The following is a 56,364-nucleotide window of genomic DNA, read 5'->3' on the forward strand; positions in this document are numbered from 1 at the left end:
AACATGTCCAACTTTTTGTTCATATAGCTCTTTGCTATTTATTCTCTGTTTCTCTGAAGTCCTTCAACCGGCAGAATGCGAAGTACAGAGAAATTTTTGCAGCTTAAAACACCTTCACTACTGTACGTGCTGACAATGCGTACTGGCTGTTTGATTTAAAACCGTTGAGAACGATTTCATACGAACATTAGATGTACTTTTCGCATTCAGCGTTGCATTACTATCGGTTTCCATGTACATAAACTGCATTTTCTCCATTGTCAAGGAAAATAAAATCGTCAGCGTTTGTTCCTCTCCACTCAGTATGGTGACCCCAGCAAAATGGCAGCGCAGCTTAATGCCTGGCTCTCTTTTTAATCGTCTGGCACGCATATTGGGCAACGAATGTAGTTGATTAGGTGACAGTAGTATTTCGTATCTGCACGCGCGGTAAGATACCGTCTGTTGCAAAAGTCGACCGCGCCACTCCGCCGGTCGGTGCGCCGGAATGTAACTTTTTGCAACAGGAGGTACGTGTGAGATAGCGCGAAGACTCATCTGAACTGGAGTTTACTACGGTGCTAAAACTGCAAAGACGAAAGAAATAAATTCTTACAATTACACCCTCTTTAACGCAGCCATACTGCTACGAAGAAAAAGTATACGTGTTCTTCAAATCTTCGCTGCAGATTAAAAATTCGTTATGCTTCACGTGTGTATGACTGATGTCAGGATGATGTCTTTCACATATGTTCTGCCTTAGATGACTTTTGTAAGCTCATTAGAGGTACAAAAACGGCTACTGTCCTGGGTTACCTGAAACACTGATTACAGCGCTTTTCTGCTAATCCAAGTTCCACCTGTGGTAATTTAGACCATAGAGCTTGATGATCGTTCTTTTCGCTGTAATTTTAGGCGCGTCACGGGCCACATGTACCGGCTTGACAAAGCGAAAACATATTGAGGTTATCCGCTTGTAAACCCTTCATTGCTCGTAACTGTCTTGTTCAGGACGGCTAATGAGGATGAGTAGTTCCACAACAAAGCTTGGCACAGCAGGCATGCATTTGATTCACATGAATCCTCATAACAACATTGACCTCACCCACCTAAGCGCTCTTTACAAGGTATGCTTACTGAATTCTTGCGGGCTTGGCGGTCGGTTGTACTCTGAAGGAGACAGGACTGGAAATAATGAAGCATCTTTATTTTCCTTTCAATTATCCAGTACATGTCACATTTACAAGGACAATAACAAGGAAAATGATATAAATTCTGTCTTATACCTGAAAGCATACTTAAAGCAAAAACCATAATGTGTAGTGAACAACCGCTGTGGTTTTTTTATTCGTTGGTTATTTCGCTAGCTGTGACTAGTGGCCTGTTTTTAAAACAATAAAGAGCGATCGCTGCTCATCCTGGTATGGCATATAATGAGGCCGGAGGAAACAAGAACCCGAAGAGAACGCAATTTTTTGGGCTTGCAATTCTGGCTACACTCTAAACATAAATGAGTAAAAAGTGGGTAAACTGTCCCCTAGCGCACACCTTTATATAAAAGTGGGTGTGATAGAAGACAGTATTAGTTCCTTTTTACTTCCATATAGGCGTATTTGTGTTTAGAATTTACCTTATAACGAAAGGACAATCTTTTCTTTGCTTTCAATACCCAACGACTGTCTTTGACAAGATAGCCTTGCACTGCATGTACTGCACTTGCAAAGTGCACACATTTATCTGGACTGAAAGAAGATTCCCGATGTCGAATGTTCACAAAGCGGCATCTGCGAATGGTACGTACGGAGCACGCAGTCAGATGCTAGCATCTATAAGGAGCTACAAAGGCGCATCGGGTCAAACCTCACCGCAAGTACGACAGCGACAACAAGCTTATCTACACTGACAAGATGCTTGTATAATTGAACCACAAACCTGAGGTTGGTTTCAAGATAGAATAGCGTGCACGAGTAGCAATTTTGGAAGCCGAATCGAATTACGAGTCGATTAATCGCCATATTAAATACAAATAAATAATTCTCAACTTTTTTTCTGAACGGTAGGCTCGATATCGCACTAGTACAGGTTTCTTGCCCTCTCTCTTTGTGACATTGGAATTCTATTTAGTCCGATAGTCAACGACCTGAAGCACATTTCTTAACACATTTATGTATCTGCACGCGTCACAACGTTTGCATGCTGTATCAGGAACCGTTTCTGCATCATGATGCGTCATGATATGCAACGCTACTAATTGAAATATATTTTATAACTAGGATGAAAAAGTAGTCAGGGATTTACAGAAAAGAAAAAGCTTAGAACAGAAACAAAACAAACCCATGATAAAGCAAACTGAAGCACGTGAAGAAAATAAAATATATGTAAAGCTAGCCCATGCCGCATCAAATTACAGCAGAGCATTCACAGCGACATTAGGCAAGCATGTAAACACCTGACCTACAACAACAGACTTCTACATGAGCCGCTCTTGAAATGTACACAATAGAATCATCTATATTTGCTGTAAGTTTTGAACATGAATTGGTATTCGCATTCTCGTGCACGATTTCACGGCGAAAAATTGCGTGAAATTTACGGTATGCGAGAAATACTCGAAATTTTGTCCAAAGCCTACCCGAGGACTGAGTCGCATATAAGTATTCGTTATTCGATGGTTCACAGTATTTATGTGCCTTCATGAAAGGGTTAAAGTAATGGGCATCGAAGTCACGGTATTGCGAACTTTTACTTGGCACAGGAGAAATGACTAGTACTATTGCATCAGTGTTCCACTACAATAAAAACTGTTAGATTATGTTTATGGTAAACATAACCGATTTGCATTCATCGCTTTCAGAGCTCAAGGCTGTTATATATGGAAATTAAAGATCTGAGGTGAAAGGTAACTGCAATTCAGATATAGAGCAGTGCACCGCAGTTGAATTCTGCAGTTGACTCTGAAACTGCCACGGTTAAGTAGGGCTCAAACTCTACATGGTAGTACTTCCTCAGGAAATGAAACGAGAGGTCGTAAATCACGTTATCTCACTCAATGTCAGATTATACCAATTTAATGCTGCCTTAGTAAAACCTTATTTGAGTATGGTTTATAAATAATAGAGGGCGCGCTATGTTTTCTGTTACTATCATCGCTTCCTTACACTGTAGACACGGAGAATGGCGTAACAGGCCGCATTTAGATATGTAGTTGCACCGTTAAAAACTCGCTTTTCGTATACAGGAATTCAACTGAGGCGCGGCAGTGAGCATGACAGAACATGGTAAGTAAAACTGAACTCGGGAAAAACACCTCCAGTGCCATCACTGATGGCGACGGCAACAGCACCAGTTTCCGTGGGCAGTGGCCCGCAGAAGTATTGCCAAACGTGCAGGTTCCAGTGCATCATAACGACCCGTACGCCCGGCAGAACAAGACGACCATCACTGAAGCCAGGACTGTCCCTGCTGAGAGATCAACCTTGTTGGCGAATGATGGCGAGCCCATGTAGTCTTGAACTGTGGAGGAAAACCAAGGAAGGGAACGAATCTTATGTGACTTGAAACAAGTTTCATTCATTGCTGCGAAGAAAAAGTGAACGAAAAAAGTGCATCAAACATTTTTCTAACGGTTTTCTGTGTGGCTCAGAATATTTGGAGCCCACAGTGAAGAAAAGTACGAGCGATTACTCTGCAGGATGCGGCCATTCCTGTGCGCATATAAAGCGGATGAGCGCATCGCGGATGTGTGATTAATAGCCCCATTATGTCACAAGCACTGCAGCCAGTATTGTGCAAACCTCTGACACTGTCACATATTGTCAATTTCTTTACTTGTTTTATGGAGGTTTAATGCCCCAAAGCTGCTCAGGCTATGAGGGACGCCGTACTGAAGGGCTCCGGAAATTTCGACCACCTGGGGTTCTTTAACGTGCACTGACATCGCACGGTACACGGGCCTCTAGAATTTCGCTTCCGTCAAAATTCGGCTGCCGTTGCCGGGATCGAATCCGCGTCTTTCGGGTCAGCAGCCGAGCGCCATAACCACTTAGCCACCGCGGCGGCTGTCTAATGTTCAGGTTATCTTATTATGACATGTGCGCCTCATACAACTAACGGAAGCTTAAATTAAAATTAAGAGGGGAGATACTCTAGCCGGCAACATGGTAATTTTGCGCCAATTTACGCTCAGCTACTCGACTGTTTGCAACTAACTGTTCTTAAGCGCGAATTATCAAACGCGCTTTCAGAGACCGTTAAGTGTAGTAGCCAAACATGCTGCAACAATTTTACTGAGCTGTCTTCACGGAACCTGAATCGTAAAGGAATTTTGAAAACCCAAAACGATCGTTTGAGTGACGCCCTAACTTGAACCGAGTGACCTCTGAGTGTCCCGGTATCTGCGCTGAAAATGGCAGTCATCACGGGTGCTTTGATATCCAGGGCAAGTGGGAGAAATTAGCGAAGGAAGAAACGGCCATCATGTCAGCAAGGCGCTTCTCCTGGAGGCTGCTCTGATCATGAAAACAGAGATTACGGGAGGGGAAGACAGAAAGAAGAATGTAGAAACTCATGCAGAAAACAGCTATTGTACTGATAGGAGAGGGCTTTATAGGAAAGCGCGTTTGTGTTTTCTGGCCGTATATACAACTTATAGTGCGGTAAAGTAGAAGTGTGCTTGCTTTACGATGACCGTTTCGCCGCATTAGGGCGCGAAGTAATCTAACTGTCACGCATTTAATCAAATCGATGGTTATGCGAACACTGGCCCCATCGAGAGGTTATCCAGTTCGTCTGGTTTCGAGCATACTAAATAGCAGTAATGCAGAACATATGAATTAGTAGCGTGCTTTACAGGTTCCGTTGTTGGGCGTACGGCTGAAAATATCCCGGCTGAAAAAGTCTCATTGACATTGCCTCACTTATTTATTTTATATGTCACATGAAACAGTTTAATGCGGACAGCACCGGTTTTTTTAACCCTTCGTGTTGTTTAATACCCAGCAGATCAAAAACTACAATATAAAAGCGTGTGGCTGGAACACCTCGAATTCACCTAAAAAGAAGTTCTAATCAAGGTAGCTAAAAAGTAACATAAAGACTTACAATCCTGATGTAAATGCTTAATTCACTAACTGAATCACGAAAAAAAAAATGACGGTCGATTTGCGTAGTTATAGGCTAAATCCAAATTAGTTGCGCTAGCGCTGTCTGGTCATTGTTATGCGTTTTTTATCGTCGACCTGCCACCTAGTTCACGTGACCTTGTGACGTTACCACAAGCTGCCCAGTTGTATATATAGTCACCGGGCACATTGCCGATTGCCCAACGTGGCGGGTGGGTCACCTCTCAGAAGCAGGCTTCCAACACACAACAGGGCTAAATGCGGAGAACGCTACAGGTGCTATAGCGCACTAAAACAGCGCGACGCTCCTTCTCACCGTTTGCATCGTCCCAGCCAACCTTCTCGTTCTTGATCTGCTCGTCCAGCCATTTCTCTAGCGGCCCGAAGTACTTCTTCAGAGACGAGGCTGACATTTGGTTCGTACCGGCCATGATTTCCAGGACTTCGGGCCACGGCTTGGAGCGGCCCAGCGACAATCCGTTCCTGAAAAAAAAAAGTCATCGTTATTACGCGCTCTTGGCAGCCAACAAGTACGACACGTCATTGGAATCGCTGCGCAAAAAAAGGCTCGTCCCTGGACTCCCTGCAACTAGTGTTGACGGCCCGCACATTTGTATCGGCTCTCCTTTACTCCCTCCTTTATCCCTTCCCTTACGGCGCGGTTCAGGTGTCCAACGATATATGAGACAGATACTGCGCCATTTCCTTTCCGCCAAAAACCAATTATTATTAATTATTACTCCTTTTTACACTACAATCAGTCCTTATTTTCCGCAGGTCCCAGCTACAACGGAGGCATGGCGTGGTTTCAGCCAGTGACAAACAACGCAACAAATTAAATGAGAACATTGTAACTGGAGCGAAACTGCTATATTATCCCGGGCCAGATATATGATTACGTAGTCATCTTTTTCAACAGTTATATGCGGTCGTTCACATGGCGCTCGAACAGTACTCTAGATATAGTTGCACCTCATGAATACGCACAGTGCGCTTGGTGAGAACTCAAGTGTCGCGAAGTGCTAAATTGTTCTTTCGACTACCGACAAGAAGTTCAGTGTTTCTCGGCGGCACTAAAAGTGTGTTGTTAGCCATGCGTCAAGACTAACATGTCGACACTCCTTCCTATTTTTTTTATAAAAGCGGTTCAACGCTGGCTGTCACTTCGTCGCGCCTAGGGAGTTTCTTGGAAAAGATTTTTTTTTTGAAGCGATCTGCGCGCAACCAGTAATGTGAATACACGTATTCTTATTACCTGAGAATTTCACCAGCGTTCTTCTCTCCATAAATGTCGCATTCGTGGAAAGGATGGGTGCCGTCAATTTTATTCGTAGTCGTGCAGAGATGTTCGTGAAATTGGAACTGCAGCATATATGACACGAAGTACCTGGTAAGGCAAAAGAAAACACAACAGAGTCGCAGGTAAATACGGACTAGTGCTGAAGATCGCCGGTTTGTATGGAATGGATATCAAAGGTGCGCCATGAAGCGCCACCTCTAATCAAAAATTAAATCTCTTGATCAGATAAAATCAAGGAAGCGACGAAAGATGCTTGTATGCAAAGAGCTTACGCCGAGCTATTTAGGGCACAAGAACATGTTGAGCGTTGATAAAAAAAAATTCTTGAAGCAATTTTTGCCTGCACTCCTGAGCGACACCAATACAGGTTGGGCAGCCAAACGCAGCCTTACAGAGCCTCCATTATGAAATCTGGGCCTGATTTACAGGCGACTCTCGGACCGGCGCTTGGAGGTATGCGGCTGTCCCTTATGAACCATGCTTTATTTATTTAACTCTAGGCAAAAACATAAGAGTGTCAGCGTAAGCGTTCAATAGCAAATCTCTCCTTGACACGCGCAGAAAATCAGAATAAAAAATCTTTCAATTTGCGCGCCCGGCACCGCGTGCTAAGCGATGCTGAGCATGCAAAATTACCGGAAAAATTTTGAATTTTTAGTGTACTCTACTGACTTTTTGGTCGCTAGAACTGCCCGGTCCGAGTGTGAGAAAAAGTTTACAAGTCATACATTGCAGCGTGTGATATCCAGAAAAGGTGAGCGTTAGGATAGGGGAGGCTATTCCCTGAGACCCGCCCGGCATGAGCACACATAAAGTTCTCGATTTTGTTCCCGGGCCCGTCGCCTGCGGAACTCACCTGAGGTACGGCACATGAAGTGCCACGTGGTACTTGGCACCGCCATCGAAGAAGGACTCGTTGCGTTTAACAGGAGGGGACACGCCTTGATATTTGATCCTGCAGGAAAAACACCACAGGTAGCACGTATACGTAGGTGTTACGAGGTCGTGCAGTGAGTACCAGGTGCATAATATTGAGCAAACGCACGCGGAAAATAAATTGAACATTCAGAAAGGGTATAAATTAATTCTTTTTACATGACTGCGAAAACGCAGTGCCTATTTGTGGTTTTCCATTCAAACCTCACACTGAAATACATTGCTTCGAGTTATTTGTTATATCAAAAGACAGAAACGGCTCGAAATGCTTCGCTGCATACGTAATAAAAAAAAAAAGAACTCGGATACAAATAAGGGGAGAACACGTGAATGAGCAAACAAACAAGTAAATAAAACACTTCAATATGTGGGTGCATGCCACCTGGCGTTGCCAGAAATTTTAGTCAAAATTTCGGTACTACGTTTATGTGATTAACCTCATGTACAACTTAAATATGTTAAGCCCGTTGCCATATGTGACTTCGCTGCAGCAGAAGCCACGCCATCGACGTAACGCCTAATGGAACACGGCTGTTGAAGTCCCTGTGGCACTTAAAATCCGGCAGGCAATTTGCAGCCTGTCGAACAAATGCGACAGGTGGTCAGCGAACACACGAGCGTTTAGCGAGTCGCCTCTGCTAGGAAATGGCTCAGTAGTGCAGTGGAAGATGTTTTTACCGGGAACAATATTTATGGGTCTAAATGCGAAATACTTGCCTGTACTCCCAGAATTTCTCGTTCATTTTTTCGAAAGGCGTCTCCCCGGTAAAGATAGTCCACCGCCACTTGTCAAGTATGTACCCGAAAGGCAAGAAGGCAATTTTGGTGAGCGCCGACATGAGCAGGATGTCAGTAGGGTCTGCAGAAAGACAAATTAGGGAGACACTTCAGCTCTGTGTTAAGGGTATGACGCGACAGCGTTAATGATTATTTGCTATGTTTCTTAATTAGTGCCTCTCTATAATTACACACACTCTTTAGCATAATACATCAGTGCACACGCCATACCACGTGATACAAGACAAGGTCTCCCTTTAATTAAGCAGAACATATGTGCCTCGATGGACTAAGGGTAGCTTGTCTGACTCGCAACCCAAGGAACGTATGAAGCTTCTTTACCACGAGCTTCGAAAAAAAAAAAAACGTGCATCCACGACCCACGCAAATTCACCACATAGGAACTTCATTCACACTGGAAAACGTCTTGCGAACTAACACCACCTGTACATTTTAAGAGCAAAGATGCTGCTGATGGTAAGTACTCACTGTATTTGTCTGTAGGCTTCATCAATCCAAGCTTCTCATAATGGGTCTTAGTTGCAACTGAGAGCCCAATAAGGTCTCCGACAGCTTCATGGAACCCTGTGCGGTGAAAGTCAACAAGATATGCAGAAATTTTGCATTGAGGAATGCTTCTTTGTAGCTTCTAGAATATTCCTCCGCAAGAAGTTTCTTTCACAGTGGCTGAGAGACCTCACAGGGCATTATTAATTGGAGACATCTTTTGAGGAGCCTAAGATTTTTCTTCTCTCTAATAAAACTATCGCCTTTCGAGTGGTCCTCATAATGAAAAGCTCGCCTTATCGCTTTGACGATTCAGCTGTTTATGTGACTTTATCGTTTATCGCCCCTTTTTTAATTTCTCAGGTTTGCATACACATTTGCCGTGGGAACACAATAATCTCTAACGCGTGCTTTCCATATTGCTGCCGCCCTGTCATCGTCTAGTCCATTTATGATAACCCAGCATTTAAAAAAAATTCAGGTTAGTGTGCATTATCTATGAAATGACGGGGCCATGGTCGCAAATATCAGACACACGTACACATGCACACAAAATGAAGTGGTCCTATGTGGGTTGTTTCTCAACTGCATGTGAGAGCGGAAAATTTTGTGAAGACAAACTTTCCGCAGATGTAATTTGTTCTAACATGGTTATTCACGAGTGTAGCGCGACTGCGACCATCACACCTCGCCACCGATCCCTCCCTCCCACCACGAGAAATTTATATCAGGAAGACATGAAAGACCAAATTTTTTTCGACAAAGAAAGGACCTTCATCCACCCGCATCCCAATTAATTGACCATAAATCCGCCGCTGTGTGGGGCATTTAATACGTTACGCGCCAGAAATTGCCAGGCAGGCCCTGCGTGCGAATTACAAATGATCTTCAATCAAAACAGAAAAAAAAGGAGTGTGACCCGAAATCAGTCGGCGTAAATTCATCGTATTGTTTAAGCCGTTTTAATGCCTGCCTTTAATGTGGCCTAGCGAGCAAACGTCTGCAATGTTCGTCTCAAATAAAGCAGGCAGAGTCGATAGCAGTCGCTTAACACGGACGCGCGGAAACGTTCATTACGGGGTGAGTAAGAAGACAACCTTCGTTGGCTCCTTGGCGGTTGAGCACATGCTGATGCTTGTACAGCATGTAGTATTCCACGTGTCCCATCTCGTGGTGCACGGTGCGCAGTTCTTCCATGCTGGGGTCGGTGCACATCTTAATCCTGGAATAGTGCAGAAATCGGTCAGGGGATTACAAAAAAGGGCCGACGATTGCGCTTCTTGGTAATGCGACTTCTGAGCGCGGCTGCTACGGTATTTCTGCCATAGGCGACCGCAGACAGAACATGCAACGCCGAACGGAGGCGGATGCCCATTGGGTTTAAACTTCGGCAGCGCGCACAGCAATCCGCCGCCGCTGAACTTATAGCTGAGCCGCTGCTCGGGGAATCCTCACCGGAAACATTTGCAGATGACGTCACAGCTCCAGTCACGTGACAACGACGCAAGAAAGGACGACAACCCTGGCTAATGTCATTCGTCGGAAATAGCACTAAATTCGCCTCCTGACACGGGCTATTTGAGTTGCTTGGAATTTAATGGGCTCTGTAGCGCAACTAAGTTCCTTTTTCACCGCCTCCTCACTACTCCTGCAGATTCCCAATATTTGGAGGGATTTCTAGCTGCTCACGTAACACATCCTATTACACGTTATTTGCTCTTACGCTAGGCCATTTAACACATAACACTACACATCACGAGGAGAAGGCAGAAGGAAAGTGGAGATTAAGAGAGGGCAAGTCGGAAGGAGGTGAGGGATGGTGAGAGCGAAACCGCAGGCGCCAATCAGAACCAAGGGGCGGGGAGAGAAGCGAGGGGCACACTGTGATTGATGGATTGGATCAATCGAGTGGAGAGGGTGTGCGGCGCATCACACAGTAATTGATGGACTGGATCATGCCACCCGCCATCGTCAGGCGGGAACACTAATGTTAATGCATACCCTGCCGCATGAATTCCATTGGTCGTCTGTAACTTTTTCCTCTTTGTTTTGATGGCGCTTGTGTTTTGCGTTTAAAATGCGCCGCTCCAACAACAACAACAACAAAACACACGCTCAGAATCCATGGCCTTAAGTACCCGTTTTTTTTCAAGCTGTGAACATTATTTCCTTAAAAAAAATTTACGCAACGCAGCCAGTGAGGTAGGTAGCTGCTCTCAAGATTATCATGCAGTGCTGAAATACACCGAGGCTTTCCTAGAACACCCGCATAAATGGCGTGTTTTCTTTTTTTCTCTCTGTTCCTCTTTGAACAGTAGTCAAGGTGACCTTCACATTCGTCACAAGGGCGATGTCAACGGTAACCTGAAGCTACCGAGAGGTGGCAGAATATTTTCTTCATTCCTGTACATCTCATTTTCTAAACACCGTACGAGCGCACAGATCGTTCTTCACGATTACCTGAAGTCATCGCCATCATGCATATCCCAAGCAGACGCGTGGCACTGAAAGTCTCTGTCATCAGGCTTTGTTATGATAGACTTTTCCCAGAACGTCGGCGTCATCTTCTCAAGTCCGATGCTTGCAAAGAAGTCCTCGGCCGCGTGGAACATCCTTGAGGCATTCCATTTCTGCAATGGAGGTAAAGCAACCGCCGCGAGTTAAACACGAGAGCGTTTTGATGTTTGTTTTTTACGCAGAGAAGGAAGTTCCTTTAGAGAACGCACCTGCTCTTGAATCGTTTTTGTGATGTCAAGGGGTGCTTTTTCTTCTGAGAGCCTAGTGTAAAGAGAGCTCCAGTCTTGCGCCCACATGTTTCCTGCGGAGAAAAACGAATCTCGGCGAGTGATCTACAACGCGAGCAACAAATAAATAGCTCAGGAGCGCGGACTGTTGGGCGAGTTGGTGTATTGCAAATCGTGTGTTTGTGTTTTTTGTGCGCCTGTACATATTTGGAATAAATAGCGACAGCAAATGTACGTCACTGCGTATTGAGAACAAGTGCTTCACTGTACCCGGAAAAGTCCATCACGCTGATTTTGAATTCACAGGCTGACATCCCTTACAAAAATTGTCTATAGACAGTCTACAGACTTCTTTTAGACTTTATTTCCTTCCTATAGAGATTCCTTTTTGTCTATTCATAGTCTATTGGCTACTAAAAGTTCGCTTGAAGTGTATGGCCATAAATCTATAGAATGCTAATAGACTATCTATAGGATTTCAGTTGCCTATAGACTGTTTTTTAGGGTTTGCCTTGTGGGGACCTGCCCTGCAGCCCCCTGAGTTTGCTTTCCCGCGAGGCACCGTGCAGCGGCGGTCTCACCTCGAGGCTGAGCGCATTCTCTTGTGAGTTACATTAACTGGCAAGAGAGGGCGCCAGCATCGCTGCGCGGAGACTGCCAAAGCCCGCGCGCGGGAGAGGGGCCGGGGGGGGGATGTGGGGGGGGGGGGGGGGGGGCTTCGGCTGGGATCGTCGGCCCGAGCGGACGTGTCGCTCGCGGCTCCGCTCTTCGCCAGCGGGGCGAGGAAGCGACGGGGAGACAGGCTCCCGTACTCGTCCCGTCCGGCCTTCGGAGTATATATCCCTTGCCCTAGCGCGGGCGAACATTCGCTCGGAACCTTGCTGGTGAGTCGGACGACCTCAATTCATTAGCGTACCTTGTTGCTAGCTGGCGTTATTGTTTCTGTAGCAATAAATGCCTGTTTGTGTCAGCCAATGTGTTGTTCCTTTGTTCCCCCAGAGCAAGGCCCGCCGTGGTCGGCGAGCGCTCGGTAGCGTACGCGATCACGGGGTGGGGTCCGGGCGGGTTTGAACCGTGTCAGCCACGATTGAGTGGGGAGAACGTACTTATGTCCCCCATTCAAACCCCACATCTGGCGTCCAACGTTGCCTATAAAGAGTCTATAGACTTTATAAACAGAAGTCTATGGACAGTCTACAGACTATCTAAAGAAATTTTTCTGAGGGATCAGTATTAGTAAAAAGATGAACTTCGCGTTTATTTTGTGCTCGTGGAGAGGTGTCTCAGCTGAAATCCAGTGCACACAGGAAATCGGCATCTTCGTGAAATGAACGCAAGATTTTACGCTTTTTCACGCGGAATGTGCTACGAAGAGAATACGTCAATCGTATCTTCATCTTGCAGCCCGGATGCTCTCCTGCTGCCGTTGTTGTGTCCCAAAGTGTTTCACTCTCTAATCACTTCTTGGATTATTTTTTTTATTTCCTGCTCATTCTCTACTCCGCCCATTGCTTTTTCTACCGGTTCTTTCTTCTGGCGCAAATCCTACAGCTTCGTCCATAGACGCGTTAATTTCATAGTCGCAGTTTCTTATGTAGCCTTTGTCAAATGTACACAGCCCAAGAGGCCTGCTTCTGAGTCGTTCAGCGCAGCTCCTCTTGCGGACTCAGATATCCTAATCTTACGAAAGCGGGATGAACTTAAGCCCCCATCCCTCCCAGGCTTAGGACTGTGCACTGTGCTTAATAGCCGCGCTACACGGCCTGGAAGCCAGCCCTTTGGGCTGTATGTGTTTGGCAAAGATTGCACGTGCACACCGGAAAGTGCATTTCTGTCGTTACATGCAGCAATAAACAGGTGCAGCACTCCCAGTTAGCTGAATGACTTAGACTTTAGCCGACCCCGTTAATTGCGTAGCGGGGGGAGGCTTCTGTGCCCCCTCTACTTTGCGATCTGTTTCCGGGGGACACAAATGAATGCTGCAGCATGCCATCATTTATACGATGCCTTTGCTAACTTTGGTAGACTGTCGAGGCATGACGTATTTGTGGCAGCAGTTTTAAAATTCATATTTGTATCGCAAGTTTGGTGTGTGATGTTAGACGTTATTAGGAAAGCATGCACCATCTAGTGCTGCCGCTTACCGCGAGCCGCGCCTAGCGCTAGCCAGTACACGCTGTGCTAAATCTTTGCACTGTCTATCTCCAGAGACATGTAGGAAAAAAAGAAATGGAGGCCTTTTTGTTCCTCCTCGAAGGGAAATATGACAGCGGTAGTAATACTAGTAGCTAGACGATTACATAACCCACTGGCCTTCCTTGATCAATGAAAGCATGTAGCGCATTCACGAAGGTGTTGTGCGGCCAGCCGCCGCAGCTCCGTAGTCGTACGCCTCTCGGCTCTAAGAAACGCGAGTTCGCGCAGCTGAAGACGTTCGTTCAACAGGAACGTTGTTCCTTGCGAGCACTCTCAAGGTTAGGCTACACGTAACACAGATACACACGAAAGTAAAGTGGCAGACAGCCACTACCGTAGTACAAATAATGAAAGAGCATTGCACGCAACGTACGCAGATGATGGGTTCTGTTCCCACCGATGGCTGGCGTGGTTGTCTTTTTTTTCAACTTTCTGCAAAATCACCTTCTATCAAAAACGATTACGCAGCCCATTTCCAACTGTAATCAACCCCATCATTAGAAAGAAAAAAAACCTGTCCCTATGTTTTCCTTGTTACCATGCAATGACTCTTGGCTTCATCCGTAGTGTTATCCTGACTACTGAAAAGCCCTCATCCCCTCATCATTGCTTGCTTAGCTAACGGGGCTCTTCAGTCTCCGGAAGAGCCGCGTGATAGACGGCCTTGCAAACCCGACGCTGCTGGCGAAGTTCTTTTTTGTACAGCAATGTACGGAGGCGCGTGGGCTAAGCTCTCTGTCGCAGACTTTTTTATGAAACACTTTCAAGCACACTGGTAACTTGTAAGCGCTATAACTCACTTAACGCACTCACCTAAGAGATGGGCTGGTATGGTGCCATCCGCCGGCAGGCGGCCTGGGTATATCTCCCTCAGCTTCATTCTGACAAAGGCGTGCAGTTTCTTGTACAGAGGGGACACCTCCTCCCATAACTTATCCACGATTTCCGTCATGTTGGCAGTTTCGTAGTCACTGAGCCAGGCATCCTTGAGGTTTGCATATCCTGCAGTTTACGTACAGAGGAAAAAAAAAGAATGATTGAATACAAAACAGCCACTTCTGATCTGTATGCAGTGAGCAGGAAAAAAAATCGTACTCACACGTAGCATATGTGAATACATGCCTCATTGAATTGCGTATGAGGACTATCAACGCTGCAGCGTGAATAATACCGCACTTCCTAGCCTCTCAAAATTTCCCAAATTAAGCTTCAAAGCGTTTTACGCGGCCAGCTACTTCTTGGGCATTCCATAGGTTGGTCGCTTCGCTGCCAAATAAAGACATTCGATGTTGAATCAAGCACGTCGAGATTACTGTACATGTGCGCGGACCGCAAGAAGTGGCAGTAACTACAAATAGGCTGTTAACTGAAATTCCAGAAGCTTCTGCCGACCTGCGCTCGCCTGAATGCTGTTTTGCATGTTACGGGTATAGGGAGAAGGTGCAAATGTTTAGAAGGTGGAAACCAAAAATTAAGTCTCTAAAAATGCGCGACCGATCGTTTTAAATTCTTTCTGCACATTCTAGACAGGACACTGGGCATCAACGTTACAAAAAAGGAACGCGAGAAATCGGAATGTCATTAACAGCCTGAATGGGTACCGGACGTCCATCTAATACCGGTGCCCTTGCTTGTGAGCAAAAGAGTGGAGTCATGAGTTTAAGCTTTGAAGCCAAAGTGTGAGGTGCCACCCGGAAGAACTTAAGACCTAACGTTGCTCACAGCTTTCTAAGCTCACCGCAGCAACGCTGGTTCTTGTCTCTCTATTGTCTAGAATGAATGGCATAAAGAAAACAGCGTACTATTGAGCGGCAATAGTTGTTTGTATGCTTGAAACATTTATTGAGGCCATGTATAGGATCACTTGCGTTTACCCAACGGGCAAGGTGATAATTGTAATGAACATTTTGTTCCTAGCTTTAGCCGAACAAGGCTACTCTACAACATCTATTTGGCGGACGTCATTTTTATCCATAATCTGAAACTGACAGCTTCGACAGTGTTGCCGCTTATGGAAGGGACGTGTGATTACTTTCCCGACTTACAAAAAAAGCCAAAGACGGCATTCTCTGCAATAAAATCCTAGTGCCATGCATGTCTCTGCAAGAGCCTCTGCTTCGGTCTTATACAGTACTAAAATAAGTCTAAAAAATGATTGCTAGGCAAATATTCGCATGTCTAACCACCACTGCCGTCCACCCACGTACGCGTGAAGCACTAACTAAAAGTATAAAAGAAAGCTGTCCCGCTGCCTCCGTGCTTCCCACATAAATAAGGTCCAGGAACTTCTAGTTAACCAAGCTCTAATCTGAGGCATTTATCTATGTCCTCCTCCTCCGCCTCCATCTTATACTCCACCATGCCTAAGAGAGAGCACCGCGTTCGGCAGTGTATATTAAATCGACTTTCTTTTCATTGTCGTCAAATAATTGCCAGCATGGCCCAGAATGAGTGGCATTAAACGTTAAAAGAGGCCCGGAAAATAACGGAATTAAATACCCCTAGGAAATATGCATTAATATCATTCCTTGCGCCCGTGTAACATGGGCGTAAGAGTCAAAGGGCTGTGACTCAGATCTTCCAAAATTTGGCCGGGATTTGGCCCTGTCTTCCTTGTACCATCTGCTTTCGAATAATAAGTGCTCCATTGGTTCCTAGGGACAGCAGACATGGCAGCTGGCACTCACAGTCTAGCCAGGATAACTGTTCATGAGGGCGATGTCGATATGAAGCCGGTGCCGAATTCAGCGGCAAACATCATAAGAGTCACTATTGAAGTTGAAAATCAATAGAGTAGATACACTGAGAGTAAATCAGCTGGGGAGGATAGAAGTATTACTTTCGGGACATACAACAAATTTCATTGTGCGCGTATCATTTATCGCTTCTGAATTATCTGTAGTGGAATGGGGACCAGCCAACAACGTTGGCTCATGAAAGACAAGGACAAATTTCGCTGGATAGGAATTCAGTGCCGGGTGTGAATTCTTCTTAACCTGACCTGACAATTTAAAATGGTTTATGGTTTATGGAGGTTTAACGTCCCAAAGCGACTAAGGCTATGAGGGACGCCGTAGTGAAGGGCTCCGGAAATTTCGACCAACTGGGGTTCTTTAACGTGCACTGACATCGCACAGTACACGGGCCTCTAGAATTTCGCCTCCATCGAAATTCGACCGCCGCGACCAGGATCGAACCCGCGTCTTTCGGGTCAGCAGCCGAGCGCCATAACCGCTGGGCCACCATGGCAATTTAAAATGACAACTCAGAAGTGAGTGTTGCTAAGTACTGCTGACAAGTGCCGAAGAATACTATCATACTAACCGTCCAGTGATGCTCCTTCGTTGGCCAGTGTGACGTAGGGAATGAAGTACTCCTTCACAGCCGGACCGACGGCGTTGTGCCAGGCCAGCCACACTTCACGCAGTTTATCGTAGTCACCAACTTCTTTCATCATGCGAACGAGGTCTGCGCGGAGGGAATGAAGATTGGGAAGAAGCTTTGATGGCACCATCGACGTGAGTCGCATCGCGGACGCAAGCGAATCAAATCAGGAAGTTTTACGAGGACGCCCGTTGGCTTCATGGAAGGTTTTCGAGGTAAACATTTAGTCCAACACTGCTAGCAGTGGGCAATACAGAATAAATACAGGGTGATTCTGATGTCACAAAAAAAATTGCAAGTTCAATAAATCGAGAAATAAAGACACGGTAGCGCGTTGTTGTTTCCACGAAAATGCTCAGAAAAACGTGGAATTTTTTTAATAATGCAAAATATTATTGCCACTATAACTGCATTTGCCACCGAAAGGCGCCGGTTTAACCTTTGAGTTGTGTCAGCAGTTTGTGCAGTGGCGCTTCACCGCCACCTTTCGGCGACAAATGTGACAATATTTTCCAAATAAAAATAATTACATGTATTTCTGTTCATTTAGGTGAAAACCTCATCTCGCTTTGACCTTTACTATTCGAATTATAGAATTTTTCGTTTTTTTTTCTGACTTTTGGATCGTCCTAAATAGTCCAAGTACTACTTGCGGCTGGGGTCACGCGGGAGGTAAACAGGTCTAACAGTACCCTATCGTGTTGTTCTTTGGCGCGCTGAACAGCAAGGCCGTTATCTCCTCAGCCTAGGAAACGGCAGCTCGCTGTTACTTTCCATAGCTACACTTATCGTATGCAAACAATTCCCTGCGACGCTTATCAGCTGGAAGTGCGGGCAGGCATTGGGCGCTTTGGAAAATTAACTGAAGAAGTACCAGAAGAGTCGGCCGATGTGTAGTTTTAAGGACTACACGCAGCACGCGATCAATTGCTTTGTCAGAAATACACGCTGGAAATTCTTCGCCAAATTCTAAACAGCGCAAATTAACATTCTTTAAAATTAGTCACGGATATGTTGCTCAAAACAAGGACCACTTGTGAGTTTTCATTCATTGCGCATCAAAGTAATATTTTGTCGACATTCTTACCAGGCTCCAAGCTAAGATCCTTTTCTTTTCCGACAGTCACTTTGGTCGATCCGTAGATGGTAGCCATCTTGGAGCTTAGACTGGTAGCCTGGATACAACGACGGGTATAGGAGGGGAAGTCAACACGCAGTTGAGCGTCGCAGGGCTCAGCTCCAACGCAACAAGTGATACATGGTCATCGAAGACTCCCGAAGATAAAAAAAAGTGGTACTAACGTTCTCTAGTTTGTCGTCGGGAAGCGCAGCCAATCCGATAGTAGCTACGTGCCTGAACAATCGCTTCAGGGATTCGTTTTTGAAATTCTGCCAATCGAAGCGTTTTGCTGTCAAGCCGAACTCGCGCTCGAGCTTGGCCTTCTCGTTGGATACCTTATTCTGGAAATAAAAAAGCAGAAAATGGCAAACAAAGAGGTACGTTCAGTATAGTTGGTAGACAACATCACGTGAACGGCAATAATGTTTACTGTGTCCCAACGCAGAAGTGAAAGGAATGGGACAATAGAAAAAACATTCACTCGTAAGAGGTTGAATGAAAAAAAAAGAACAAAATGGACGAATGTTACAGGCAGAACTTATTCTTTCAAAATTGCCCACAGAAACTGCTAGCGTAGCAACAAAGGATCTCAATGTTTCACTTAGTAAAACAAAGGGGGGAGCAAGATAGTCGACTAGGAATGCCGAAGAATTGCCTCAATGAGATTTTTTTCTCTAATGTTGGAAAATCTTTTCTCTTTTTTCTCTTTTTGTTTAGCACGACAGCTGTAGTGGTTCAAAACTACGGCTTAGGTTTTGAGGACAGAGCACATTATTTCCCGGCGTAGGTCCCCTTCTCAAGCGCCCCACGTTAAAATTCTTTTTGTCCCCAAAATCTCTTGTGGAGATCGGATAAATTCGATAAACTGCAGTTTGGTGCACTAAGGCGAAATCTCTGCCTGATATAATAATTAAAGCGCAACATTTTTTAAGTGCTGATGAAGAGTACCGAACATTTTAGCACAATTTTGTTGCTCCATTCCTTTGTGACTACTGCGGCGGTAGACGCTCGCTACGCGGATTCTCAGAGACTGTTTCCATTGCACCAAAATGTTCGCGTGAAACGTGTTATTGTGATACGGAGAAAAAAAGAAGCCGATGTTTCGTCTGCGCTCACCGTGTTGTTTTCGTTGTACTCCGTGATGTTGGTGGCGTAGTCCCATTGCGAAGAACTGTCCACGTGCTCCATCGTCGTGTAAGGGACTTCCAGGTCTTCGATGAAGGAAACGCCCATGTCTTCATTCGAGATCAAGGCTGACACGTTTTTCAGAGTGGCCAAGTAGGAGTCCTTTCGAAACAATAAAAAAAGAGAAAACATTCGCTGTAGTCTTGCTTCATCAGTACAGAGTTTCCCAGCTTCCACACTGTTGCATAAGAAGTTCGTGATAATATGTCAGTGATTCTAGAGGACGACGCTCTCCTGAGAAGGTAGATAGATAGATAAAGAGGAGGAGGGAAAGGCAGGGATGTTAACCAGAAAGGGGTTCCAGTTAAAAATGAAAAACCTAAGCCATACACTGCCTCTCACGCGGGGAACTTCATATTGTGGTCCGTGCTACCAAGATCCACAAGCATTCGACAACCTGCGACTCTAGCGCCCAGGTTTTATTATTACACGGAAACTTCACATTTCCGCGGAAGAAGGTACTTGTGTCAAACTAGCGCGTTATGCTCGCATTAGGTCACGCGATTGAAAGCGCTTCGTTAGCATTATTCCTTGGCATTTCTCCTCGGCAATTATCTTGAGCGCTGCCGTTGTGTCCTCTATCAGATACACACTGTCCTTATCACTGTCATCACGCACCGCCTATGGTCTAGTATTGGAGTAGCGTGTTTGGGAAATGTCTCCAAATTAACTCCTTTCTTTTGTGGCGCAGTCACCGCGGTAAATAACCATTAGCTCTTCTCATATTTAAGATACTAAAATAATAGCATATTATTCTTTTGTGCTATGAGAGGTGTTACGTACAATTGCACTGCGTCAAGTCATAACGATTTCGCACATCGCAGTAAAACTCGCCAGACGATCGTAATGACTTTTTTTTTTTCGCAGCCCCCAGTGCGAAGTGCATAATTCTATAAATTTCCTTCCGCACTGAAGCGAACATACGACTCATTAAATATTATAGGAGCAAGGAAAGACATTAAAATACGGGTACTGTCGTGTCTTTTGCGCGAGAATTTTCCTTTTTTTTTTAGTTACAGTGGAAGTTTACAAAGAGTGGAAGTTATTCGTCTCTTGCACAGTCAAATTCTCGTAGTTCTTGTTTTGCGCGGCTGAATTTGGTGAGCAGATAGCATTACTGAGTAGATACACGACGTTTACTGGCCACAGATGTTTTTTCCTTACTCCACTTGCTGCATATAATTTTTTTAATGCAGTCTGCGTGACTGTGTGACTCATTGGTGCTATGCGTTAAAAGCCACGCGAGGCGCTTCTGTTCGATTGCCTGATCCATCTAACAAGAAAAAAAGACAACTCTCGAGAGGAAGAATCAGACGTAGAGCCTTGGCAGGCATTTTTTTTTTATTCTTAACACAAACTTAATTCCGTTCTCTTGTAGCTGAGCCCGCCAGTAATCATGGTCCTGACACGTCTGTCGCTCCTTTCGCTGCGTATATTCGTCTGAATTCTGCATCTGCTACCATCTCTCAACGTGAAAGGTCACGAGTGCCGCTGAGTTAATTATGTTCCAAGCCTGGGCTCCTTGGTTCTTCAGTCCAAGCATGTACTACAGCTTCTTATGCAGGCACGTAGGATAGCAATCTGGGCGAGTTGGCGACACCACATCTTAGAATTAACAAGCAAAAAACAGAGAAGACAAAAGAATAGGAAAATCTACAGAAGCCATGTTATATTGCTCTAAAACCACAACACAAAATAAAAGAACACATAGCACAGTACGAGAGCAAACTATCAAGTGACAGACTGTTTGCTACAGTAAGTATGTTGGCGTATATACTATGCGACGGTTTCTTTGGTGAACTGCGCTCAGCAGATTCATTTAAAAGCTGAGGGCAAAAGAATGCACACCTTTCGTGGACATTCACCGACTAGCGCAATCTGTCGGCCGCCAGTAACGAACATTCCGTAAATCAGTGGAGATATTTTAGCCCCCAGATATTGTGCGCGAACACAGTGATTGTCGTGTTTGACTCTTCCTCCTGGTTTTCGTAAAATCTGACCTGTAAAATACTTTCTGATTTCGCACCAACTATTTTCTGTAGGTATAGAAAATCGATGGGGTGCACCTTATATTCGAAATCCCCGTGGTGTTTTTGAGTGGTCAGCGCCACGCAGACCGTGACGGCAGCCATGCGAACTAGAAGCGCTTCTTCAGATTTCCTAGGCTTGCGTGCTCATAGTGCCAGTCGCTCTAAAGTTTTGTACTCCTAGATCCCCTTTCACTTTGGCGCGCGCAAGACTCGCGGAGTACCGCTGGCTGCTTTGGAACTCAAAAGCACAAGAGATATTGCCACGCATGCACACAGCCGCTTGCCTCTACAGATGGCGGTCATCAACGCCTACACATAGTTGCAAGGAGCATGTACATACAGGAACACTATGCTCTTATATCACAATTCAGAAGTTAGGTTTAATCAAAAAGGAAACAAAATGAGAGAGAAGACGGTGGTTCAGATGCTGGTAAACGCAGCTGTTGCCTACACGTTTCGATCTCAACGCTTGCGCCCGAAGCAGCTGTGAAAAGTGCGAGGATATGCTCTCTTGTCTGTTGGCGACGTCACAGGCGCCTGTGTGGCGGATTTCCTGTGAGCTGCGTTTGCTTTGTTTTGGGATTACAGATTTGACATTGGCCTCGCTTCCCTGATGATTTTGTTTGGTTGTGGCCGAGATGGAAACACTGCTGCGCGTTATATTCTGATTAATATTTTGAGAGCGACTTCTGCCTTTCTCTACATTTGTATGAAATCCTTGAATGTGGCACGATTATGAGCGTTTCCCGATGTACGTTCGACAACTTTTTTTTTTCTTTCATAACTCTGGCGGTCTGGCCGTGAGTGTTATTTCACTTCAAGCTACACTTCGTGCAGATGTCTAGTATTTTGTTGGATAGCGACTTGTGTTGTGCCTTACGGAACAAAGCTCCCGAAATGGTCTGTCTTTTTCTAGCTGATGATATGCAAGTATAAGTGCCTGTACTGCCACAAATATAAGCGATGTAGTACGGCTATTCGAAACAGGTGAAACTTGTCGATGCAAGTATACGTGCCTATACTGACAAAAATATAAGCAGTGTAGTTTGGCTATTCGAAACGAGTAAAACTTGTCGATGCAAGTATAAGTGCGTGTACTGTCACAAATATAAGCAATGTAGTACGGCTATTCGAAACAGGTAAAACTTGTCGATGCAAGTATAAGTGCCAGTACTGTCACAAATATAAGCGATGTAGTATGGCTCTTCGAAACAGATAAAACTTGTCACTATTTAAGCTTATATGACTAGCCGTTATATACATACACGCGGCAAATTCGTGCTTTTATGCTTGGCTTTCGAGTTCCCATAACTAATGTCATTACTGATACCGATGCTTTCGCTTTCTTACGTAAAGGTCACAACCTACGAGCAACAGTGTCTAGGTAAGCGTTTGATCCTCACCCCTGACACACTGAGAATAATCGCATGCGTGCCGGAGGCCTCCCCGGTACACGGAAGAAAAAACCTCCGCGGACGAGGAAGCCACTTTCCAAATATTCGCCGCGCCTTGTGGGGAGCGAATATTGCCATCATAAGGTGGACGCTTTGCTGGACGTTTCGATAGGTGCACCGAGAAACAACACGCTAGCTGGTGCGTACAAATTTCCTCCTAGGTGCCAACTCATTAAGGCGCGTTCATCGCGTCGTTGTGATTTTGACATGCGTGTTAGCATTGAATGAAACTGGCAGCTGTCGAAGGCCCACCACTTTATCCAAACCAGCGCTTCAAAAAACCGACAGAAGCTGGGACACACACACGCTGGCGAAGGAAAAGACATTTTTGGATGGGGGAAGTTGAAGGTACGAGGGAACATGTGACGGGACTGATTGTCGACTCTTTTGTCTGCATTGTGTGCATTACTTCATGAGTAAAGTTCAGTTGTCAGTTCAGCGCATTGTGTGTGTGTCTCAACTTCTGTCCCTGTATTCAAGCGCTGGTTTTGTTAAATGCATAACCAAGTAGCCCCACAAGCCACTTTGTTGAGCATTTTTGACGTTGCCCAAACAAGCCTTTCCCATCTCCGACAAGCTTGCTGTTGTTATAGAGCGTGCTAAAGGCACGTGGGGTGTAGGCAATGCGTTTTAAAATATTTTTGGGAGATTTTTCGAGAGAAGAGTTTGAGCAACAGTTAGAAACCCACGCACACTACGTAAATCTGTTAGTTTAGACTACCTATTTTTGTGGGCTACGTTAGCCCTTCTATGAGATTCAAGGTCACTGGAAGGTTGAGCGTGTGCCACAGACTGGATGTAGACATGTGATGCATTCTTGCGCCACATCAGGCTTACCATTGTCTTGTGCACTAAGGCACGGTCGCTGTGACGCACAAGTCTAAATTTAGACATCCTGTTTCTGATCGAAACCTTTCTATATAAAGCTGCGCAGGCTGGTTTTCTGTATGACATGCAAGCTTTTTACTGGAAGCTGCTTTGGACGGCGCCTCTAAATTTCCCTTTTTCTTTCCTCTGCCTGTTGCCAGCGTCTTCACCATTCACATTGCAATCCCGAGTTTCTTTCGTGGTGGGGACTTTAATCCCCATGCACTACATGTTGCAAAGTTCACCGACTTTTTTCTTTCATTCATTGTTGAACCTACAGCCCTTGCCAAAAATATCCAGGCCAAGAGGTACGCATACTAAGGCCTGTAATGGTGCTCCCTAGCACCCAAGGAAGTACTCAGTGTGTGAGGGTTGAGAGCGACAGTTCCTCTCACCTTAGACAGGTTTAGATCGCTGACGACATAAAACAAACCACATCGCATTTTTTAATTTTTAATTTTTAATTGGTTTTTGGGGAAAGGAAATGGCGCAGTATCTGTCTCATATATCGTTGGACACCTGAACTGCGCCGTAACGGAATTGATAAAGGAGGGAGTGAAAGAATAAATGAAGAAAGAGGTGCCGTAGTGGAGGGCTCCGGAATAATTTCGACCACCTGGGGATCTTTAACGTGCACTGACATCGCACAGCACATCGCATTGCCCAAAACCAAATCCAGTAAGTGAGTTTTTTTTTTTTCTGTGCGGAGTTTTCAACTCGACCCACGACATGCGTGCCCCCAACATTCTCGAGTGTTCTTTCCATGTACTCAATCTGGAAAGCGTTTGCCAGAGGACTGCTTTTCTCTCTCTTACACTGGTGCCCTACTCTTTGCACGCATTCTTCATTTAACTGAGCGATAAACAGACTGAACTGTTCAGTTGAAAGCGCTGCACTCTCACTTGCTTGTAATCTTTCATATTGTTTCCCATATTCGATATATGCTTTTTATTGACACTTACAGCCTTCCGCACATGTACATATTTCGGCTTCCCACTCAGGATAGGAAAAGTCCGTCGTTGAGGGGCGGTGGGCTGATCGGTATCGCTATCAGTGCACAACATAGTTAAACGGCACGCGTCGAAAAGCGCGTGCTCCTTGATACTATATCGCTCAGCGGCGATAAGCCTTCCCACACTTGACCGAAGAAAACTGTGTCCTAAGTCTACTTTCCAGAGCAAAGCACATAACTCTCTAATCTTCCTGGATGCGATAGCGCTCTGCACGGCTGTCAGGAAAACATTTCCTCGGCCACTCAATACACCGTTTTAGCATGCCGAGAGAGAATTTTGAGATATTTCGGTTTGGCTACACAAATGGCGCGAAAATCGAATGGCGTCGCAGAATTATCCTGGATATAACGTGGCAATGTTCGCTCCAGCAACCAGAACGTGAAAGAACTCCAGGTGCTCGGAATTCACCCATAGTCCCCCACCACCGTGTCTCTCACCGCGTAAAATAAAATGCCTCTCTCTCTCTCTCTCTCTCTCACCGTGTACAGGTGTGGCTTCGAGCCGTTAAATCAGCGAGACCATGCTTCTTGCCAACCAGAAGACGAAACGCAGTCAAGTTGCTGAACTGTGAGCTGGTCACAGATAAAGGGCGCCCTTGTTTTGATTGATTGCTAGTGAGTCATCGATAGACTCATCGCAGAATCACGCCAGTGAGGCTCATTAGCGCTGAAAGCCGACATTACTGTCGAATTTTAGGATCATCAGCAGCAGCAGCATAACTACGTTCATTGTAGGACAAAGGCCTCTTCCATTTTTCCTCAATTAACATTTTCCTGTGCCAGCTGCGGCCACCTTAGCCCCGCAAGCTTCTTAACCTCACCTGCCTACCTGACTCTGATTTCCAAATGTTTCCTTTTTATTGAGTTATGAAAAGCTCTGACGTTTTAGTGCGAAAGCAATACTTAACAGGGTCGCAACCAAGAATCTTGCGTGAAGCCTCGGAGTAGCTCGGGTAAGCTCGGGTTAGTTCGAAGGAGAGTCGCGCCAGCTGCAGCCAATGAGAGGGTGACCTTCAGAGTGACATTGGCCAAACCCAGCATAGCAACAGCCCAAGCAGAAATCAAATAAAGATTCCCGCGACTGTGCTTCGAACACGCGGCGGCGCGAACGGGTCAGCTTCGCTGGCCACTGCAGGAGAGCACTATGTTATTGCCACAGCCGATCACTCCTCATGCTAAACTGCAATACACTCTCTCGTTGTGCATTTCACGTCGACGTCTTCAACTTCCGTCTGCGGCGCGAACAGATCAGGTCAGCTTAACCTGGGTCAGATATCCTCGCCAGACGTGCCGACGATTCAGCACAATGAGCCGAACTAAGCTAAACACATGCTTCCGCACGTCTGCTTGGTTAAACTCTACCACTTTTTTCCTCCTGTTGTACCCGGTGGTGCAGCTTTCTTTTTTTTATATTGCTGACTGCCGTCCTTCTTTACTCCGCAACAATGCACAAGGTGAAGGCAAGGCATTCGTTAAAAAAGGAATGAATACGGTTCTTAGTGGACTCCGCAATCGCATTCCACGATGCCACAAAATGGGACGCGTGGTTCCCGCCCTCTCGGCTTTACTGTATATTTCTATGCAGAGGTGTGTCCAATCAGCCTGGCAGAGGTTCACCAGAGACTCCCGAAAGTCTCCCTTTCCCAGAGTGTCTGCCAATGACTCCGAAGGAAGGCACCCAAGCTCTTCACTTGGACAGTGGCAGACCTGTGGGAAGTCTGCGAATGCACAGGGTGAGCCCAGCGGCTCGGTCTCAGCCGTTTCTTTGGAAGCGACGCCAGTGTTAACACTGTACCAGAGACCGGCATGTATAAGCACACGGCATATACGCATACTGGCCAACACAAGCAGACGTAACCAGGTCAGTCTGCCAATTTGACCAGGCCACTGGACCGGGTCCCAACCCTCACCTTCGTATATAAGGCCACCAACCTGGGCTTGATTACGCAATCCCACCGACTCCGTGTTTGGATCCGGAAGATGTCTTCCCGCGTCCGGATGTGACGTCGTCACAACCTGGCAATCGTTTTCTGAGCACCCATCAAGATCGCAGTACGCAGCCTCCCATGCAGTGGCGCGCAGTCGAACGCGCTTAGCCACTAGTCTGGTGGCTACTGTTAGGTTTAAGTGGGTTAAATATTGGCATGTTATTAGGGTTTAAGTGACAGATTTTAGTGCAACTACCTAACACTGTACCAACCTAGAATCTTGTTTGAAGCCTGCATGGGGTAGCTCGGGTAAGCTGGGGTTAGTTCGGAGGAGCGTTGCTCAAGCTGCAGCCAATGGGAGGAAGATCGGGCAATGTGCAGTAGCCAGTAAGAGGGTGAGATTGAGGGTGACTTTGGCAAAACCTAGCATAGCAACAGCTCATGCAGAAATGAAATTATTGCCGCGACTAGGTTTCGTACCCGCGGCGTCGCGAGCAAATCAGCTTCGCCGGCCACTGCACGAGGGCACTATGCTATTGCCGCAGCCAAGCATGCCTCGTGTTAAACTGCAATACACTCTCTCGCTGTGCATTGCACGCCGACGTCTTCATCAACTTCCGTCTGTGGCGCGAACAGATCAGGTCAGCTTAACCTGGATCAGAGCTTAACCTTGGTCTGATATCCTCGCCAGACGGGCTGACGACACAGCACGATGAGCAGAACCAGGCTAAACACATGCTATCGCACGCCTACTCGGTTGAACTGCGTTGAAACCCTACCACTTTTTGTTACTGTTCAATTTATTTGCAGAACATTGTTTCTGGTGTATTAGTTAGTGACCTGGTTATCATTTATCTTTTCACTGCAGTGCCGCACAGCTTAATATATATACTTAATGAACATGTTTGCTCCAATGCCGACGATATTTGTCTGTGATGATATTTTTGTGTAAGGGACAGCGTATTATGTTACTCGAAATAACTTCGATCATACGGGGCTTTTGACGGGAGGAGAGCTCTAAGCATAGTATTTTTTTTCATTTCATCACCATAGGAATGCGACTGCCGAGACCCTGACTGAACCCGCGACGCTGGACTCAGTACCAGAAGGCATTAGCGCATGAGTCGCCGTGGCGGATGCATGGCTGAATGAAATGAAAAGTCGAAGGGCTTCTATAAGCTTTAGTTGACATGTGGCGATAATTATTTTCATTCTTCTTCTCCAAAGGTGCTTCGGAAAAACGTTCACATCTCATTTTGTTTGTGAAAACAACTCAGCCACGCTGGAAATGCAATGACAGTCTACTACTCTGCTTTATATAAATGAAATTATTGTGATGCAGCTGTTGCTGTCAGGTGCTTACGTGTTCCTTTCAGCTCAATGGACAAAAGCTGCATTGGGACAAGTAAAAAGGGTGAAAAAAAATTGTTCTCTTTGGATAAGCTCAGTGGTCAAATATTTTGTTGGGAGAGATAAAAAATGAAAAATGAAAGTGTCCCGGCCCGTTCGAAAATTCAGTGGCCAGTTGGTAATTCGAGGCATAAATAAATAACAATAATGAGCCCCTCTCCAACCACTAATATATAAGAGACGTCCATTATTCTTATTTCTTTAAGAATATAAAAGAGAGTGGGCTGCCAAAAAAAGAAATAAAAAATGCCCTGCCCGCATCATTTACGGTCAGAATATAGACGCGTCTAAATAGAGCACACTTCCCGCAGACGGTATTACCATTTGAGCGCGGAAAATGGAGCGGAGGGGATTTACAGCTTTTCTCTTACACATACCTGGCTTCGTTTTTTTTTTCCGCCGGTAGAGGCTATTCGTGTTGTAAAAAGAAAAATCAAACTTTTGGATCCTCTGCGGAAAACCCGCGCTTTGCGCCGCGGTGGCTCAGTGGTTAGGGCGCTCGACTACTGAGCCGGAGTTCCCGGGTTCGAACCCGACCGCGGCTGCTGCGTTTTTATGGAGGAAAAACGGTAAGGCGCCCGTGTGCTGTGCGATGTCAGTGCACGTTAAAGATCCCCAGGTGGTCGAAATTATTCCGGAGCCCTCCACTACGGCACCTCTTCTTCCTTTCTTCTTTCACTCCCTCCTTTATCCCTTCCCTTACGGCGCGGTTCAGGTGTCCAACGATATATGAGACAGATACTGCGCCGTTTCCTTTCCCCCCAAAACCAATTATTATTATTATTATTATTATTATTATTATTATTATTATTATTATTATTTGGTAATCTTCCAAATTCTAGAGGAACGAAGCATCGATAAAAACTAGCTGATCTGCACCGCCTCAGTGTGTCGTCGCGCCTCGTGACTTCAGTCTCTCGTTGACTTCTGCAATTCTTTCTTTTTTCTCTCTCTTTCTTGACTTAGGTGAGCGGTACCGCAGCGCCGGATGGCCCCTTCATAACACCCTAAAGGTGTCCGATGCGTTACCGGCCTCCTTATCCGAGAAAGAAACCCAGAGAGATCGCCCAGGGCAAGCCCAAAACAGGCCATAAACGCCCGTCCCAAAGCGCCGTCTTCACACACCGCCACCTCTCGAGACATCAAGCAAGCGACAAAAGACAGGGGGTGAAACTGCGTTCACTATAGTGCGGTCGTAAAGGCCGTCTGCCGCGAGGAGTGCGCGCGACCGCGGAATTTCTCTGCGCTTACCGTGCGGCAAAAGGTCGCCCGTCTCTGCTGTGGGTTTGCGCCAGCTGCAGACGCGCGTCTGCTGCGCACGATTCTTGATTCCTCGCGATGCTATTCAATACAAGACAGATGCGAAGTAAAATTCGCCACGTGTTAAATAAACGAAGAAACAGGTATAGAGTCCACGAATCCCAACGGCCGACTGTATTTGCAGCGCTATCAAAGACGACAACGGACCGGAAGAGCTGGTCAAATGTTTAAAGGAATCCCCCAAGGTGGACTAGATTTGTGATAAGGAAGTAATTACTCATTGGCAGCCACCCGAGCGCAGCCGTTCGGCTACAAAGGAAAGCTGCACAACTTTCTCAGAAACTTCGCAGTTAAATAAAAATTCGTCCTGGTCCGGGGTTCGAACCCGGGACCACCGCTTCACCGTAGCACTCGCTCCACCAACTGAGCTAACCGGGATGGGAAGCTCGGGTGGATGTCAATGTGCAATTACTCCCCTATTACTGCATGGAAGAGCTGCGTTCCACTGCAGAGACTGGAATCAAATAGCGAGACGAAATATTGGTCACCTCTTTCCGAATGTATGGAGCAGGAGAAAGAGGGGAGAGAAGCACGGAGCACTTAAAAGAATGCTTAACACGTTAGTAAGAGAAAATGTTAGCGAATATGCGATTAGCGTCAACTTTCGTGTACCACATACTCTTCTGTAAGGACCGCGCTCGTGTATGAGCTGCTCCCCATAACTCGGCACCCGAAATTTTGGAGAGAAAGAAAGGTATTACAGACGATTACGGTAATTGGTAATGCGACATTTGGAGGCATCTCTTCACACGCCAAATGCCAGCGGTGACGTCACTAGCCACCCAGCGGGATCTTCCCGTGGCAGGCGGCTGCCACTTGGACGACTGGTTACACCGACAACGCAGACGACGCGGAACGCAGGAACGGGCGCCTAAGAGCTGAGCTCCCAAAACAAAAAAAAAGACGTTGCCAAAGAGAATTGCGTTTCACACGTGTAAAATTTTCCTCGCGCGGCACGTTCCACGCGGAGCTAGTGAGAACGCGATAACATAGCTTCACATTAAAATGATGGTGTAATTGATTTCAACAGTGCTTTCGGCTGAGAGGCGGGCAGAAAAAACAGGCGAGGCGAGAGCCTCCCGCAGCGAAGGCAGCGGGTCCCGCGTACGAAGCATCGTTATCAGCCGTCAGCCGAACCGTTCTTGCGGTAGCGTCACATCGCGTCGGTATGCGCACATACAGCTGAACCTCGCTATAACGAAGTTTAAAGGGCCCGTCGATTACTTCGTTATAGCCGTAGCTTCGCTATAGCCGGTTATGAGAGAGTTTGCAAGGGAAATCGTCATTCCTTCATTATATCCATTATTTCGTTATAAACTGCTTCGTTATAGCGAAGATCGAGTGTATCTCCGCCTTCATTCTTGTTCGAAATAACTTCGGTTGGTATGACGCCTGCAAACGAAGTGATCAGCCTGTTTTACTGTGGGAGGCTTTCGCCAGTCTCCACGCCATCCAGACTTCCAATGCGTTGTTTCGATAAAGGTTTCACCAAGCCTGCACTAATTCATCTTAAATTACGAGTGCGTCGCACAAACGCGTTCGGCGAAATATGCGTTTCAACAAGCCCGAGAAAAATTAGTGGAAAAATGGAGGTCTTCTATGAGGGCCGCACTCTGTAATTATGTCGAGAAAAAAACGCGTGTAGAGGGTATATGGTCGACGACTTGCACAAATGAGACCTATGCGGAGAACATGTCGAAAAACTTTTTTTCACAGTGATGGCTATGTACAGAGCTTTCTGCGGAACTAAGGACATAGTATTTCGTAAAAATGTAAAACAATATATTTATATTTATATATTTATATATAATTTATTTATATTTATATATGTCATATGACACATCAAATGGGTCATGAGATGAATAGCAGGGGAGCCATGTCTCGTATTAATTTCCAAGTTTCCGCTAAATCCGTTTTACCATGCGTCCCTCGCACATACATACATGCCCAAAATGACCGTCGTAGCAGCTGACGCGTAAGCTCGTGGCAAATTGCATGAACACTGAGGACTTCAACTTTTTTCTCGTCATTAATTGGGGGGCTGCTTACGGCGTCGTGTCCCCGAAGCCTGCGTTCGTAAGTTCTGAGGCAACGTCCGAAAAATTGGATCAAGCGATGCGGAGGAACGGAGAAAAAGGAAAGCGACCAATGAAGTTACCAGAGCTATGCAAGTGTGTCATACCATGCGATTCGCGTGAACAGTGTCACGCTGAAAAAGAAAAGCAGTATTGTTGTAAGAAAAAGAAGCAGGCTGTAGTCCAAAAGAGGATCACTGCACGCCTGGAGAGATATTTAAACACTACAGGGTCGACATGTTGTCGTCGTATTGCCATGTGCGCGGATAATGCTTTGAAAATGCTTTGACTTCTGCCTCTTTGTGTTTGTTTCTTTCCCTTACTTTTCTATTTCCACTGCGCTGGGCAGCTTTGCTACATATTATACATACGATGCGGGCATTTGTTTTTCATGAAACACACGCGCACACGCACACACACACGCACGCGCGCACGCACGCACACACGCGCACACACGCACACACGCGCACACACGCGCACACACGCACACACGCACGCACACACGCACACACACACACACACACACACACACACACACACACACACACACACACACACACACACACACACACACACACACACACACACACACACACACACACACACACACACACACACACACACACACACACACACACACACACACCCGTTCACTCAAAGAATTGGAAGCTAGCTAGGCACATCCATAAATGGTGCTCTCCTGTACGACAACAGGACGTTCCATTTTGTTAACACAAATGTCAGTCGTTCTGAGAGTGAGTTTCAGCAAACGGGCATGGCAATGTGAGGGTGCTGTCTTGTAACAATATGACAAGTACAGTTCACTCCGCCACAGAAAAAGGAATATAAAGTATACTCATTGCATGTATGTGCACAGCTGTGCCTGCCAAAGCGCATATTTCCGCCCAGTCCAGGTGCAAAAATGAGCCGGAACGGCCTGAATTTCTCAACCGCCGTACGTAAGGCAGTTGACTTAGGGCTAGCGCTGCGGCCTAATTAATGCGTCTGGCATTTTTTCTACGACAGCAAAAAAATAATAATAATAAACTCCGTACGGGGCTGCCTTCAGATGGCGCTCATGTCGGAATGGGACAACGTGGCCTGCGGAGACGCTCGCGTCAGGCGCTGTGCTGCGGTGACCGGAACTCGCGACATTTCCCTGCCACAAAGCTCTCCACGTACGCAAGGGATTCCTACAGAAATCAGTGTGTTTTGTCCTCCTGCCTTTGCGGTGTATAAGCCAGACAGCGCAAAAGGGCTACCCGAGGAGAAGAGTAAAGAAAAAGAAAAGCCCAGCTTGACAAACTGTTTTTCCCGGTTTTTCTGTATCTTCTCGAGACATGAGTGAAAGCTCGGTTTGTCACTGTTAATCAAAAGGTATTTCTCAAGTTTGAGTATCCCTCATTACCAGGAATTCTGGACACGCGCTTCTAGTTCACTTCTCTGCCACCAAGTGGCGCATGTCTTTGGACATCCAAAAATAGCGCGTTGACATCATCCGTGACGTAAGAAATAAAGAGAATGACCGAGTGCCCCCCATCGAAGCGCTATAGGCCGCTAGGCTTAGCGGCACTGGCTGGGCGTTGTCGCGAATTACTAGTAATGATCAACGAATACAATAGAATTTTGAAGCCACGGGTCCAACAGTTTTTTCTGCATGCTTATGCTGTGGGGTCTCAATGTAGGCACGTAGTTAGGATTTTTTTTTTCGCGAGAAGCCCTAGGTAATGTCATCTAGCTTTGGGGGGGGGGGGGGGGGGGGCTATGCTGGTAGCTGGTTGAGCACTGCCCACAGAACAGGGGGAAGGGGGCTGAGCTTAACTCGGGAAGGGCGAGTGGCCGCCGGGCCCCCTCTGGTCCCCCTGAAGATACGTGCCCGTCTATATGCCACCAAGATGCTGCAACAACGTCTTATAAGATGCCTATTGAGTTGAATTCAGACGGCGCGGAATACGTATTACAGCCTACTACTCTGGGAACTCTTTCTGTATGAATAAACCGGGTATACATGTACATTTCTTGAAAGAAAGAAAAAAAATCAAAATTATAAATCATATCATTCTTAAGAGCGATACGGTTTGAAGTTGCATAGACCCACTGGGAGGCAGGAAGTCGATTTAGACTAGGAAATCAACTTGGAAGGCTGCTCGGAGCGCCCCTATATTGCCGCACAGTCCATGAAGAGGTAACTCCGCGGGAGCAGTACTCACTTACTTGCAATGACACTTAAGCTTCGATCCCGATGCGGTCTTTAAAAACACCCTCAAAGAGAAATCTGCATTGCAATTTACACCGGATGTGACGAGGATTAAGCTAAATTGCGCATGGCTTCTATTTATACACTGTAAAATCGCTTCCAGTTAATTACGGCCATTCATGACCGCGCGGCCAGTGCGGGTGGAGGTAGCTTGACAACTGGATAACTATAAAGAGAGCAACGATTAGGCAGATTGAGGTTGGACTGACTATAAGAGCAAGCTTAACCCACTTCAAAGGAGAAGCCACGCTTTTGTACATTCAGTTTTTTTGAAGAACAAGAATATGCTGTGCACACAGTGCTTTGCCAAGGAGACTGACGAAGGAGACACGGGGTACCACCGCAAGCAGGCTTTCTCCCGGCTATTTCCGGTACTGGGCGAAGCGTTCGTGAATGATAACGCGATACGGTGACCTCTTCTGGACCATAACACAGTTGACATCAAAAGTCCTCGTGGCTTTCCATCTGTTCCTAAACTGTCGCGTTGCCTTCTCACGCCACACCCTTCATCTGTGTTGAATACTTGCGATACTGAGAGGCGCCACAGTAGTCCTTTTACCACATAATAAACCTATTATACAAATTTACGGGGTTTTACCCACATGGCACCAGACTACCGATCTACATATGTCCCTAAGTTCAGACATTATTTCTACTGTTCCTAGCAACCAGGGGCAATGTTTCATCGCGTTTTAGCAAGCAATACTGTGCAGGAAAGTAACTTCAATGAGCTGTTTGTAAATGTATGCGTTTACCGACTTTTAGACCCTGTAAATATTTTTGTGCTGACGTTCCAAACCAGAACTGTTAGGACCCGGGTACTTCCCATCATTTTCATGCTAGAATCGAACTGCCATTCTAGCGAGTCCTGCTGCCAGCAGGACCCGCTAGCGGATTTGTCTGAAACGATGAAACCGTATGCTCCTCAAGCTCCAGCCATCCGACAAGACTTTTCTTCTACCTCCAGCGTAAACTTTGTCTACTCATCACGTGCACCAGCCTGACACTACATCCCGCATCCCTCGCTAACGGAACAGGGATAATAATGTGAAAAACGTTATCAAAGGGTCTTCGAATAAATTACTATGGAGCATTCTGGTTGGTTAGAGCCACGTCGAGCCAGGAGCGTACGAGTAGTAGTAAGAGACTTCACTGCAGGAGAAGCCGCTGTCGTGAAACTAGCTGCCAGCCATACAGCACGCCCAAGCGCGGAGACACGCTCAGTCAGGAATAAACACCTTCTGAGCGGGCGACTTGTTATGAGTGTCTAGCAGAAACGTCGACACCTCTTACGCACACAGTCAGCTAAGTTGGCACGCGTCTAGCACACTGGGTCGCAGCACTTGTGACATCCGCTGCCAGTTCATCAACGTTGAGCGCAGCAGGTGCAGAGCTCTGTACACACAAATGCATATGACTCCCCCCACCCTTTTCGGACCCAGACCCAACAGCACATGGCATGGGGCACTGAAAACAAGAGAAGAGTGCTAGATTGGAACAGGCCACGAACAGGCTGTGCTTAGTGACATTTTGCACAGACGTTACACAAACGTGGGCTTTCAAATGAACCAAGTTTAAGAGGTCTTGCTCTGTCTGGTTAAGAACGCGGGAGAAAAATGTTTCGGCCTAACACATGGTGCATAATTTACACACGCATGTTTCGCTTTGCGCTTGTAATATGTCCGCATCATCGTATCATATTCACCGTCCGGTCTGGTTCTGCGTTCGTAATCCCGTGTCGCGTATCACAAATTAAAATAATACAATAGTGAAAGGAAAAAAAAGGAACAGGCGTTCGCTCACGTAGTTGTCGGTCGCTGCCGCCTGCAACAGTGTAGCCAAAAGCACTGCAGCCACAAGACGCGCCGGCGGCGGTGACGAGGCCGATGAGCCCGGGAGAGCAGCCATGACGGTGTGGCGTTCGCTTCAATCTCCGCAGCTGCTCTGGCTGTGAGTGAGCGCGGGTGCGCGCGCTGTCCGGAGGCGACGTCGGCAGCGCTAGTGCCGATCCAGCGGAACGCGCGCAGCAGCGACGCTGTCTCTCCGCGTAACGGTACGGGTACGCGAGGGCTGTGAAGGCTGTGTGCGCGCGGCGCGGCCTAGTCGCGGTGCAGTGTGCCCGGCGTTGAGGTTGCGGTAGTCAGCGCGCAGCTGCGCCCCGGTGGGCGGGAGGGCGGGGGAGGGTTCTTGTGTTTGGTGAACGACCTTCAGGAGACCCGGGATTCAGCGACGACGACGCGCGCGAAATTTTTTTTTTATTTCGTTTTTCTTTTTCTCTCTTCGGCATCCCTACTTATACTTTCTCGCAAGGTTGCCCTTTCGATGAGAAAGCTAAGGCGCGACACATGCTGTCGTTGTTCGTCAACGACCGCATCTAGGCTGATCGCGGCGCATATGTTTCCGCTTTTGTTTTGTTTCTTCGAGCAATGCTAAAGAATCTCTGCCGCCTTCTTCGTTGGTCTTGCAAGCGGTTTGTTCTTGTTCGTGCCAGCTGCCAGTCGTGCGCGGACTGTTTTAATGCCGCTGTGAAGTTGCTATTCCGGCTGTTTTCCTATTGTGGCGGAGCCATATAGCAGCTCTTTAATGGAGGATGAAGGGGAAGAGAGAGACTCATTGAACGTCGTCTGGCTGCGGCTTTAGTACGTTCGCGTGCACGGCTTCCGAAGGGAGAGGGTGTGCTAAAGGTGCCGCTATTAAGCGGCTATATATCCGTATCGTGTGCTCGCTTCTGATTAGTAGCGGCGTGAAGCGTTTTTAAGCCTTACTTGGCTCATGAGTGGCGTGGACGGAACTTGTAGACGGAAGTTGCAAAAGTGTCCGCACGAACAGTAAATCAAAAGTTGTATGGTATTTAACATCAAGTGCAAAAGTTGATTAAGCAACAGTTGATTAGCAACATACATGTAATGATAGTATATAGTTATAGTTTGTAAACAGATAGTAAAAATTATTGATATAAAGTGATAATGATAGCTACTGATAGTGAAGTGCTAGACAGGATAGGATAGGATACACTTTATTGCTCTAACAAGGTCTCTCGGTCAGACAGAGGCCTTCACCTTCAAGCAGATGTCTCCTTCCGTCTTGCAGAGGTAGGCGCCCCTATTCCAGGGCAGCGCTGAATTTGGCCGCTCGCTGGGCATAGATGACCAATCTTCTTTGGAGGATTGGGTTGCCGCTGGAGAGCAAACTCTCCAGCGGAGAGTGCTATAGATATATTGTGGTAGTGATGGTAGTGATAGTGACGGCAGTGATAGTGATAATGATAGCTACCCATAGGGATAGTCCTAGAGATAGTGATAATGATGGTGATAATTATATCTACTGATAGTGATAGTTAGTGCTAGAGATAGTGAGGGTGACAGTGATTATGGTAGTGGTGATGATGACAGTGATTATGATAGCAATGGTAGAAATAAAAATTAAATAAAAATAAAAGGAAGCGAAAAATAAAATTTATTGGAAAAATAAAAATAAAACAAGAAAACAAGAAACTAAATAAAGTAAAGAAATGAAAAAGAAATAAATAAAAATAAGCGCGAGAGAAAATAAAAATGGCGGGACAAAGAGAAGAAAGGGAAAGGATTTCGCATTCCCGCTCTTAAGAAAAGTTAAGTGCAATCCAGTATTTTTTTGCTGGAGCAGGCAGTATATATGACGCTATGTTGCGAAGGAATGTTCGCGGGCGGAAGCGTGGCGGAGGGCAGTGCATGCATCGTGAAGTGCGCGTCACGTCGTAGCAATATTTTGTGTCCCCCCAAGCACCGTCTTATCAGTTAGACGTTATCAGCGTGGAGTGTCCTGCAACCACTAGGAGTCAAGTGTTACACGCGCGGGGTCACTCCGAACCTGGAATGCACTCGAGGGTGTCCTATATTTACGCAACCTGGACTTCCTTCGCAGGACACGGCGGTTGACTTCCAGGGTGTGGGATTTTCGGCGTGACAAAAAAGGAGAAAAAAGTTGAACATGTGCAAGTGGTTTGTACGCGTGGCCTATAATGCATGTCTCAGAGCCCGCCACATATATAACGGATTTAGGCAAGGGTTCTTTTTTTCCAGCAATTCTGAATAAGAAAAAAATTGTGCCAGATTTCCTGAGCTTATCTAATGTGGAGAGAGGAAAGTATAGTTGTCTACCGACAGCAGCCGTCCACCCAGCCAGGGAAACGCTTATATCAGAGACCTCCTGGCCCACAAAAGTCTTCGGTTTGGCTAGTTATAACCCGTGTATCCAAATCTAGCGTTGTGGCTGGGACAAAATTCGGAGGTTGGCGGACTGAAATGATATACCTGTGTCGTTCAAGCCAACTGCTCGACGCTGCATGAAACACGAATATGGAATGAGGAAACACAAAGTGCAGGACACCTTGAATAGCTGGCTTCCAAGCTCACAAAGACGGCCCCACCATCTCTTAACCTCCGCGATGTGCCAACGGTTAAAAGCCAAACCTTGAAATGGGCTTTGCCAAATTCATTCTCACCTGGATCACACTGCATGCTTACCCGCCGCGGTGGCTCAGTGGGTAGGGCGCTCCGCTACTGATCCGGAGTTCCCGGGTTCGAACCCGGCTGCGTTTTTATGGAGGCAAAACGCTAAGGCGCCCGTGTGCTGTGCGACGTCAGTGCACGTTAAAGATCCCCAGGTGGTCGAAATTATTCCGGAGCCCTCCACTACGGTACCTCTTCCTTCCTTTCTTCTTTCACTCCCTCCTTTGTCCCTTCCCTTACGGCGCGGTTCAGGTGTCCAACGATATACGGGACACATAGTGAACCATTTCCTTTCCCCCAAAACCAATTATTATTATTATTATTATTATTATTATTATTATTATTATTATTATTATTATTATTATTATTATTATTATTATTATTAGCGGATGGACGCGGTCGTTTTCATGTACTGCATACTATGGTAACAACGGACACCAATAAACCTCTGAGAGATATTTTGCCTTATGCAGTTAGTATGCTACGTTCATAGTATGCTACGTTTCAACCCCCTGGCGGAGGTGGTGAAAACATTTATCGAGGCAGAGAAATGGTGCCGATGACAGTCGGGGCCCTTAGTCCAAGGTTTCAGTGCAGAGAACAGCTACCCTGCCTAGTTCCACTAGGTGACGTTGGTCACCCAGTCGCATGGCGGGAAGCGCAACTTCCCATGTATGCGGCGAAGGGGAGGGCATAGGTAAAAGGTTTGGGGGATGTTGGCAAGCCCACACTGTGTGGTATAAGGAGGGTAGCTGAAGTCTGTGCCAGATCGTCTGCATCTGCATGCTACTGCAACTTTGCTGATGCATCGCTGAATTACATCCATGAGGAAGAAGACAGTGGTGTGTACGCAGTATGATTATGCGCTGCAAGTTAATACAAACAGCGCCGAGTCGGGATACACTGTCAAAAGACTGGAGGAAGCGCTGATGGGTGGCAGTGAATTGATACGCAGCACTTGCTTCATTCTTTTCAGTCGTCTCCATTCAAGTAGCGCATAAAACGCCGGTGACAGGGCACGAATGCGAACAATTTGGAAGAAGTCACCGGTTGAAGACCTTCCATAGAGAGATGCACCCCACCAGTACGCGTTCGGTGAATAGTTCGCGCACACTCACCCCGCATGCAGCAGTTGTTTCGGGTGGTAGCTCGACCTTTCTGATGTCGTCAGGTAAAAACGCATGCGTTTGCCGTAGCCCTCCTGAGTGTTAAGGACAAATACACGTTAACTATCACTCTTTGGTGTTCCGAAGCATGCACCCTACGTTTCCAGTGCTGTCAAGTGTTCTAAAACGGGAGTTAATCCTTTTCACGAGGTGTGTCACGCTTTCGGGATTGCACGAAAATTTGTCTCCTATGTATACAAAAAAAAAAAACTGGTTTAAAACGCGGGCATGTTAACGCCGCAGGAGTGATCCGGTTGCCCTAGGCGCCAGTTGCCCATGCGAAGTGGCAAGAGTGCGCTTGAAGCTGCCGCTTGGGCCTGCCACCAACTGCGCATGCGTGCGCAGTGCAAGCTGCGGGTTTATCTTCAACGAGCGGAGTGCGGAAGAAGGCAGCGATGTAGAGGCGCGCATGCGCATAGGGGCATTGTGGAAAAGGTGAAACGCAACCCCAATTATTCAGGCGTTGGAAGGGAACTCCAGACAAGAAGTTTAATTTTGCTCAAGACTCGGTGCAAATATCTTGTGTCCAACGTTCTTGGACAAAAATTTTGAATATTGGAGAGTTATAAGGAATTGCTGTGGAAATATTGAAGGTAATGGCCCATTCTCAAGATGCGCTGCAAAGTCGTTGATTGGAATTGTTTCCATCGCTCGCACCGAGTAGTAAGACTACCATATAAAACCATCGTGAAACGCTTTTGACGATAGCAAAAGCGTTAATAACAAAAAATGCAAGCCTGTCGGCGGGAGATCTGCGGATATATTTAGTGGTATAGTGAAATCTTGCAATATATGAAAAAACTGCGCTCACAAACCTTTTCAAACATGCTTCTGTCCATGATGGTAACGGATTTCCATGGCGCGAAGGCATCTGTGGCCAAAGAGCGCCATGGAACAAGGTATTTTTTTTTTTCTCAAGGTGGGGTCAAAGACCCATTTCCCAAGCATTTCACCCTTAAAAGGACGAGCACCAGACCGGGGGAAAGCTTGTACCCATTGTATCACCGGTGGGTACCCGGCGGCACTGGGCATCGAACCCCGTACCTCCCGCATACAAGGCGGATGCTCAACCACTTGGCCACCGCTGCGGTGATGCTTCTGTCCGGAATTGTTGGGTGCGAGTATCTACAGAGCAGCTCTTTCGAGGTTTGGTAATTTGGCCACGCGGATGCTTTGTTCGAGGACATTTGTGAATAGAAATCGAACACTTACCTAAAATACTTTAATACTTTTTTCATTATCCTGTATTGAACAAAATGGAAGAAAATGCACATATAAGTGTACCTAAACGTGTAAAGTACACGTAAACGGCATGAGGGTGCTCACTCGTCACGTAGCTCCTGCTTCCGTTAGTTATTCGCTAAAGATGTTTCCGCGAGTCGTTTTTAATAAAACAAAAAGAACAGCGCAGGTTCTGGAAGCGGCGGGTAATCGCCGGAGGGCATCTTTCTTGCGCTCCCACCATAGCTATCTACATACGTCCTCGCCTTTCACGCCATAGCCTCAGTGCGCGCATAGGGCAGATTGCATAGTGGTTATGTGACTCGCGACAAGGAAAGCATTATTCTCCAGTATCCAGTTCCTTTTCCGCTTTTCCATATCGCTTACGAAGCAGCTATGCTTTCCCTGAATCGTTCTTGCGTAATGCTATTCCTTTTTAAGAGAATTTCGCGCGTTTGTTATCCATACTTGTACATGTGCTGCATTTTTTCTTTAATTGGCCGCAGGACTGGAAGCCACTTGCTACAAATGCCCTCCTCTCAGGGCCAGAATGCAACAGCACGTGTGGGTGAAGCTCACGGCTGGTCAACAATGCAAAGAAGTACAACGCACAGACGGGACTAATGGCAGATTATGTAAATCGGCAGGTTCGAACCTCGCGCTATTCTTCCCATTAAAGTCGCATCGGCCTATAAAAGGAAAGTTCGGTTACATTTAGAAAATATCAATCACGTAAAGAGACCGCAGCGCTTATACCGTCTAGCTCATTCACTGTTATTCCTTGTCATACTCGGTTTAGTCAGCTTTGCTGCCTTGCTACTCTCACCATGATTTATGCACGTGTAGCTTGTATACTCTGAACGGTCGTCCTATCTCTGGTAAGCGAGTTCACCGAGACTATGATGAATCTATTTACATGCATACCTGTACGCGCAACATCGAGTATGACAAGCGGGATACTGCTATCCCTAGTTAAGCAATATGTACGCAAACGTGCAAGAAGTGAAGAGCTCATGAGGTACCACAGGCAACACGCATAACGTTACTCGATGGCCTTCACGCGTGAGATCTTGTTTTTTGCTAGCGTAGGCCTCTTGTACGACATTTTCACGCAAAAATTTGAATAGCGAGTGTTGCGCCGCTGAGCTCAAGATTTTCACGCAACACGCGATATATGCGAACCGGTCGGCGTGTGCCCACGTGTCGACACAGTCGCGTTTTGGGCGTCCGGCGCCGATGCAATAGGGTTTACAGGGTGTTTCACCTAAGACTGTACAAAACTTTTAAAAAATAGGCTTTTTGAGTTAGAAGAGCGATATTTTGGCATAGCTTTGTCAGCAATGAAGTACATCAGGATACAGTTATAGCGTGCTAACTAGAGGATGGCTAACTAATATTGAATAGTTCACTTCTTGACTAGTACCGTTAGGCTCCTTAATTAGAAAAGCGTGTAGCTCACCGTAAGTAATATCCATATCAGTTTCTAGAATTTTGAAAATCCGATTAGCCTCGGCGCTGTGACTCAATAAAGTTTGTCTATTTCGACGAGTTACGTGCACTGCTTCGCCTGAAAGCTTCTCGAAAACGCATGTATTTTGGAGCGCTGTAGGCAGCCTATAGACCTCTCGATGCTGCGGAAAGTCTTTCGTAGTGGGAGGTTAATCTATTAGCTCTTGAATCGTGTTGTGCATTCCTAGCTGCAGCAATTTTTTTTTTGTTTGCGCTAGTGTAGTGGTGATAATCTCCAAATGGCGTCATACTGTACAGAGGGAAGACATTTTGAACCAACTTCATTTCTTCTTTTCTTGTCCTGTGTTGTATCCGGGTCACGTGAGTCTCGCTGGCGGTACAGTGAACCCGACTAACGACAGGGCCTCAGGCGACTGTTGCGTCACCAGGGGCCTACCCAATCAGCGGTGAGCAGAGGGATTAAGAGAAGAGGTTCACGAGAAGCTGTAGTTTCTCGCCAGCACATTTGACACGAAGTGCTCAGGAGAGTCCAGTTAGACCTTGTTCTCCCCTTTTTTTCTGTCTTCACTGCAGTAACCATGTCGCACTGAAATATACAGTTTTCCAACGAAAGTCCTCGTCGTCATCCTTCGCGCTCTGCTGGTTAGAAGCCCAGGCCGAAACGTCTACGCAACGGTAAATAGGGGATAGAAAACAACCTCCAGTGACAGTCCATACAACCTCTGTAGACTGTGCATGGACTGTGTAAAATAATTTTTGCGAGGAATCCCGAAAAACAAGCCTGACAGTCCAGGGAGTCGGCAAGAAACAGCGTAATGCTGGAAATAATAGCTTTCTTGAACGCGTTATCAGGTTGGTAGTCCTTTCGCTAAACACAATCAGGGTCCACCTGCACACATTCATACGCTACGAAAGAGGTCGACCTACAGCGGCTGAAGTTTCTGGTATTTTTGCTGGCAGCCAGCTGCCGTATGCCGTAAAGATTCATTCCAATCGGAGAGTTGTTTTCTACGCAAATGTGTTCTAGCCTTGACTCCAGTGAACAACGGTCCCATGTAGTACGTGTCGTGAAAGCAAAGAAAGCGCGCCTACTTTTCCATGTAGGTGGAGGCCAAACCGGGGACCCGACAACTGTAAGTTGCCAACATCTTACCCATCACGCCACGAGCATGCCGTGCAAACAGAGCGGACAGTTTGGGTTGCAAAATTGGTCTATCAGATGAGGAATTGTTTTTAGAGGCTAAAGTCAGAACAGAAGCGTTACCGAATAAGTAAACGATGCTAGTTAACTGAACAAAACCGTAGTTTGCTTACACGCACCATCTCGCGACGCGGGTAGGAGGGCTGCACCATCCACGACACGCCTTCTATGACTCACTGTGGGAAGGGTGGCCACCCGATTGTGTGAATGTTTTGACGAGAGTCGTCCGGTAGCTGTGCAGCGTCGCTGCCTCCTTCGCTGGTAACGTGACCAGCCGCAGCCTTAGGCGCCGTCGAGAGGTAAAGAAGGCTTAAATGAAATAAAGTCATTATGCATATTCACGGGATTGTTTTTGTGAATGAGCAAGAAATGAGTTCACAGAACACAGAACAAGCGAACACACGCTTCACATTCGTGCTGTGGCCATTTCCTTTATTCTGGAAATTAACTTTGTAAATTTTGTTACGAGGGTACTAAGGCATGGGACCGACTTTCTGCTTCCGAGCTTTGCTTGAAACTCAAAAGATGCTTCATCGGGTTTGATGAAGTGGCGTATTTGTGTCATGCCGTTAAGCGACGTGGCATTTGCCCCGACCCCGTGAGGCTGCGGGCACTGGCGACTTATGGGGCACACATTACACCAAAGCAACCAACAAGTTTTTTTGGCTTCGCCTCTTACTTGAGTCGCTTTATCCGGGACTCCGCAAAACGTTGCCTGCCTTTGATGGAGCCACCGAATAAAAATGGCGGTGGTTTAGCTCTGGTTAAGCCTGGAGCGACGCGATAGCTACAGCTGGCCGAGTGCACCTCGCTCAGTCGAATTGCAGAGTCAGTCTTTCGCTGCTGCGTTTCGCTGGGCGTTCCTTCTTCATCTTCGTTCCTGTATGTGGATTCCTTTTCTCCCCCTCTCCACTCCTCCCCCACTCGGTTTCCCCGGCGCGCCGCGCCGCCGGCAGCTGCCCCGGTGGCCACGCTGATGCTCGACATGCTAGCGTAATGTAGGCGCGCGGCGCACACACCAGCTGCGTGCGCTGACGTCGATCCACGCATGCGCACAACTGACGAGGCGGGCGGTGTCTGCTCCGCCGTCGGCGCAGCGGCGAGGCGCGCGGCGCGCACACCAGCTGCGGGCTGACATCACTCCACGCATGCGCACAGCTGGCGGAGTGGTGGTGCCACGGCTCAGCGCGTAGCCACGCTGACCTCGCGAAGTGGCTAGCGCAGTGTAGCTATCGCTACAATAAACTGCATAGAACAGTAGTGTATTTCATAGGACCACTGAAGAAGCTGCGCGGGTTTCAACATATAAACAACAGAGTGCCTTCGTCGACACTAAAGACTCCCTCCTTGAGCCGCCCACTTTGGCCCTCAGCGATCAGTCTGCCCAATCATTCTCCTTACCGAAGCTAGCCGTGATAGATTCGAGACAGTCCTACAAAAGAAAGGTCGATCAGACAACAAGAAGGTCCTGCCCTATGACAGCCGCCAGCTCTCTCACGTTGAGCGACGCCGCCAATCTTCAAAGCTCCCTTCAGCTAAGAGTACGACTTTGCCATTGTTTGCAGGCTTTAAGTAAGTTAAGGACAACGCAGCGAGCTATGGAAAAAAAAATGACAGGTGTAACGTTAACAGACCGGAAGCGGGAAGAGTGGGTTAGGAAACAAACGCGGGTTAATGATATCACTGTCGAAATCAAGAGGAGGAAATGGACTTGGGCAGGGCATGTAATGCGAAGGCAAGATAACATCTGGTCCCTAAGGGTAACGGAGTGGATTCCAAGAGAAGGCAAGCGTAGCAGGGGGCGGCAGAAAGTTAGGTGGGCGGATGAGATTAAGAAGTTTGCGGGCATACGGTGGGCGCAGCTGTGAAAGGACAGGGTTAATTGGAGAGGCTTGGGAGAGACATTTGCCCTGCAGTGGGCGTAGTCAGGCTGATGATGATGATGACAAGCATGGCTTTACCCACCAAGGTTCCGATTTCCTTTCGCGCCGTCCTCTGACTCTTGTACCTTTACCCGACGGGAAGTGTGCGCAGGCGCGCGAAAATGACCTCAATGCCAAAATTTGTTCCCTTATAGTGAAGATGGTAGGACGCACCAGCGCAAGCTGCGGCGTATAGGTACCTGGAGGAGGCTTCCCTCCCGTTGCATGCGAAGCACTTCCGCGGCCGACTTTCCGCTTGGTTTCTTGGTTTCCAGAGGTTCTGTAAACGCTGCGACAACACATCTTGCGCTGCTTGCACGGCGCTTTTACCGTGCTACCCAGGTGGGAGAGGAAAACCTACAGACGGGTGTGTCAGAGATAGTTTTTTGGCCCAGCTGACTAACCGATGTCAAAGAACAGGTTGCATCCGGCATGACGCAACGTGCCAGCACCGGAAAGTGCTGGCATTCTAGCACTAAAGGCCCTGCTGCAGAGCTTTCCACCACTTTGTTGGCCTTTCGAAATCGCCTCTGGAACACTTAGGCTAGTTCCAGAAAATTCATAACAGCAGATATATGCGCTGGTGGCAGTTGATCGTTTCTCAAAGTGGGTTGAAGCTTTGCCTGTTCCCGATATATTCATCGCCGCGCAACGCCGTTATGTTTGTGGAGAGGCATCTATAATCGGATACTACTCAAGGGCGCAGCGGCTTTTCCCCGTCAGAAGACCCCCTTCCAGTCAGTAGCGTCGGCCGATTTTCACGGCCCTGCTATAGTGTGACAAAGCAGGGTAGATGAAAGGGGATAATCCCTTCCCTCTATGATCGGGGATGGATCGCTCTGCACTGTAGCGCCGCTCCCTGCATTGTCACGCTCGCAGGGTCATGAGAATCAGCCGACGCTCTGGCTGGAAGGAGGTTCTTTGACGGGGAAAAGACGCTGCGTTCTTGAGTTGTATCTGACTACAGTACTCCCGCACAACTCTCCTCATCGGCTTGTCACTAGCCGCGGCAGCAGTTTTATGTCATGGAAGTTCTCCTCCACTCTTTCTGCAGCAGTCTAATACATCTGCTAACACGCTAACCGCACTCTGGCGGACACATGTGCTTTTACGCCTGTCCACCAAGAGAAGTGACGCAGGTTTGTGTCAGCTGCCGCTTTCACCGTCAACACATTGATGCAAGGCATAAAAAGAAATTTTACGTCGCTCTTATTATCTACGCCAGGAAGCCTTCAGTCCCATCTGACACAAAGCTGCGCCTGCCCCGGCCAACCATGTCCCCACACGACTATGCGGGCCAACATCGTATCGCGCGTCTTGAGGGCCAATGTAGCATGCCCAGGGCTTGTGCACGTGTCCAAGCGGCATGCGAGGACGCTCCCTGCCACGTCCCTCTTCTCACTCTGGCGACCTCGTCCTTGTCCGGCACCCGATTCGCGCTACCGGACGTGTCACAAAGCTCCTGTCACGCCTTAAGGCTCCTTACCGTGTCGTTTGCCGTTTGCGCCCAGTGATTTCCGCTTCCAAGGCCTACCCGGGCATCGACAACGTGGTGTCCACCGCATCTTTCCGCAGCATATTCCCCACATGAAACGGTATACGTCGCCGACATACACAATGCCGCCTAGCTCTCACGTGGGTTTGTAAACAAGTGGCGGCCTTACTTTTGCACGACTTTTGCAAAGTCCGATAAGGCGTCTTTTTTGGGGCCGTTTCATGAACAAAGCACTTAAGCGCCTGCGTCCGCCTCCGCTGCGCTGCACGGCATGTGTCTGTTTTTACAGCACTTTCCTTATTGCAGTAAACATAAGCACAGACATAAATAAATGAGAGCATTCAACACCACAGTGCACCGAGTGACAAAGAAAACAGTGCCTCAGGGAGCAAAACGCAAGACGCCGCCCAGAAAGAACATTTCCTCTTCAAACGCAACCCACAATTGCCGACAAAGTAGAGCGTGTGGTAGATCATCAAATAACAGTGCCCTTACAGTAGGCATAAAATAGCAGTGATATTCGACGCTGGGCACGAAATCTATACAGCGCCTTGTGGTGCCATTGTGGTGCTACTGATATCAGCCTATACCCAAATAATGCGTACGAGAAAGAGAGCTGTGCACTGCACTTTGTTTCTAAACTTTCTTTATCATTGTCGCCCCTACATGAAACGTAAAATTCACTCCAGTGCAAAGGTCATGAACTAAAATATTTTGGTGAGTTATGAATGCCTATACGCAAACGGGACGGGAGAGGAAACGGGCGGAAGTGCCTTATGTCTTGCCTGTGCATGCCTAGCCGTGTACGCCTTGCATGCTTCTATCGTGTCCCTGTCTCGTTTGCGCAGCCGCATCTTTCACAGGCAGAGGGTTCTCCCTATGGACCCCTCTAGCCCAGCCATCCGTGTTTACTCCATCTTCGCAAGCTTCCTAACCTCACATGACACTACACGAGCCTGTGCTTGTACGCAAGGCTTCCACAGGTTCTCTCAAAGGGAGCACAGCTAGGCATAGGCAACCTTGCAATGGAACGAAACAACCAGCGAAAAAAACATAGGAAGGCCGCGTTGATAGGAGTGCGGTTCCATGTATCGGCACTAGAAAGGAGGCCATATGCGTCTGTTTCGTCGGAAATGTGCCGCGTATGCTGCATACGGTGTGTGAGAAAGTGGAGCAATGCCTTTCGTTCAGAGTACTGCACGAGATTGCGTGCGCACATTGCACGAGTATGAATGAGGTGCTTCGGGGTGACGATGAAATAGTAGTCAGCGCTTGTGTTATGCACTTCCCTGCCACTTGCCCGTGTTTTATGCACCGCATCAAGAATAATGGTCAAATACCTGCGCAATTTCCTGTTCTTAAATAATGAATGATGGCGGCATCTCTTCTGGTCCAGACCTTTTTCTTGAAGTGCAGTACAGGTTTAGTCTATCTGATGAGCGATAGCGTTTCTTTTTGGCTGTGAACTATCTGTAAACCCTACTTCCTGCTGCTATTACGTACTTTACAGACGGTATTCATCTCCCAAGAAGTCATGCACAGCGTCATGACCTCCGGCTAGGCAGTGCCATTCAGCAGCGAAAGGCGGCAGTTTATGAAAACGGACAACGCTATTGTTACGTAGAAGCCGTCTGTTTGATATGTGTTATGGCAGAGTTTGTGCTTCTGTGTTATCCCACCTTGGACCATGCTTTTTGCCTGTCATTTTCTTCTGGCTCATGGTTCTGTGATTACAGTTTATCGCTGAATTAAAAAGTTGTATGGTACTGTGAATTAGCCTTGTCATGTTATAGACGCCGAAGACATGTCTTCGTGTGCAGAATGCACTTCTGTTGATTGTGGTGATACAGTGCCTTTTCTCAGTTTGCTTCAGCTCGCTCCCGCGCTACAGAATATGTAGTGTCGATCTTGTTGTGGTTTCTCTCATCGATACACTCTGTTGCGAAAAAAGCATCTGCTGCGACGACAGTCTCTTTTTTTTTGTCGCGGAAAAGCCCGTTGGTTGCGACGACAAAATTATTTGTTGTCACTACACGAACTTCAACAACAGACACGTGAACAACAAGATAATTTTTGTCGTAACAACACACTTTTTATCACGACAAAAAAAAAGCTTGTTGACAACAAGAAAGTTTGTAGTAACGAAAAAAGATTTTGTTGCGACAACAAAAAAGTTTGTAGTAACGACAAGGCATTTTGTTGTGACAACAAAAATGTTCGTAGTAACGACAAGACGTTTTGTTGTGACAACAAAAATGTTTGTTGTTACTACAAAAATTTTTGTTGTTACTACGAAAATTCTTGTTGTCTTTTTCGATCGGGCAGCTGTTAGATTCACTTTTTGGTCATTAAGATTTTTCTTCCTTTTGTTACGCATTCCCCTAATCAGAGCTTATCGGTGCTTATCGGAGCGCCCCCTTTCTTAGAAGGCACAGCCGTCTGGACTGATTGTACGGGCATTTGACAAATACGTGAACGGAAGTGTGGCTGTGCTGTGTCTTTCGAAGTTGTGCATCAGCTATACCGTTCAGCCAATCACTTGCGAACTCTGGTGGCTCTCGCATGGCTTCTACCTAAAATGTGAGCCGTTGGCGATTTTCGGAGGATTAAACAAAGAAAATTACGCACTACGGGTGGATTCAGGAAACGAACTGCCAACCTGCCCAATCCAAGACCGATTGAACCATGATCCTACCAACGCCAGTGTGTGCTCAAATGATTTTCGAAGCAGCACGACGAGAAAAAAAAATACTCCAGATTTCGCTGCCAAAATATAGCAACGGATAGAGCGATAGAGCTCGAAGACTGTGAATAGCCGATTACGTCTCAGAGCGATATGCCACGCTTTGGGGCCCATTGGCTACATGGTGTAGGCTGTAAATCATAAACCTCAAAAAATACACTCTTGAATGCAGGACAGAACGGAGACAAAAGGGACAAAACGCTTAACTAACTAATAATTTATTGTTTTTAAGGGAACATATATGCAGGAACACCGGAAAAATGACGGCAAAGAGAAGAATCCGCACTACCGCGTCAAGCGTGAGACACAGACCGGCCAGACTTCTATTGGAAGCGCTGAAAATGACTCCAACGCCCGCTATTTGCACAATCCTTTTAAAGTTGTGCGAGATCTTGTTTAGATAGGGGGATAACGGCGGTGATGTTCCAGGCCGCTTGCGCCCGTTGAATGGCTGCATCAGCCGTTCCGTGTTTGCATTCACGAAGCAGATTTTTCGCCATACGCTGCACAACACACCCATTGGAATTTCAGGTTCGTGCAGCCTCGGTTAACGAGAACGCATATATACAGGCTTTCGCAATACCAGGGTGCGCATAGGAATGCAGGAGCAGGCGCTTTTTTCAAAAATGCCTGCTCGATGTTTCACACCTCGATGTTCCGTAATTGGTGGACCTTAACACGCACCAGGTCAAGCCCATGCCTGAAATTTGTTTAACAAGAATCCCGAATTTGTAGTCCTGATTTCAGAGGACAATCAAACGTTATCCGCACAATGGCAGAGGACAGCCTTACAAACACCGTGAAAATTACTTTCTATTAGGATACTTTTCGAGCTTTTCGCTGAAATAAAATCAAAACGAATGGCGGGCTACCTTAAGGGTAAGTATAGATTGTGATTTTACGGTTCTTGCTCCAACAAAACTGCTTTCTTATGGCACCTGCTGTTCGATATGCTTTAATATATTTCGATAAAGAGAAAGAAATAGAACTATTAAAAATTCCAGAATTCAATTGAATCATTATTAATAAAGGATTGATCAGGCTATGAAAAGAAAATAGCCTCTACAAATCAAGGCGCTGAATCAATGAAATAATGACATATCTTAGTAAGACGGCAATTTACTCTCAACGTTGAAACCAATCTGGAACCATTTTGAATTGCGCTATGGATCACACGAGATGAACATTTCCACGCGAATGCGGGCATGTAGAATACTGATTTACAGAATATTTATATTACTCAAAAGATAAGTGGAAAAACAGTTGTTTGGCAAAAGTAATAAGTAACTTTCCTTATTTACAAATAGAAATTACAAATAAGATACGTTGGCATGCTTCATTTGGCTGCGATTCATCAGTTCAAGTACGTGCTCCATATATTTGAGTCAAAGGCAGATCTGTCCGCATGCGGCAGTGAAAGCCTCTGTTCGTTTCCTGTTCTACACATTGTAGCGATGAGGTCATAGAGTAGCGTTTTACTGAGTCAGCGAGAGGGAACATGTATGAAACCTTATCGCTGTTGTACAGAAAATGTTGCGAACTACAGGAAATGAACAAGAAGAAAGTTGTCTTGCTAATTTTCTTGGTCAAAAGAAACAAAAATACTTCCAATGGGTGAATAAATGAAGACTCAGCAATGTCAGGTTAAACAAATAATGCACGCACTAGCAATTCATGCAAGCGGACGCATATTTTTCTGTTGAATAGAGTAACCAAGCTTCAAGGAGCTAGGTTACTGCGCAAGTGAACTACACGACAAAGAGAGATCTCCCAGGCGCCAGTCACATCCACATTGTTTTCTCGCTTTGTGGGGCCCTCGGCTAACGGTTTTGCCCTATGGTATCCTAAAACGGCGTTATCAACTTATCTTCTCGGTCTGAAAATTTCCAACTGTGACGACAGGCTTCGACAAAGGAGGCTGCGCCTCAGGGTTCAGTGATCCTCAGAACGCAGCCGTCACGTGGAGAGTTGGATAAGATCAGAACCAAACACAAATAACAAAAGTAGTTAAGTCAGTTAGCCTCTTCTTGCTCTTCTTTTTTTTTCAGAACAAATGTACTACTAAGACATACACTAACCATCACTGAAAGCGATTTGTCTTTCTTCCCACGGTCCCGTCAAAGTTGCACCGTTGTTGCACCGCATAATATGTGTCTCCACCAGCACGCGATCTGACCATTTAGTTTTTAAGGTGATTACCTTAACTGTTCATAGCGCTGGGACTGCTAAAAATGAGATTAAGCACGTTGACCATGGTCAAAGCGGTGTAAACGAAATTGTTGTTGAACTTCGGTTAACACATGATTTGCCGACGGATTTATGTTCAATTTATGTTGAATTGTGCCTCATGGCAGTCAATGTATATACGTCTATAACTTAAGTTAATCAGACCGTACCTAGACATGCCTGGTGTAATCATGTCCTTACGCTGTGTGCTTAATAAAAACGCACCGGCTGTTAAGACTCCAGTAAGTCGCTCAAACTCTCCTTTTTACATGAGAAAAGTGCGCAGATGCTACAATGCACTATTGGGCCTACGTTTTGCGAACAGTTATTGGCTTTATTTTTGGCGTCGAAGGAGAAATCAAGGTCTCCAACTAACAGGAGATCAAATGTGAACCTGATTAATTGTACTGCGCATAGAATAGATAAACAGCGTGAAGAATAATTCACATCACTTCGCTGATCGGCAGTTCAGCTGCACCCTTCGTGACACCCCTTTGAAGGAGCATAGGTATGAAGATGAAGCCGAGAATAAGCAGCGTTGGATTTTGTCATTTCATATTACGGTCTCGTCTGCGAAACTTTCAGGTTCGTTAACGTGAGAGCTCTGTGTGTGTGTATATATGTAGATATATCGTCTTTGATTCATTGATAGCACCACACGAAGGGGAGCTGGCAGCACCATATTAACGATAGGTTGTATAGCAATGAAGTGTGAACACTCGTTACAGGCGCTTCTTGAAGTTGAAGCAGATGTACCACGCGAACAGCATCCTTCCGGCTCAGTAGGAGCACATTCTTATGATTTTTTTATATTTTTTATGTGCAGTGAATGAAACGTATATTGAACTAAGCAAAATGTCAGCAGGCAGTCAACAATTCGGACATGATGGAATCACAGCGCTTGCAGACGAGGAAACACGGAGGACACTGCGTCCTCTCTGTGTCCTTGTCTGCAATCGCTGTGATTCCATGATGTCTGAGAAGAACCAACTAGCCCAGCAACATATCCTGCAACAATTCGGAATGCAACTTTTCAACGACTATGCAGGAAAGCTAGGGAATTTCTTTCCTCGTATTATTCAGGATTTATTGATCGTATTGCAAGAATGTCAGCGAAAAGGAAACAAAGAGGAAACACTATGTGTTTGTAAGCGATTATTCCTCGCGGTTGGCGAAATCAGCGTCGTACGCAGCAGCTATGTCCCACTGTGAGGAGCTTAGCCCCGATCATCAACGTCCCGCATGAGTAATTGAGCGGATTCCTTCAGATTTGAAACTGGCTGAGCGTAGTGTGTTAAAAATGACAATAGAATTGCGATGAGCAAATTGTTCGGCGTCCGCTACATAACTGGAAAAAAGTAAGAGGACGAGACATAAAGAACAGGAGCACACAAGCCAAGTGTTGCAACACTGCCCGTATTCCACACAAAACTTTTCTTTTTGTGTTCAGTTATCTTGCCATGCTTAGCGAATATGCCGGGTGGGCAATGTCGGTTTGTACCAAATATGCCCAACTAGACGCTCCACAGAATCGATTACGTTTGGTCGCACTTGGACCGTGCAGATTGCGAACCAGTGCTCTCAGCGCTTTTCGTTCATCTTATGACAGGGAAGGCGAATACGGACCGTCACCACTTGTCCCCCAGTTACGCGTATGACAACAAGGTCATCTTCTCGAGGGCCACTAACAGGAACCTCTCGGCCGCGTTTAATGAAGTCGAAATGCGGCACCGCGTAACGTCCTACTTGTGGACGTGTAAAGTGGAATTTGAGGCGGATACGCGAGCCCAAAGTTTTGGCATCAGCGGTTTTATTTGCATCTTACAAGCTAGAAAAAAATATAAGAAATAAGCCCAGTGCGTGGTAGCACTAGTGTGTATATTCGTTCACCTGTTTTCGTGCACTGCCGATAATTATGCGGTTAAGTCAGGATATATAAGTTCAAGTCCTGTCTCGAGCATCATGTCTATTTTTCGGCTGCCTTCTTCATGGTTATCTTCATGTGGTGCCACGTTCGGCACCACAGAGCCATGCAAAAGGGGCAGTTTTATACATAATGAAGCTTCAAGGTAGCGGAGGGCGTCAAGTTCAAAGTCGGCAGAAGTTAAGGTTGTTAAATTAAAAAGGCGCCGTAGCGTTCAGCATGTTCTCAATAGTGCCCATTTTTCGCTAGCAAGGTGCCTCGAATACTTTCGTCAACGATTTCCATTTCATGCAGTGCTTTAATCGGCTCAAATCATGAAGTGACTGCCCTTGAACGCAGGGCTTCTTCACTTACTGACTCATTGAGTACCGTTCAAAACTGAGCGAACAGCCCATAACTTCCATGGTGTCCTCTAGAATTGAGGTGTCCAAACTTTTTAAGACGTGTCTTTGCCATTACCAAAAGGGAAGTAAGGTCGCCAGTCGCCTCCAAAAAGGCTGTAAAAGAAGCAGGAAAAGCAGTGTTGCTCGGAAACTAAACCTGTACATTGTGCAACATTGAAATGCTCACCCTACGAGCGCAATTGTACTTTGTTGTACGCAAATCGAATTTTCATCGAATACGCAGTTTAACATAAAGACTGAGAATTAAATCTACTGAGCATCAGCTCTCAAGAAGCCTGGGATTGCAAATGCGCTACAGTTGCAGATGCACTGCAATTGGTTGTTTCTTGTAAAGACCACTCGTGAACGTGACTGTCGTGCGCCACCCGAAGAAAAGTGGTAATGAACTTCTGACGCATGCACATTCACCATTAGCCGAAGCGCAGTTACAAGTTGCCGCATGTAACCGCACTACTTTAACGTAGGTTACGCTTTAAAAACTTTCAACCTACCCAACCCTATTTGTTTTATTCATTTCGGAATACTGTCAATCCCTTCTTGGGATTTTTACAGGAGAGGGCAAAACAGACAAATACAGTTTCAGTGCGAATATTTTTTTAAGAGTCAAAAATAAAGGCAAAACATGCAATACACATGACAATAATAAATAAAGCCATCGTGTCATAAAACTGATGATGGCACTTGAATATAATAAATACAGTGAGAGGAACACTATAATATAAGATTATGAACAAGGTTATGGTGAGAGGAACGTAAGCACAGAGCTCTCAGCGAGGGTAATAAGTTTGTCTGTGGTGCGCTGAGCTGTGACTGATGGATGCAAGCGATTGCAATCTCGGACAACTTGTGGAGAAAAAGAATATCGGAAAGTATTACTGGGACAGAAATATTCTTCAAGGGTGAGTGCATGCTTGTGGCGTGTACCTCTTGTAGTGTTTATGCCAACAAAGTCTCTGGGATATATCTTTAATGCATTATTAGGCAGTGAATACAAAAGCTTTAGACGGTGTAATTTGGCACGGCTGGACAGCGTGTGAAGCCCAGCCGTGCGTAAAAGATCTGTGGCTGAATACATGCGTCCATAGCAGTTGAAGATAAAGCGCACGGCTTTCCTTTGAACCATTTCGAGTGTTTTAACGTTGTTTTTAGTGTGGGAGAACCAAGCTATGTTAGCGTATTATAAGACCGGACGGATAAAAGTGACGTAAGCAAGAAGTTTTGTATCAGATGTAGAATGACGAAGAGCCCTTTTAAGAAAAAATAACTTGTTCATTGCTTTGCTAGCTATGCTGGCAAATTATTAAATTTAATAATAATAATTTAATAATACATTAATAACCAAAATATTAAATTCCTCTCTGCACTCTTCCCTGTAAAGTTGCTCGCACTGATCAATTATTGACGAATTCGCTCTAGCCCTACATTATGCTAGCCGTCCCGGTTAGCTCAGTTGGTAGAGAGACTGCTCCGGTGAAGCGGTGGTCCCGGGTTCGAACCCTGAACTGGGACGAAAAGCTTCTATAGAACCTGTATAGGACTCCTTTGTAGCCGTATGGCTGCGCTTGGGTAGATCCGTTGAGTAACTATTCCCCTATTATTTGTCATATTAACTATTCACACAGCAGCGGGCCGATAACAGCACTGTTGCGTCTCTTCTACGGGTAGTGTAAAGGGAGTAAACCACTTGGAGCACGTATAACAAGAACAAAACTATAGGCTGAGCATTTGTTTTACCGCACCGTAAGCAGAACATTTCTTGCAAGCCAGTACACAAGCCAGATGCAACAATCTGTCTCAGTAAAGAGAAGATTTATTCCCAGCCAGCTCTAAAAAGCACCGGAGGGCAGATGCATTAACTTAGTGCGTCAAAGGCTCGATTACGTGCTATAGTCGTATACAAGGCGAGAACGAAGCGGCACATGCCACTCATAGGAGAGTCTTCAACCAATGGCGTCGGCCAATTCTCATGACGCCGTGTTTAATCCCATCGAACCTGCCAGGGTGAAATCGCAGCCGGTGGCGGATGAAAGGGAAATAACCACGGCTTTAATCGGATTAACCGCGAAGTCATGAAAATCGGTCGACGCCATTGGCTGGAGAGCTTCCTTTGAGGAGCATCTGCCGCTTCTTTCTTGAGTTGTATGGAATAGCAGAATCTGCGCCGCAGTAACCCCATCGCAGCACAGTGACAGAGTGTACGCGACTCTGGTGTCGAGAGCAGTCGTGCAATATCTGGTTGCATCCGGCAAGAAGATCTTCGCTCTTGTCGCGAGTCCATTGTTCTTCGCTGCTGGCCGTATTGGTTTTGGTTACTGTGCTCTCGCAACAGATTCGCCGCTAAAACCGTGCGCGGGAGAAGTGGCTGTCACTCACAGCATCGTTAGGCGCTATAACCTTCACAGGCAGCACCGAAACGTTACAGCGACAAATTTTTTTTTATGCGTTGCATATTGCCGGGCAGCCACCAAACCACGTGACGTTACGTCACGACAGCGGGAGGA

At 46.5% G+C, this 56,364-nt stretch overlaps 1 protein-coding gene across 1 annotated transcript; it reads right to left on the minus strand.

The window, feature by feature from the left end:
- Positions 1-1,165: 1,165 nt before the first annotated feature.
- LOC144093752 (angiotensin-converting enzyme-like) lies at positions 1,166-35,847 on the minus strand. The gene is made up of 15 exons (XM_077627449.1): positions 35,405-35,847; positions 19,180-19,350; positions 18,246-18,404; positions 18,031-18,118; positions 16,884-17,027; positions 14,373-14,561; positions 11,346-11,437; positions 11,080-11,249; positions 9,717-9,841; positions 8,602-8,697; positions 8,053-8,194; positions 7,256-7,354; positions 6,355-6,486; positions 5,416-5,582; positions 1,166-3,492 (listed from the first exon to the last, which is right to left on the minus strand). Exons 1-15 carry the CDS (start codon positions 35,507-35,509, stop codon positions 3,380-3,382), a joined length of 1,992 nt encoding a protein of 663 aa, XP_077483575.1. The 5' UTR covers positions 35,510-35,847; the 3' UTR covers positions 1,166-3,379.
- Between the last annotated feature and the right edge of the window lie 20,517 nt (positions 35,848-56,364).

Source organism: Amblyomma americanum, chromosome 6, assembly GCF_052857255.1.
Source record: "Amblyomma americanum isolate KBUSLIRL-KWMA chromosome 6, ASM5285725v1, whole genome shotgun sequence".
In the NCBI taxonomy this organism is placed as follows: domain Eukaryota; kingdom Metazoa; phylum Arthropoda; class Arachnida; order Ixodida; family Ixodidae; genus Amblyomma; species Amblyomma americanum.

What these genes read in the sequence shown, in the direction of transcription:
- LOC144093752 (XM_077627449.1), bottom strand. Translation starts at nt 35,509, where the DNA reads ATGGCTGCTCTCCCGGGCTCATCGGCCTCGTCACCGCCGCCGGCGCGT. An exon ending in CCGACGACAAACTAGAGAAC is followed by an intron (nt 18,119 to 18,245) that starts GTTAGTACCACT and finishes CGTTGTATCCAG; the next exon opens with GCTACCAGTCTAAGCTCCAA. An exon ending in CTTCATGTGCCGTACCTCAG is followed by an intron (nt 6,487 to 7,255) that starts GTGAGTTCCGCA and finishes TTGCCTTACCAG; the next exon opens with GTACTTCGTGTCATATATGC.